General features: G+C 35.8%; 1 protein-coding gene, 1 long non-coding RNA gene and 2 pseudogenes across 3 annotated transcripts; 3 read left to right on the top strand and 1 right to left on the bottom strand.

The window, feature by feature from the left end:
• Positions 1-13,436: 13,436 nt before the first annotated feature.
• LOC139706270 (olfactory receptor 14J1-like) lies at positions 13,437-14,401 on the top strand. Its single transcript, XM_071613971.1, is given in 2 exon segments — positions 13,437-13,956; positions 13,959-14,401. Coding segments are annotated over 2 exon segments (963 nt in total).
• An 8,596-nt stretch (positions 14,402-22,997) lies between these two features.
• Positions 22,998-23,960, top strand: LOC139706269 (olfactory receptor 14J1-like; annotated as a pseudogene).
• Positions 23,961-31,677: 7,717 nt separating this feature from the next.
• Positions 31,678-32,660, bottom strand: LOC139706268 (heterogeneous nuclear ribonucleoproteins A2/B1 pseudogene; annotated as a pseudogene).
• Positions 32,661-55,570: 22,910 nt separating this feature from the next.
• On the top strand, positions 55,571-66,070 carry LOC139706061 (uncharacterized). Of its 2 annotated transcripts, XR_011707780.1 has the most exons (4): positions 55,571-55,735; positions 60,272-60,414; positions 65,192-65,310; positions 65,838-66,070. It is a non-coding gene; the product is annotated as an uncharacterized lncRNA (long non-coding RNA). The 2 variants fall into 2 exon arrangements; XR_011707779.1 differs by lacking the exon at positions 60,272-60,414 and having other exon boundaries at positions 55,573-55,735; positions 65,838-66,064.
• The last annotated feature ends 6,019 nt before the right edge of the window (positions 66,071-72,089 follow it).

The following is a 72,089-nucleotide window of genomic DNA, read 5'->3' as shown; positions in this document are numbered from 1 at the left end:
TGTGTCAAATCCAGGATTGAGGAAAAAAATATTTCAGCCTCCTTTTCCTTCTCCCTTCCCAAAAGAGAAAAACTTGAATTTTCCTTCTTTATTTCTCCCAGGATTTTCTCTCCTCTTGGATCTTCCCTGTCTCTGGACTGCTCACCCCCAGGATTGTCTCCAATTCCTGTGCTCCAGATCCACCAAACTCAGCTAAGCTTACTGCTGGTGTGACACACTTCCACACCCACCACATCTCATTGTGGAAATTTGAATTACCTTTGAATTTGTTTTGATCAGGCACACAATTTCCTTTTGCAGTTCTCATATCATCAAACTGGCATATTTTGATACTTCTTCTGATACCATTGGCATTAACCTCTCAAAAAAAAGAGTTTTCAAAACAAGAGTCTTCAGATGCTAGCATCTCAGAAATGTTTTTTGTGTTGCTTCATTTTGGTTCCTACATGGCTATCCCTTTTCTTGTTTGTATTCCTGTTAGGCCATCCATTCCCACTAATGTTCTGTTGCATGGATATACTCTGTCCCTGAGCTCCAAGCTGCCTTCAATTTTAACGCTGCACAGTGGAGAAGAAAACATATTCCCCAAAAAAGTGAGTTTGATAACCCAGGAAAGAGAGCCCAAGGTGTCACAGAATGTATTTATTTGTTTCTATTTGGAATTCAATTTCCCATTGTTAGTCATCTGTCTTTAATTTTCATTGGTTATAGCCTAGGCATTCTTCCCTTTGCACAAGGAGCTGAAACAGAGAGGTCAAGGATGGCAGGGAGAAAGAACTCCTGAGCCACTAGGTGAGACCCTTTCCCAAAATGAATCCAAAAGGGGGTGTGGCCTCCATAGAGCATGCACCCCATATAAAGCTTAGGATTTTCAAAAAACTGTGATTATTTTGGCCCTCCTTACCTTTTCCCCTACATTCTGTCGCAAGTGAGCTATATCATTAATGTCAACCAAACATTTTATGTCTTCCATAATAACAGAATGTATTGAATAGTGATAAATTCACAGCCTATGACATTTTAGTGTAAGTTCATTGAATACTTCTAAGTCCCCTGGTAGTCATGAGCAGGGAAAACACAAATTATTTTATTACAATCTTAATTTTTTATATCTATAACACTCAAGTCACACATCACATTTCACAAAATGATATGAAATATGTCAGAAAAAGACTAAGAAGGGACTAAGGAAACTATAGGTGTTTGGAGGCTATATATAGAGAAAAGGCAGAGAGCAGATATAAATGGAAATAGTCATTGTAGGTGGTCAGATAGAATTAGGAACCAGCCAAAAAACTTGTTCAAGGCACAGAACTGTCAAAGTGCAGGAACTTATTCTAGGCCAAGATCTGGAGGAACAGCAGTTTCACAGTGTCACCTTGGATTGTCAGCTTAAGGTGTCAGCTTAAAGTGGGCCATATATGGTCATCATGGGTAGGAGAAACCACACTCTGCTAAAACCCAAGACAGAGATTTGGAGGTTCATCATTGTGGTGATTCTCCTAGGAAAGTCTTATGACAAGTGACCAGGAATAGGGTCAGGATCCTGCTATGTCCATTCTCAAGCTGCTCCTCCTTTTATGGGTCTCAAATGAGGGGGTTGCATCACTGGGTGGTCTGTGTGTTGGATAGACTTGTGAGCCTGGTTTTTCCAATATTAGTTTGATACACCTATGCATCCATGTGTTTCTGATTAATTTGATAATTTCACAGGTGGGCATTCTTACTAGCACGATAATTTATCAGTTTGTGCCATACAGTTGTGCCAAGCAGATGGTGGTTGTTCACTTGTACAATCAAAGTTTAGTGTCATTCCACATCAGCACTTAAACTCAAAATGGAGTAGCTTGTGGCAAATCACTGATTTACAAAAGGGAGTGACTCAAATTTAGACACAGCCTGAAAATTGATATTCTATACATCAAAGAGTAACTCAGAGCAAGGCACAGCCTTTTCTTCACTCATTCTCCCTTACTTTTCTACTTCAGCCTTCCGTTCTTCCTTTAAAGTAAGCTTTATTTATAATTATATTTTCCAAAGTGTTGTCTTTCAATAAATGTGTCAAATCATTTTAACTCATTTTAGTTCTCTGTAGTTCATTCAAAATAATGGGTTAGGATCCCTTAATAAGATTTTGCTTAAGGTCCTGATAAATATGAACTAAACAGCCTTCTGAAAATCCTTCAATGAATTTAACTGGACTCTTTGAATAAATTCTCTGATGGTGTGAATCCTGGGACCTAAATTAAATTAGCATGACTGGAACTTTTAATGATTTATTGGGGTTGAATACTCTCAGAATTATGAAAACCTAGAAATGCAAATATTGAAGATAAGATCTATACAAAACATGCACAAAATCTCCTCCAAAAGACAAAATATTCTTACAAATTGAGAATACTGCATGTCATAGGATTTTATATGAACTTCTCCTTCTTCCCCACACATCAGCATGACTTTTGGGATTCCTCCTACTAACATATTCATTTGCATCAGAAAATTGCTTCTTTTTACAACACCAATTATCTCCTAACACATAAGCTGCCTTTTCCTCAGATGGGTCCCATTAGAACACCTTATCATGTAGCAATACCTTTTAAGAAAAGTCCTTCTCAAGTTCATGTAATATTCATGTTTGTATTCTGCTTCTCAATACCAGCCTTTGGACATGAACATTAAAAAAAGGCTTCTGGAAATACTTTTGAAGGCCACTTATTTTCAGTTCTAGTATCATCAAAAAAGTATCCTAATTATTATAATTTTTTTTCAGAATGTTTCTCACACAACTCATTCGTAGATGGGACTCCTATCAACATGAAATATAATATAAAATGTATCCTAATATGCATTAAAGAAATCATGTATTTTGTTAACTTATGCATTCTGTTAAAGCAGTATCATCCTCAGAAGGCATGTGTTTTAAGGTATTCGAGGACACTAAATAAAAAAAATTTCATTTGAATAAACATGTATATGTTACATTATAGAAATTGCATTAAATTAAACAAAAACATGAGTCTTCAAAGAAATATTTGGCTTCTGTTAGAAACTGTTCCAGGTATGTCTCCCAAGATTTAGGAATAAATTTGACTCACCTTCAAGATCACAGTCATGTCAAAATAAAAACCTGAGATTTAATCTAACAGAATTTTGAAGTTTTAATTTTATAATAGCAATTAATATTTCTTCATGGATGCTTCCTGAGATTTTAGAAGGTCATATGCTTAAATACAAAACTAAGTGAATTATAGCACATTATTCTCAAGCCAGCAAATAAAAATAGTACAACACTGAAAACAAGATTAATGAAGAAATACTTTAGTGTTCCTGAAAGCAATTTTACAATATTGTAAATGTTTAAAATATTACATTAGTAAGTTTTGCAAATATCCAATAAGTCATTAAATTGAAATATAATTTTTGACATAGTTGGAACAGTAGGAAAACGTATTAAATAAGGTAAAAATTTTATATTAGAATTGTCATCTTATATTACTGTCATCTTCTTTACCACAGAAACACTAGACAGTTTCAAAAATGTTGGGAATGAATACAAATTTCCTATTCTCAACACATATTTGTACTATTGTTTTGGACCATCTGCCTAATGTTACTGAAACTATATTACTAGTAAATTATAGGATAAAATTCAATATTCTTCCTTATAAAAATGCTGAACAAATTAGGTATAGAATGAACATACTGCAACATAATACAGATTAGGTATAAGAAGACAATTGTTAGCATTACACTGAGTGAGAAAAAAATTGAAAGCTTGATTTCAAAGATCTGAAACAACACAAAGATACTCATTTTTATTGTTTATTCCAACATAGTGCTAGTAGTCAAAGCCCAACTAATCAGATAAGGAAAAAAAATGAAAATAAAGAGCAAACAAAATCAGAAAAGACTTCTGCACTCTCATGTTTATTGCAATGCTATTCACAATAGCCAAGAAATGGAAACAAGCTAAAGGTCCAAACAAGCTGATGGATCTCTAAGAGCACATGATATGTATACACAGAGGTCATCATGTTAAGAGAATTAAGCCAGGAAAGAAATACACATACTGTGTGATCCTACTCATGTGGAATCTAAAACAGTGAATATCCTAGAAGTAGAGCAGATTACCAGAGACTGAGGAGAGAAGTGGTAAGGTAGGAATAGAGAAAGATTGATCAATGGATGTCAAATTACAGTTTGATAGGAGTTCAGAGTTCGGGGTGCTATTACACTGTCAGGTGACTATAGACAACAGTTATGTACTGGGTTATGGTTTGGATATGAGATGTCGCCAAAAAGCTCATGTATAAGAAAATGCAGGGATGTTCAGGGTGAAATTATTAAATTCTGAGAGCTATAACCTAATCAGTTGATTAATCCATTTGTTGGATAAAAATTTAAATAGATTAATGGGTGCTAAATGTAGGCAAGTAGGGTGTGGTTGGAGGCAGTAGGTCACTGGATTAAGCCATTGGGGATTATACTTTCCCTGGCTGTCCTGAGCTAATCAGCTTTCCTCCACCATGCCCTTCCACCATGATGTTCTACCTCATGTTAGGCCCAGAGCTTTGAAGTTAGCCAACCATGGACTGAACCTCTGAAACCATAAGCCAAAATGAATTGTAACTTTGTGCTCATTGACCAACCTTTCCTCATCCCCTCCTCTTTCCTACCATTTTCAACCTCTGGTAACCACTATTATAATCTTTATTGCTATAAGATCCACTTTTTAGTTTCCACATATGAGAGAGAATGTGATATTTGTCTTTCTGTATCTGGCTTATTTCACTTAACAAGCCTCCAGGCTTATCTATGTTGTCAGAAATTACAGGATTTCATTCTTAGATCGGTTGAATGACATTACATTGTGTATGTATACCACACTTTCTTTATCCATTAATCTGTGAATGGGCACTTAAATTAATTTCATTTTTGGACTATTATAAATAGTGTTGTGGTAAACATGGGAGCAGAGCTCTCTCTTCAATATGCTGATTTCATTTCCTTTGTATATATAGCTAGTAGTGGGATTTCTGGATCATACAGTAGTTTAATTTTTAATTTTTTGAGAAATCTTTCATCTCATTAGTGGGAATATAAATTAACTATACTAATAGGCTGTTCTATTTTATATTCCCATCAATAGTATACAAAAGTGTATCTTCCTCTATTTCTTTGCCAGCATTTGTTTCATTTTTTATAATAGCCATTCTAATATAGTGGGATGAAGTCTTATTTTTAACTATTTTATTATAGTTATACATAATATTAGGATGCATTTGGGCATAACTATACAATCTTGGAATATTATTTGCTCCAATTCAATCTCCAGTGCTTTCCTTTTCTCTTCTTACCTCCCTTCATCTTTTCCCTTCTCTTTTACTCCATGGATATTTCTTCTCTTTATTTATTGCTTTATTTAATTAGTGCATTGTAGACATACATAAAGGTGAAATTCCCCTGTGGCATATTGATATATATACATAGGAAAGTTTGGTCAGATTTAGTACATAGTGCCTCCTTTTTCCCATCTCTCCTCCCGTTCCAATTTCTTTTCTCTACTCCACTGATTTATCTTCTGTTTTCATGGAATTCCCCACCTCCTTTTTTCTTTTTTTCTTATTTTGGTCTAGCTTCCACATATCAGAAAAAAACCAGCCTTGACTTTCTGGGTCTGTCCTATTTTACTTACCATGATGTTTTCAAGTTCCATCTATTTACCAGCAAATGCCATAATTACGTTTTTCTTTATGGCTAATCAGAACTCCATTGTGTACTTACACCACATTTTCTTTATCCATTCATTTGTTGACAGGTACCTTGGCTGATTCCACAGCTTGGCTACTGTGAACTGTGCTACTATAAACATCAATGTGGCTGCATCATGATGGTATGCTGATTTGAAGTCTTTTGGGTATATACTGAGGAGTAGGATGTCTGGGTCATATAGTGGTTTCATTCCTCCTTTTTTTGAGAAATCTCCATACTGCTTTCTAGAGTACATTGATTTGCAGTCCCATCAGCATTGTATGAGTGTGCCATCTTCTCCACATCCTCACAAACATTTATTATTATTTTTAGCCATTCTTACTAGAATGAGATAAAATACCACTGTAGTTTTAATTTGCATTTAATTTATGCTAGAGGTGTTGAACATTTGTTTCATATATTTATTGGTCATTTGCATGTCTTCTTTTGAGAAGTGTCTCTTTAGTTCTTTTGCCAATTTCTTGATTGGGTTATTTGCTTTTCTGATGCTCAGCTTTTTGAGTTCTTTTTATTTGCATTTCCCTGCTTGATTAATTATATTGAACATTTTTGTATACCTGATGGTCATTTGTATTCCTTCTTCTGAGAAATGTCTATTCATAGTCTTTGACCATTATCAATCATATAATTTATTTGTTGAAACTAGATTGATTTAATTTACCTTTATATATTCTTCATACCCTTAACAGATGCAGTTTTATAATGTTTTCCCCACTCTGTAAATTATCTCTTTCCTCTTTTGATTGTTTCCGTTGTTGTGCAGACTGTTTTTTTGATGTAACCCATTTGTCTGTTTTTGCTTTTCTCACCTGTGCTCTGGGGTCTTGTCCAAAACAATACTTGCCTGAGTCAATGTTGTGAAGCATTTTCCCTATGTAAGTAAGAAAAAGAAATGTAAAGCATACATATTAGATGTGACAAAGTAAAATTATCCCTGTATGCAGATGACATTATCTTATACGTGGACAAGCTGAAATAATGTTAGAATAATAAACTAATTCAATAAAATTGCAAAGTCAACATACAAAACTCAGTAGCATCCTATATGCCAATAGCAAACTCTCTGAAAAAGAAATTAAGAAAGCAATCTCATTCAAAATAGCTTCAAGAAATAAATAAAATGTCTTAGAATAAATTGAACTAAAAAGTGAAAGAACTTTACAATGAAAACCAATAGCAGTATTGAACTAAGTTGAACATGATACAATAATGGGTAGATATCTTGCATTCATGCATTAGAAGAATTAATATTCTTAAAATGTCTATAACAAAGCAATCTATAGATTGACTTCAATCTTTGTCAAAATGCCAATGACATTCCTCCAGAATAGAAAACCTAAAATTAATGTAAAACCACACAAGACCCTGAGTACCCAAGGCAATTCTCAGCAAAAGGAAGAAAGCTGATGGCTTAATACTACCAGACTTTAAAATATAATACAAAATTATAATAACAAAAACTGTGTGGTATTGTCATAAAAATAATGCACTGACCAATGAAACAGAAAAAGAATCCAGAAATAAATCCACATGTTTACAGCCAACTGAATTTTTTTTCAGGGCAGAGGATTGAAATGTTAAATGTTAAAATGTCACTTTCTACCACTGAAGTACAACTTTCACCCCACTTGTTTTATTTTTATCTTATTTATTTATTCATTTATTGTACAAGAATGAACCCAGGGACACTTAACCACTGAGCCACATCTCCAGCCCTTTTTCATATTTTATTTAAAGATAGGGACTTACTGAGTTGCTTAGGACCTCATGAAGATGCTGATAATTGCTTTGAACTTGCAATCCTCTTGCCTCAGCCTCCACAACTGCTGGTATTTTTCAATTTGTAGGTTATCCATAAAACATAAAAATTATACATATTTATGGGGTGCCATGTGGTGTTTCAATATATGTGTACATCATACAATATCTAAATGATTTTAAACATATTTGTCCCCTCAACATTTATCACTTATTTATGGTAAAAAACATTCAAAATCCTTTCTTTTTCTAACTTTTTTTGAGATATGCAGTATAAAACTGTTATCTGTAGTCACACTACTATATAATTGCCTGCCAGAACTTCTTACTTCTATCTAATTAGAACTTCATACACATAGATCAACCTTTCCAAATTTACTCTCTCCACCCTCTGGTAACCACACTTATACCATCACTATCCATGAAATATGTTATTTTAGATTGTACATACACGTAAGTTTATACTTGTATTTTGGTACCTGGCTTACTTTACTTACAATGATATCCAAAGATAATTCTCTATATCTGACAATTTATAAGTGTCGATTCAAAATGGGCTAAAAAATATAAAAACTGAAGCTACAAAACTACATTGAATATTTTATATAGAAAAGTATTATGATGACTTTTAATATTTTTAATTGCTTTAATTAATAGGAATGTAAATTTCATTTAAGGGTTCTTATTATAATAAAAAAATGTCTTTTCCACAATCATGGATATTTTAAAAGTTAATTTCCCTTTGACTGAAAGTTGCTCTATGAGGGGATTGTTAAAATGAAGAGTCAATATCAACCTTAGTAAAGACATGGAAGACATGGCGTTTGGATGAAGCTTCAATCTCTTGTGTTGCTTTAACTCTAAGGTCCTTGGTTCTGTGATTGTATATGAGTTTTATGTTACCATATATTTCCTTTTTAACATAAGACGTATACAAGCATGTGTGATTTTTATTGATGATTAACCTGAAATCATTAATGAATGAAAAAAATATTTCTGACTACAAAAATCTGTGAACTTATACTACAGAAAACAGGTTATAAAAAATATTTCTTTTTCCCAACTGGAATACATAGACTGTAAGGTTCAGTTAAACCAAGGTGATAATTAACTGCTTTCCTCTGAGGCAATTCCTTGAGGAGAGTTCCATAAAGTCCCATGCTTGGAAGTTATCATGTTTACTTGAAATACCAAACTTGCCAACAAGTGTTCCCTAGTGCCTGGGCAGCACTGTCCTAATTTCAGGTGTCATTGGCTTAATGGGAAGTTAAAATGTCCCTGGATCTATGCTCCCTCTTCAATGTCATATATATTTTAATCCTTTATTACATGAAAAAATTATGGTTTGACACTACAACAAAGATATTCAATCTTGAGGATTAACTGAGATTTGTTCCTACTGACTTAAGTTCAGCTCTGGTGAGTGAAACCTTTCCAGATTCAGCTAACATTTAAGTAGCACCTGCTAAAGTGCCTGTGCCTATTTCAGTCACATAGATGTAACTCCAGGTAAGACACAGAATACCCTACCCCCAAATTAAGAACAGCTAAATATGCTGAGAAATATATGCAAACACATTAGTATAATAAAGTTAAGTAAATTGTAAGGTGTCTCAGTGGACACAAATATTTGCCAATTGGATAAGGAGGACTTCCAATATGAGGAATTACAGATAGAAGGAAGAACATGATTAAAATAATAAACAGCATAATGATAAAATATGATAGGTTCAGTGAAAGTAAATTGGTGATTTAGCATTATTATAACCTGGGTTTTAACATGAGGTTGGAGAAGTCACAATGAGAGTAATACTGGAAAGCCATTCAGGGAACATATAGTAGAAGATATTGTTTGGATCCTAGGTTTTAAGGGTTTAATTTCATAATAAAAATAACACAGTTAAATTTAAAATGCTACAAGATGTGATTTGCATCACTGATCATCCTAGCAAAAACATAGATGTTATATTGAAGTTATATAAGCCTGAATTAACAAAATATTACCAGAGAAAGTTAAGGTTAGAACTTATCTACTAGTAAAAGAGGTAATAATTAGAAGAGATAATGAACAGATAAAATTTTGATGCTTGATAGAATGTGCTGATGAAAAGAAATTGTACCTTCCATGATTTTCAAGCAGTAACAATAAATTTTAAAGCATGAGTTAAATTGCCTTAAAGATAAGAGTGACAAGGAATTGGTTGGTAGAAGAGATGAGTTATGATGGGAAAAACCCAGTTTGAGGGAGCTCTGTGCTAACGATGAAGTTGGATGTAAACTTCTGCAACTCGGAAAATATAGGGCAGTCCTTTAAACTCTCCTAGGCTAGTAAAAATTGCAAACAGGCAGAAAAAAAGTTAACCTGGCTATTTTTAATAGCACTTACAAGAATATTTTGGGGTGAAATAAATGATAGGACATATGAAGACATATTTTATTTTTGGTACCAGGGAATGATTCAGGGGCACTTAACCACTGAGCCAAATCCCCAACCCCAGGACAGATATTTTTTAATACCATCAAGTTTCAATAGAGATATAGAAAAGAACCTGGATAGAGAACAAGAAATGATATTCACCAAGGAAGGGGGAGGAACAATGATGAGTGGCACAGAGTCAGTAGAAGAGAGATGTCTTGTAAGAAAAATTGTACAATGGTGTCATATATTTAAGAAATGGAATTTTAAATAACAACAAAATAACAAGAGAACATTGAATTTACCATTGGGACAGTCAGCTGTGGATTTGCTAGAGCCATGTGGGAGGACTTGTGATACAAACATGAAAAACATGGTTACAAAAATGAATGAAGCCAGGCAGAGAAGTGCAAGCCCCTAATCCCAGAGGCTCAGGAGGCTGAGACAGGAGGATCATGAGTTCCACTTCAACCTCAGCAATGCTGAGGTGCAAAGTAACTCAGTGACACCCTGTCTCAAAACAGAATACAAAATAAGACTGGGTATATGGCTCAGTGGTCGAGTGCACCTGAGTTTAATCCTCAGTAACACTTACCCTGCAAAAAAAAAAAAAGAGAGAAGGTACACAGACTATGGACTATTATAGTCTATAGTATAGTGTTCAGTAGAACAGCAATAAAGAAAAGGAAGACTATAAGAAATTACTGCATGTCTAGTAAGGATCTTTTCTTTAGAACAGGTGAGATAAAATAATTATATCTATCTAAATCTGATGTATAAACATGTATTTGTGTGTATATATAAACATTACATAATGATGAATATAATTAGTTCATTAAAAATATTCTCAGTAAATCAACATTATTTAACAGGGAGTTTGACATGGGATTTTATTTACACACATGTATTCAGAGAGAGACAAAGAGAGAAAGAATAACTGCATTAGGGCAAACATTTGAGATAGAGCAAAACTGAGCACAAGGGTAGTCATTGACTTGGAAAGCAGAAAGGGCAGAGGTAATTTCATTTGTATTTAGGTAAGAAATTGAGTGACTTAATTACCAAAATTTTCTCATCTGAATGATTGGCAATGCCAACTTCTAGGAAATAACAGTAAAGTGGCAGAAAGGAGATGCACTAATCAATTGAAAATAATAAAACTTCCCAATTATGAACCAAGATATAGAAATTATTCTCTGTTTCTACAGAGATGCTAAAAAGTAAAATGTATTCGTCTAAGTGGTGGAGAAGAGAATCTGGGGGGGTGTGCGCACCCACATCTTTCTGTATGTATGTGAGAGTATTCAAAGTTTTTCTTGTGGTTTTCCTCTCCCTTTATCCTATGGAAAAACTCCATAATGGAGTGGATAAAGGATGGAGATTTTTCTTGGGTTACATCAATGATATATACTAGATGTAGAAAATGGATGATACTTTGATTTTCAAACAGTGACAATAAATTTTAAACCATGAGTTAATTGCTTTAATACATTCATATTTTGTTTTAAAATCCAAAGCTATCAGGCTGGGATTGTGGATCAGCAGCAGAGTGCTTGCCTTGCACATATAGGGCACTGGGTTTGATCCTAAGCACCACATAAAAATATATAAATAAAATGAAGGTATTGTGTCCATCTACAACTAAAAAAATAAATAAATAAAACAAAAACAAAAAATTCAAAGCTACCATCCAATATTTGGTATAGGGCAAGCCAGGAATTAGCATCTACAGCAATGGAGATAGTCATGCCTGATGGAAGAACAGGAAAATAGTAAGAACAAGAAGGCTACAGAAGCCCTTTGAAGAAGTACAGCTCTGCCTTCCCCTAATCACATTGAGTGAGCTGGGGACTGGGACCTGAGACTGTACCTTGTGGAAAACCATGTATCCTAAAGATTAGTTTTAGTGGATTTTCAAAATAAATCATAGCAAATAGAGTTAAGATGCTAATTCAATGGATTTTTCACCTTTTGCTGTTGCTTAGGGATTAACAAATGGAATAAACCATAATTTCTGAAGGCATGATTCATGTAACTTGATCACTAAGTTTTTGGATGCACAGATTTGAAATCAGACATGTAGATACTTAGTTAAACAGTTAGTTATTACTCTTTGTATTAGCTATCATTGTCAAGGGTGGAGAAATGGACAGAGGCAATGAAGGAATCACTTTTATGTAGGAGAAACTAAGTAATAATGATTCCAATTGACCTTTCAGCAAGTCCACAGATTTATAAAGGAAAAAAAAAAGTAATGCTGGGGATATAGCTCAATGGTAAAGCATTTGCCTGGCCTGTGTGAAGCTCTGGTTTAATCCCCAGTACTGAAAAAAAAGACAGAGATACAAGAAAAAAGGTTAATATCACAGCAAAATGATTCCAGTACTCAGAGGAGTTATTCTACTATACTATAATAATAACACAGAAAAGGTATCACCTAGCTCCTCTAATAATTATGGTATATTAGGATCAAGAGTTGGCTTATTTATTTAGTTGGTCAGTTATTTTAAGAAACAGGAATCCACTATCTAATGTATATCAAATTCTAGGGGAAAAATAAAGGCTTCTTTTTCTCATTGAGGAAGTCACACAGATAATACTGAAAGACATATACTCCTCCACATAGAATTCTGCCTATCTCATAGAAATAATTATATATATTCTAGAAAATGTCATTATTTGTTCAAATGAATTTAATTGAAAATGTCCTACCCCAAGTCTTCCTAAATTATAGTCTTAAAAGTAGAAAGGTATTGTCTGAGGACAAGCCACCATCACTCAGTTGCAAGTTCTCTCCAGTTCCAAAGCTCAGGATTTGATATTGGTATTAGCAGCACCTGCATGTTACAATTTTTTAATTTATTTATTTTTAGTTGACAGGTAATGATTATACATATTTATGAAATAAAGTGTGATATCACAATCTGAGATTTATTTCACTCTACAAGGTTGTTCTGTGAAGTTCATTCCAACCAAATGCAATCTTAATAAAATGTTAATAGTCTTTCAGTACCAAGAAATATGGCTGTTCTTTGAATGGACATCCCTAGGTTTGCCACTGGGCTGTTCCTGGATGCATTCATGAGGTCACATTCATTACTTCATTTCACACAGTTAACAAAGGAAGTTGCAATGCACAATTTGAATACTTAATGAAACGATACTAGTATATCAGTGTTATTTTCACTGACTACTGAAGGTGAAGCCATTTCCACCAATATTTCCAACTATGATGATTCAAGTTCTGCCCCAGAAAACTCTCATGACTTATTGAGCACATTTAAAGTTTCTATTTCTGAATAATGGCTAAAGATTTTTCTGAATTGAATGTAATAATCATAAGGATGACAAATTTATTTTGCCATACCATTTGCTCCAGGATGAGGACACTGAGATATGTGACATATGGTTAGGTTAAATTCCATACATTCTTTTCTAACTGTACTCCAGCTTCCTAAACAGAGTTGAATTTGGAATCATCAGAGTGAACATGGTAAACTTGACCTCAAAGAGTGGATTTCTCCTCATGGGGTTTTCTGATGACCATAAGCTTCAGGTTCTACATGCACTGCTCTTTTTGGTGATATACCTTCTGGCCTTAACAGGCAACCTCCTCATTATTACCATCATAACCTTGGACCACCGTCTGCATTCTCCCATGTATTACTTCTTGAAGCACCTCTCTCTTCTGGACCTCTGCTTCATCTCTGTCACAGTACCACAGTCCATTGCAAATTCACTTATGGACAATGGTTACATTTCCCTTGGTCAGTGTATTCTTCAGGTTTTCTTCTTCATAGCCCTGGCCTCATCAGAAGTGGCAATCCTCACAGAGATGTCTTATGACCGGTATGTTGCCATCTGTCAACCACTGCAGTATGAGACCATTATGAATCCCAGGGCTTGCAGGCTTGCAGTGATCGCTGTGTGGATGGCAGGGGGCCTCTCTGGGCTCATGCACACAACTATTAACTTCTCCATTCCTCTATGTGGGGAAAGAGTTATTCATCAATTTTTTGTGATGTCCCTCAAATGTTGAAACTTGCCTGTTCTTATGAATTCATGAATGAGATTGCAGTGGCTGCATTCACAACCTCAACAGCATTTATCTGTCTGATATCCATTGTACACTCCTACATTCGGATCTTCTTAATGGTGCTGAGAATCCCATCAGCAGAGGGCAGGACCAAGGTCTTCTCCACCTGCCTACCACCCCTATTTGTAGTCACCTTCTTCCTCTCAGCTGCAGGCTATGAGTTTCTAAGACCTCCTTCAGATTCCCCATCAGCTGTGGATCTTATGTTCTCCATATTCTACACTGTAATACCTCCAACGCTCAATCCAGTCATCTATAGCTTGCGAAACAAAGTCATGAAGGCAGCTCTGAAGAAGGTGCTGTCAAAAGATGAATTTTCTCAGAGAAAAATGTATTTTAAAGCAATGTTTAAACTCTAAAGAGTTGTGCAAATTAAAGAGCATTGTTACTATATTTCTGACTACAATAGGTGTGAGTTTCATTTCTTCTCAGGACTCCCATTCAACTTTTCTATTCTTTGTGTTCTTCTAAACTATAATTATGCAAAATATAAGATGTGTTGCTTCTAAGAACTTTGGCCTTCTTTCCTCCAATTTAAGTGTTATTTGAAGGCAACTTTTAGGAATTCCTTTGAAATAAAAAATAATGTATGTGTAAAATTAACTGTGACATGGCCAGCATAAAGCTGGTTTTATATATCAGGTTGCTATTAAGAAATTCAACTTTATTTATGTGATACTAATATCTGTAGTGTGTGTAAGAAATTTTCATGCGCTTCCTACTCAGTATCTTTACTATTTCCCTTTCTATTAAATATTATAATAGCTTTTTCTGAGTCACAGCCCATATATATGCCTCTCAATAAAAATTATTGTTTCCCAAATGTGAGTTTGTATGTGTGTTTGTCATCCATATAAATGAGAATATATGTCTATAATTTACTGATGAAATAGCCATCAGGCATCTTCTTTTCCATTACTAAAAATGTTTGTATTCCCCCTGTTGACACAGAAAAGATTTTGAAAAGGTATTTTTATAGTTAGGCACGCAGCCTTCTGTGTCTGTGAAACAGAACAAAGATAAATAGTGTATGAACAGCTCAAATCCATGAGGGTATAAGCTCAATACTGTGGATCTAAAAGTCTGATTCATTTTGGGATAATGTTTTAACATTCTTTTTTAAAAGCACATGTGAATCACAAAAGTATAAAACTGGACTAGTTCTCTCATACTTGAAGAACATCAAAGTACATGTTCTAGTAATAATGTGAATATAAATTACTAATAATGGGAAGATGGCACATTTTATGACTTTTGGGATTAATGGTTCTGCTGATGACATCGGCACCTGCATGCACATGAATGAAGTGAGAGTCTTGCTTATTTTGTTTTTGTTCGTTTGTTTGTTTATTTGTTTTTTGGCTTGTTTTTTTTTTTTTTTTTTTTTTTGTACTGGGGATTGAACTCAGAGGCATGCTACCACTGATTCCATCCCCAGTTCTTTTTACTTTTTATTTTGATACCACATCTCACTAATTTGCTTAAAGCCTCAAAAAATTGCTGAGGCTCGCCTTGAACTTACAATGCTCTTGCCTCAACCTCCCTTGCTGCTGGGATTACAGACATGTGCTACCATGCCTGGATGCTTGTTTTTAAAGGTTGTACATTTCTCCTCTTCCAGTATGAAGACAGAATTGATGACAGAAACTTTCTTAGTGCCATATTTTGTAGTCCTGAAGCTTTGTCAACAGTCAGTTCTTTTTCTCAAATGCACACTTAAAAAAGCCTATATTATTTAAACAGGTTATATATTATTTGTGAAAATTTTCCAAAGGAGTAATAAACAAAGTCTAAAAGAAAACCATATAATCATTGGTATATATGTTATACTACTTATGAATGTATTGTTTAACACCTTTCTATTGATGTGCATGTTTGTATGTGTAATATATATATATATATATATATATATATATATATATATATATATTATTGTCTTGTAATATCAATGTATATAATGATCAGTAAATTCCTTTGTTATAATATCATAAAAAATTTCTACATGTAAAATCTTTTAATGACTATCTACTATTTTAACCTACCCCAGTTTATAATGTTTAGTTTTTATTGTCATGATTTAAAGACTATTTGATGAATCCCTGAATCCATGAACATATTTATTCATGGGTATTATACATTCCTTAGACTTGAAGTCTCATAATAGAATTGTCTTTCACATTCTCCTATCCCCTTTGTGTTCTCAATGTATCATTGCAATTCCCTGATTTTAGCATGAGAAATCTTCAGTTCCTTTGTGAAAAGCAAATGTGTATGTACACAACAACACATCCTATCACTTTTCATACCCTTCTTGAGTTGCTATTCTGACAGATTGATTATCATACCAAAGTATGTGTTAAAATTGGCACATATCCACAAACTTAGGTTCTTCCCGTGAAGAACTTAAAAGAACACTTTCAGTCCATTAGTGATCACACACTCCATTTTGAAGTACACATGGACAGCGGTATATTGTAAGATGTCGTGAGGGTGGTGTAAATTTGAGACCAAAAATCTGCAGCATTATAAATAGATTTCTTTCTTCTGTGGCTCTTTTCATTTTAGTTTATTCTAAGGAGGGATATTAAAAGTAAACGCAACTCAAATTCATATTCCAACTCAAAGCAATCATTGTTAACAGTTTTTAGTATGGGTTTGAATAATTTTGGAAGATGTAACTCACTGTGAATGCAGTTCTTTTTCCCCAAGGAGCTCAGGCTGCTTTCTCTCTTCCCCTGTCCCCACTAAACTACCTGTTATAAATGGCCCCTAAATGTCACAGTTTTCCCCTTTTACAGCTAATACTTCCCTGTGCAATAGGAAAGTATTCTCCAAAGTAGTTTTAGCAATTTATGCCATCAATGACTCTTTGAGTTCACATAATTTTACATACTCATCTAACTTAGCATTGCTCTGAGAATACTTAGAGGTATAAAACAAATACCGCACTGTAGCTTTGATTTACTTGTTCCCTTTTCATTAAAAATACAAGAGTCACTAATATGGCATCATGTAAAAATGTGGAGGTGTAACCGATGTGATTCTGCAATCTGTAATTGGGGTAAAAATGGGAGTTCATAACCCACTTGAATCTAATGTATGAAATATGATATGTCAAGAGCTTTGTAATGTTTTGAACAACCAATAAAAAAAAAAATCCTTATTCAGTGTTTAGTGGCTACTTGATACTGCTTTTTGGAATTTAACCATTCTCATTTGGGTCATTTTCTTCTCATCAATTTATAGGAATTATTTGCATCTTTATTTATTCTTTAATTGACATATAATATTTGTACCTGTTTGTGGGATAGTTTATAATAATTAGACCATCTCCTCAAATATTATTATTTCTGTGTCCTGGGAACCTTCAAACTCTTCTCATCTACTTACTTTGAAATGTAGGATTAATTTTTGTAGATTAGGATTGCCCTACTGTGTCATATAGCATCCAAACTACTTTCTTTCCTCTGACTGTGTAATGGTGCCCATTATCCGCCCTCTAGCTACTCCTTGTCTGCCTTGTTCTTCCCATCCTCTATTGACCTCTATTGTACTCTATACCTCCATATAATCTACTTTTTAGCTTTTGCAAATGAATGAGAACATTTTTCTTTCTGTGCCTGGTTTATTTCACTCCACATAATGTCCTCTGGCTCTACTCATGTTGCCACAAACAATAGGATGTCACCCGTTTTATGTCTCAGTGATATATAATATCAAACCTTTGTCACTTAAGAAAGTGACAGTTTTGTTAAGCTTTTCATTGTAAATGTGCATGGATTTGCATGTATTTTTTCTGTATAAATTAAATCATCATACAGTTTTTATTCTCTTTTATTCATTTCTGTCACTCTTCCATTCAATTGCTTGATATTCCACTGACATTATAGTTTCTTTTGATGTGCACATGTTTTTATTGTGTCATTTACTGAAATCTTTTTTTTTTTATGGTAAATACTTTGCTTTCTTGAATCAAGAAAATATTCCTACACACAAAGGCAAAAAGATAATCTCTTATAGGTATGTTTCAAAGTTTTGGGTTTATTATAAAAATCTCTTTTCTACCTGGAATTGATTCTTGAATAAAAAGTCAGATAGATTTCAGTTAATTTTTTTATATGGTTAACTAATGTCCCAATACACTTTACAGAAGCACAATGTCTGTGTTTATGAAAATCTACTCAGAATCCTTTATTCTCTTACACTGATCTGTCTAGCCCTCTGCTAATACAAAGCCATCCTGATTATCATGCATTATAAACCTACCTACCTAATGAAACAAATATCTTTATTTTGTTCTTCAAACATTTTATGAGTATCTTACACTCTTCCACTTCTTCATGAGTTTCAGATTCAGTACATCATCTTTTTAAATTATCAAGAATTTCACTATGTCTACATATCAAAAAAGAAAAAAAATAACTTACTAAATATATCAACTACTATCAAGGCAATATCAATATTTATGTACTCTTTAAAATCTTTAAGTATAATTTCATTATTTTTGGAAAGGTTTTTCTGTGCATTATTAAATTTACTTCTGAATATTATAACTTTTGATGCACAAAACCATGTCATTTGTTTCCAGATTTTATAAATTCTTTGTGACTTTTCTTATACTATTGTACTGTCCAGTAGAAATGTTGTTAGTGGTCATTCTTATTTCTATAATCAAAAGAAAAATATTAAATATTTCCCTATTAAGTATGATGAATACCATAGATTCTGTTAGGATTCCCTTTGTCAGATCAAATGTCCCCTTTTAAATTTTAAGTAATTTAATCATTTTATTATGGATGGATGTTAAATTTTATCAAATTTTTCTGTATGCATTGGTACAAAGTTATTTTTCCCTTTTATATTTATGCATACACTGTTTTTGTCTAACTTTGTTTTCAAGTTTATACTGGCCTCCTAAAAAAATTAGAAAGTGTTTCCTATGTTCCTTTTTTTGTAAAAATTTTGGGTGGTAACATTTTAAATAAAACATCAATGGTCATAACACTTATTCTTAAGTGCCTAATTAATTATGAGTCTCTGCTGAACATTCTTCATGAATTATCTAATCAATATGCTCATTTTTTTCAGATAAGAAATCAAAGATGCAGAAAGATGAATTATTCAAAGTTTCTTCATAAAAAGTAAATGATAGAATCAGAATCCAAACTTGAGCAATCTGACTTTAATAGCTACATGATTACATATTACACAATATGTTTTATATTATCTAGCACAAAAAATAACAAATGATAAATTCCTTGTGTTGGTGAGATCAGGGAAAATAATGCTGGGAGCAATATAACATTTCATGATAATTTTTTTTAAAAAATTGTCAATATTTGAAAATTATAAAATTTTTCTAAAATAACCTCATCTCAATTTAATTTTAAGGAAAGATCAACTGTTAGAAAATAAAATATCTATAAGACTCATCATGCTAGCACAAGTCTTTATTTATAATAAAGAAAAATATTAACAGAGCCATTTATATGTTTACATGAATGGAATAATGGTTGCATTAAAAAACATGGAAAAATGTTATTTATGACACAAAATAGAAATGACACAAAATAGAAAACTGCATGTTTCAAAACAGAAACTCAATAAAACTTGTTTAAAAATGAAAAAAAAAAAAAAAACTGCAAGCTGTATTTGCAATCTGAGCAGAATGCTATGCAGTCTTTAAAATATAACAAGTATGTATCCACATAGCTTTAGAGAAAATCTTTGGTCACATGGTCATTTCTAAAAAATATTAATGGTGTCTGTAAAAGATGGTAAGAGAATTCAGAAATTACCAAAAGTACATTGTGGGCTTACATTTATATTCAATTACTTTGAAAGTTATTGTAAAGATTTCAATAATAAATTTTAATAGACTGGGACACTTGAGAGGATTTCAGGTAGTTGCTACATTTGTTTTAGGATGGACTTGTAGACTTTTTTTTTTTTTTTTTTACTATTGTTACTAATCATAATGAATGACCAAAATAGTTGTTCAAAACCTGAGATTCAGGAGGTAGGCATCAATTTCAAACATAAACATTTATTTCTAATATTCCAGGAAGACTGAAATTAAATATTCATTTTTTTTAAAGTTCAAGGTTTCCTGTTTATTTTAGAAATACATGATTTAGCTAGTAAGGTGATTCTCCATGCATGGTACTCAGATCAGCAGCAACACCTGGGAGCATGGTAGGCACTCAAATTCCTGGGGATCACTTGAGCCTTTCTGAATCAGAATTTCTGAGTATAGATCTTAGGTTCCTGTGTCTTAACAAGCTCTCCAGGTAATTCACATGTCTACTAAAGTTTGAGAACCACTGAGGCAGGGACAACAAGCATCTACTGCAGCTTACTAAACCATTACTTTGTGTGGAAATGTTAATTACTCCAAGTCCCAAGGGTAGAGACAATGAAGTATATTTATTAATTAGTTATTATTAAGTTCAAGTTTTCATTTTGAAAGATGTTCCCCGCTCCCCTTCTAAAACACACACACACACACACACACACACACACACACACACATTCTCAAGGGAAATGAGATATATTTAAAATCTGTGTGATTACAGATGAGAAGTGTCAGAGAAGTTGGTGATCAATTTTAAGAGCTACTGCTTACAAAAGACACCTGTGGTGAGTTTTCCAATCTTGGGTAAGAAAAGAGGGTAAGCTTTTATGACATTTTTGACAGAACCTTATGTTCTTCAAATTGAGTTTGGAAAAAGCAAGAGTATCATTCTTTCAGGGAAGGAATTTTTGTTCCCAGAAAATAAGCAGATTAATAAAATCCATATATTTAATTCACATAAATGTGTTAAAATAATGAGCCACTTAAGGAAAACCAGTAAATTGGGAAAGGTTAATATTTTATCTGTTTACATAAATAAAGTATCTGTAAAACACTTCTTCAAATAAACTCTGGTGTCTGTAGGAATAATAACCCTGAATGTAATTGTGGCTTTTTATCCAATATTCCTTCATGCCTTCAATTAATTTTTATAGATTTTTAGATGTAAGAAAGTGGTATGAACTGCAAAGGTCAAGGGTTTGGAACTCGACCTCAATTCTGTTACTTAAGCATTCTGGACATTAATTTCTTTCTGTATAAATGAAGATTAAGCTGCTTAACTCCAAGAAGATAAAAATACCTGTGTGAATTAAATGATATATATATTTTATGTACTCTAGTATGGTGTCTGTCTTATTAAAATGAATTCTCAAAATTGTTATTATTTTATTGCTTCCCTGTCTGTTGATATGTGCTTTTGGCAGATTAAAATATTAAATGAATCAAAATTAAGTATGGTTAATCGTGCTGTTTATAATTTTATCAGTACAGGGGGAAATGGAACAATAAAACAGAACTTGGACTAGAGACATTCTGTTAGAAGTATAACTTCACTCTTAATTTTCTCTGCTATTATGTGGTATGAGATGTTAAGAAATCAAAAAATTTGAGGACACTATAGGTAGATTAAATTAAATTTGGAATTCATGTTCACAGAGTAAGAGAAACGAGGCTTTCAACTGTGGCAACTAAAACAAGTTTAAAATATTTAGTTACTTTTACAGCCATTTTTTTATTATAGTATAAAAGCAGCAGAATATAGAAACAGGATCCTTAGATGCATTCTTTTTGAAAGAGAATTTTCATGAAACAGAGGCAGCAGAAGTCTGGGTGGTCAGCAGGAGAGATTGGCATTAGATGGTTTAATAAAAGGTAGACTGATAAGGAATGGGGAGGGAGTGCTCACCACAAGTCTTAGGATTCTCCCAGATATATCTAAGATGAATTGCGTGCACACACACACACACACACACACACAGTGTCACACACAGTGAGATTTCATGTGGTTTAGAATAAGGTCCACAAAAACTAGTAGATCAATTTCCCCAGTTTGCCTAGTACTAAGCTATAAAAGGAAAAATGTTTAGGAATATAAGAGAATCATTAGTAATGTCTCATCACTCCTCACATACCAATGTGCATTTTGGTTAAGGGTAGAATGAATGCTTGGATATTTCCATCTCATAAAGATCAAAAGCCCAGGTCATGAACCCGAACTTGGTTTTTCCATTCTCTGAAATGTAGATTGCTTTATTCCACAAATCTTTCTGAAGTTGTGTATTTGAGTATTTTGCCTTCCATGTTTAAAAACCACCTCAGGGCATTCAGTCTCTTTCTTTACAAGTGTCTTTGATTGTAATAAGTGATCAATAACTATTTGAAAGCTTAAACAAGTTCAATAAAATGAAGATATAAATAGAAGTTGTTAGAATCAGAAAATATCTCATGTAATTAAATTAGACACTTAATCTGTGAGTGGTATTTAAGTATTTACTTTGTAAAAGTATTTTTGCTCTTGATTTCAACATGTCCATTAGATACAATATTAATTGGAAAAGCAATAACACTATCCATTTTGGCTCTTGGCTTCTCACTGTAATGACCATATTGTTTGCTAGAACGAAAACAGGGATCACTGTTCCACAACAAGCCCATGTTTTAATGTCCAAAATTTCCTCTAAAAAGGGCCATTTCATCTACTAAAATAAGCCAGTGTGCTCAAATGTAATTCATCCACTATTCAAAAACTTCTAAGAGTTCATTATTGTGTTTCTTTTGGTGAAAAACAAAGCAAAAGTTTTCACCTGTAGAAATGGAATAGCATTTATCCCTAGGGCAAACACAATGACTTTTTCTTAATAGGACCTGTTTTGCACTCTAACTACTAGTTTACTAAGGTAAACTGTAATCTCTATGTGCTTAAGGAATATGTATTATCACCATTGATTTCCCAACATCTAGGACACAGCTGATAAATAACAGGTCCTTAAATGGTTGAAAGGATGAATGGATGAACAGGATGAATGATTATTTTAGTGTCTTTCTATTACATTTCCCATATTCTTTTATTTTCCAGCTGCTACCAGGTTTGCATTTTCCAAATGATTATGACAAACATAACCACAAGGAATGGATTCCTCCTCTTGGGGTTTTCTGATGATCGCAAACTGCAGATCTTGTATGCTTTGCTCTTCTTGGTGTTGTTCCTAGTGGCTTTGACAGGAAACTTCATCATTATCACCATCACAACACTGGACCAGCACCTCCAATCTCCAATGTATTACTTCTTGAAGCAACTTTCGCTTCTGGACCTCTCCTTCATTTCCATCACAGTCCCCCAGGCCATTGACAATTCACTGATGGATGATAACTATGTTTCATATGGCCAGTGCATACTGCAGGTTTTCTTCTTCACATCTTTGGCCTGGACTGAGATAGCTATTCTTACAATTATGTCTTATGACCCTTATACAGCCATTTGCTTCCCACTGCACTAGGAGGTCATCATGGATCCCAGAAATTGTAGGTGGGCTGTGATAGCTGCGTGGGTGAGTGGAGGCATCTCAGGAATCTTATACACAGCAGCCACATTTTCTATCATATTCTGTAGGGTGAAAATAATCCATCAATTTTTCTGTGATGTCCCCCAATTACTGAAGCTCTCCTGTTCCAATGATTACCTAGGAGTGATCGGAGTAGCTGCTTTCATATCTGTGGTGGCATTAGCCTGCTTCGTCTCCATTGCCCTCTCCTATGTTCACATATTCTCCACAGTTATAAGGATACCCTCTGCTGAAGGCCTGTCTAAGGTATTCTCCACCTGCTTGCCCCACCTCTTTGTTGTCTCATTTTTTCTCTCTACAGGCATCTGTGCATATCTAAAACGAACTTCAGATTCTCCATCTGCATTTGACCTTATGGTATCTATCTTTTACACAGTAATACCCCCAACACTCAACCTTATTATCTATAGTCTGAGGAATGAGGCCATGAAGGGTGCGCTAAGAAACTTAGTTTTGGACAGAGAATTCACTGGGAAAAATACACTTTTGTCCTGTTGTTAGTGGTTGTTCAATATTATATGCAAGGAACTTTTTGGTAATTGGATCCCTCAATTTGTGAAGTTAATGAAGCAATAAAATTACTTCCTGTAGATAGACGTGTAATATAACCATTGTCATTGAATAAACTTTTCCCTTAATTTATTGAACATTTTATTCATTGAAATATTTTTTGAAAAAAATATCATAGCATATGTTTTAAAAACTATTGTATAAATAAAATTACAACAATAAGAATAAAAAGTGATAATATTTACCCACAGTTTCACCCATCAAACAAGTCAACTATTTTCATTTTAATCTATTTAAGTTTAAATATTCATCTTAATTTTTATCTTCATATATACCAGTTTTGCATACTGGTTTAAATTTGTAGGTCATTACTATGTTTAACCACATAGTTTTACTATGATAATTTTCTTTAATGCATCATATTCAATTAAACTCATCTGAAAATACAAGTAATCATTTACCTTTTTCACATAGACTACTTATTTTCAATTTTTCACTCTTATAAGTAAAGCTGAAGGCAGAAGCTCTAGAAATTTCAAAGTATGGGTTGTGAAATCAAAGTGCACAAATTGTTTGGTGCTCTTGAGACCATATTTCTTTCCAAAAATATTTGATAATTTTGTTACCATTTTGTTACCACAATTTTGTTAATTCATGCAACAAATATTCAGAGAACTATTAGCTGAATGAAGTCATAACAGGTGCCTGCAACACAAAAATACAGACACAGCATTTAAATTGTGGGGACTTTTTAAAATAATAGCAATATTTTACCCTTTGTAATTATTTTCAAATATTTGATATCTCAAGAAATTAAACATATTCACAATACTTATTTTCAATATTATTCATTTAGCTTTACATATTTCTTATTTTATGAAAAGCTTTATAAGTGTTACAATTCTGTTTTATGATGGCAAAAACATTTTCTCAGGTCCTTTGTATTTCAAATTTTCAAGCCTTTTTTCTATGCAAACCTTATAGCAAGTAAGCTGAATATGAGCTGTTAATGTTGTGGTAACAAAGCTTAAGCAGTTCAGGTAATTAAGACATAATCATAAATGACTCACAATTAGCTCTTTTACCTCCTTGTTCTCAGGCCATTCAAGCAGACAACAATAACATGTGAATTATATTTGTTTCTTTTTAAGTTTCACCCCAGTGAAATATTTTAACATAATTTTCTGAAATTTTCTCTCACTGACCTATTATTTTAATGAACCCACAGAATTATAAAATAAATACATAAATTTCTATTTATATTCTATTCTTCCATCTCTCTTTATTATATATAAATATTCTTTGCAAATTAAACAATATTGTATTGATTTTACTGCATATTTGAGTAGAAGAGCGCTCTTTACATTTTTGTTGTCTTCTATTACTTTCACAGATAAATTTTTAACATCTTAACTCATTTCAGTAAATATTGTCTGTCTTGAGGCCAATAGTCATTCAAAATGTACAAATTAACTTGGAAAATATTGTGCTCTGTGAAACCAGTTTGTTGTTTCCAATAAGTACCAAAAAGTTTTGTTGTTTGCTCTAAATCAAAAATTTTGCTAATTATCTTTATGAAAATAAAACATTCCCTAATTTATATGATTTCCAAAACCTGACTGACTCACTATCTATTCAAGATAAGCATACAATGCAACTACCAAGGGTCTTGAACTATATCATAAATTATGAGGATTTCTGCATTGCTACTGCTACCTCCCAAGTGAGAAAATAAAAGCCCACTTCCCCAGGCTCCCTTACACCTAGAATGTAGGCATAGAACCTGTATGTAGCACTAGATGCTCTGACTTGAAAGTTCACCTTACACAAGAGCAGTCTGAGCAAGCTTGCATTTTGTGGCATCCTTTTCTACTCAAGTCAGTGGCCAAGTTATTCAGCTTTGGGGAGCAGTCACAGTAGGGCCTGGAATCCAGTCTCAGCATCAGCAGGGGAAAACATAGAGCTCAGCAGTGTCATCAGTGCCATTGCTGGTGCAGTTTCTTGGATCTGGGCTCACAAGCTTGATTATCTTCCCTTCTAAGAGACTTGGGATATACCCAAATTTCTGCAATAAGCTCATTTTTTAATTAAAAAGGGAAAGGAGATAAGGGCTTAAAATTGGAGAATTTCACAATTTGATGGAGATAGAAAAAAGAGGCCAAAAAAAGTAGTATTGAATTGTAAAACCTGATAATTTGAGGGTTTAGGGTTGACATTTATGACCAAGGAGGAGGTAAGAACAACTGGAGTCCCAAATAAAATGTCTTAAATTCACTTTTTTACACATTACACTTCAACTAGCTCAGTCTTACCTTTCTTATTATTACAATTAAAGAAAGGAAGAAGCAATTTTTCTCCTCATTTTCTTCTCTGTTTTGAGTTTCTTAGGTAAGAAGATACATTTTACTACCAGGTTTACTTGTGTTCTGCCACAGAGCTCCATTGTTGTTTGGCAACATCACATGAACAGTTTTGTTATATTATTATGTTAAAAGACCCTTCTCCTAATTTGTTAAGAAGAAAAAATAACATAATTGTGTTTTGAGAGAACTGAGAACTCCACATTCCTTTATCCATTTGTCAATTTATTAATTTAACAAATATTTGCTTTGTAAGGCAGCCGTAGCTATAGCATTAAATATTTCATTCTTATAAAAAAAGAAAGGTTACCTCTATTGGACACAATCAATTCAACTTATGAAACAGAGTCAATTTAACTGCATTTCATATATGGATGTCTCTTGTTTCCTTCTTTTGCCTAATATCTCTGGTTAGGATTTCCAGAACTATATTGAATGGAGGTTAATGAATGATTTTTTTTTTTTTTTTTTTTATACCGGGAATTGAACCCAGGGGTGGTTTACCACTCAGATGCATCCCCAGATCTCTTTACTTTTTTTTTTTTTTTTTTTTTTTTTTTCTTGAGGCCTCTCTAAGTCACTGAGGCTGGCCTGGAACTTTTGATCCTCCAGCCTCAGTCTCCCAAGTCTCTGGGATTACCAGCATTCACCACCATGTGGGGCTTGAATGATCTTTAATGTGCTGTTAACTTTAGTTTGCTATTATTATGTTGAAGATTTTTGTGTCTATGTTCATCTGAGAAATGGGCCTACACAGTTGTTTTTGTCTTCTTCTTTCCCCCCTGTTCCCCCTCCCTCTTCCCTCCCCTCCTCCTCCCCCCATTCTCCTCCTCCTCCTCTTCCTTCTTCTCTTCCTCCTCCTGCATCTGGCTTTGTGTCAGGGTAATCCTGGCCTTCTAAAATGAGTTTGAAGGTGTTCCTTTCTGTTAAGTTTTTAGATAAGTTAGAAAAGAATTTATATGAGTTCTTCTTAAAATGTTTTATAGAACAAATCAGCAGTGAAGCCATCAGGTCCTGGGCCTTTCTTTGGTGGGAGGCTTTTTATCATTTATTCTATCCCCTAAAAGCTTTATTGCTCTGTTTACCTTGCCTGTTTCTTCATAATTTAATGTTAATAAGTTGAATGAGTCAAGAAATTTATTCATTTTTTCTAAGTTATCAGTTTAGGGATATATAATTGTTCATAATAAAATTGTGGACCAAGCCACATCACCAGTCAAGAATTAGAGCCTACTAGAAACTGTTGAAAATATAGTATCTGATATGAAGGATGCAAGTGACTCAGCTTTCTGTTCCCTAAGCCAAATAGTGTTTATCTTCAATGTGAAATTTAACTGCAAATACTGCTTGAATGTTAAGAGATTATAGAAACATATAATTAATAAAATGGACTTGATCTCCCCTCCACCTCCTCATCTGACAGATGGTTATAGGAACAAATAATAACCAAAGAGAAAATGAAATTGTGTCTCCATCACTAATGAAAATACATTTTGTTTAATAAAATTGGAAGTTACAAATGTTTACTGAAAGCTAAGATATTTTTTCCTCAAAAAACTAAAAACAAAAGAATTAGAGCATAGCCCTTCCCTGAATCCTCTGAATATCTATTTCTAATCCCAGTCCTCCTAATCTCTTAAAACATCATCACTAATCTGACCTTTTTGTTTTTCTATCCCTTTCTCTTCTTGAATGTATTAAGCTACTAATGTATATCCCTTAAATATATAATAATCATTTGATTTTGAAATTTATATAAAAGAAAACATACTGTGTGCTTTCTATTCTATTATGTATCTTTACCTCAATATTGTTTGTACATTTTATTTAGCTTCCTTGCATTAGCTATCATCTACTTATTTTCATCATTGTATAGTATTCCACTGAACAAATACAAGAAATAGCTTTATCCAATAGGTGGTTGAGGGGAATTTTATGTTCTTTCAGATTTGTAGCAATTGTGCAAAATGCTATTGTGAAAGCTCCTGAATACACATGTAAGAAAGAAATCACAAAGTTATGAATATGCAATGGCCATATTACAATAATGAGAAACATTGGCACTTCAGAGATTTGTCTTGACTACAAGTTTACTGGCTCAAGGCCAATTCCTTCTTGGAGCTACCTTCATCCACTGACTGCTCACAGAACTAAAACAGCCTGTTGTCTCAGCCCAAATTTGGACAGTTCTAGCTTCAAAAATCCATTTAGCAGTCATCAGTAATGCATCTCAATACAATTTTTTTTTTCTCTGCCCAGTCCTACTCTTTCCTTCCCTTGCCTATACAAATTTTACCCAGAAGGTACTCCTTAATAAGTATTCTGCATCCTAATCGTCATCTCAAAATCTGCCTCCTGGGGATTCTTTATCAGACAGTCGGATTCAGCAGTGGTCCCAAAAGCTTGAGTGCTCTATCTCAGCTTCAGGAGGAAATGTATTCTTGAGTACTCTATTCCCTGTGTTTTGTGATTGTTTCTTATTTTGGTTATTCCTATATTCCTTAGAGTTCTTCACTTACTTATATCCAATCTGTCAGTATTCCAGTTTTTCATGATTGTTTTATAATTCTTTATGTTAAAATTTCCCTGTTAAAATAAAATTACTGTGTGATCTCCCCTCCACCTCCTCATCTGACAGATGGTTATAGGAACAAATAATAACCAAAGAGAAAATGAAATTGTGTCTCCATCACTAATGAAAATACATTTTGTTTAATAAAATTGGAAGTTACAAATGTTTACTGAAAGCTAATAGGAAAACCAATGTGCTACCTAAGTAACACACAAGTAAGCTCTCTCTTTTGGAATGGGAATATGGACTGGTTCTGTTTGCTGTGGGACCACTGGATCCATGAATCCATTCCAAGAGCATTTTATGAAGGAATTTGGAAATGCTGTTGACAAATCAGTCCTCAGCATCCAGCCTACAATTGGGGATTACCTCAGCTCCAGAAAGCTGTCTCACTTATGGCCACACCCATCTCATGGGTGCCTTCACCCAGTGCAAACCAATGCCAATATAAAGGCCTAACCGCAGACAGTGTAACTGAAGACAACTCCAAATTACTCATATTCCCATACCAAACTCCCTAGGGGCTCAGCTGAGACTGATACTGAGCAGACTGTGGCTCATTCCCTCCCAGTCCTGCTTCCTGATCCTCACTTCTACAGTACATCAGTAAACATCCTTCAATCTAAATTTCAGGTTATAGTCCTCTTCTCAGGGAATGCATCTTGCACTACATTTATTCTGCAAATTCTCAATTATTTCTTTGAATACTGTCTACTGTTTTGCCTTCTTTCTAGATTTTTCTATTATTATATACTATCATTGTTTCGTCTATACAACATATCTCTTAGTGTTGGTCTTCACACTTTCCCCTTCTTCATTTGTTTCCAAACATTTTCTGAGAGTGGACATATATTCCAGATAAGTAAATTTTTATCTTCATTGCCTTCGTCTATTGTTATTTGTTATAAATGTTTGCTTTATTTCACATTATCAATGTTCTCACCCACTGGGTATATATATCAAGCTTATTTTAAGTTAGTTTCATTTTTTAGTTCATTGATTCTGCCTCATCTTTTATAATCAAGTCAACTTATTTTTCTTTTTATTAATGGCTTCATTTCTCAAATATATCATTGCCTTTAGTAAAATTCATATTACTCTGAAAAGATTAGTTATTTTGACTACTCAGATATTTAAAAGAGGAACCAAAGGTTACCCCTTTTTTTTCTTCCTTTTGCTGATTTTAGGGAGTGGTGGAGATTACACAATGCAGAGAAGAGAATTGCTGCTGCTAAAAATTGAACCTAATCACATTCCATTTAATTACTCTTACCAGGTGATGCCGATCCTGGAAACCCTGGATTCAAGAAATATTGGCTATAAGGAAAATGCAGTCTATCAGGCTCCCTCACCCAGATGTCCAAGGAGCAATGTGTTATGGAAGTCAGAAGCAACAGTCCCTGTGTAGTCTTATATAATGCATGAAGTCATATTTGGCATGCTGCAGATTTTGTTGTAATCTTGTACATAAGATAAACAGGACTTTCTGCTCTCCTATCTATCAATAAAGATATGTCAGATATCTCTTCAGCCCCATGTATCTTCTTGAATTTGTCTAAATCATCAATTAACCTGCCTGGGATAAAGTAGTTATACCATACTGGCTCAGTACCTCCAATGGTCCATTGCTCTTTTTCTTTCAGAGTTTCCTTCCTTACTTTCTATTACCTAAATCATAGCATTTGTGAAAGTAAAAACAAAATTCCAAGGCAGGTATCTGCACCAGGAAACTGCTGATACCAACTACCATCAACACACAGATATAGGTGTTCCCCTGAGCTCATTCCACTAATCTTACCAGAGCCTGACCTCGCTTTTTCTGTCTTGCAGTTGGAAAACAGTCAATAATCAGGCAATTTTTTTTTTAATATTTTTAAAGCATAATTAAAAGTTTAGCCCCAATCAAGAGAGAGCTCAGATATAATACTTGGACTATTTTCCATAACAATGTCACTCATTACTATTCCCTATCACCTATTCTCACAGAACTAGAAAAAAAAAAAAAAAAAAAAAAACAGTCCCTATTAAAAACCAACCACTTTCTATCTTCCCAGGGATCTGTTCTTTGATTTAAGTTTCTTAGATCCACTGAGTTATTCTTTGTTCGCCATTTCCATAAGCAAGTTAAACACATGAGGACAGAAAATTCTTCTCAACTCTTTGCCATGAAAAAGGCCAAAACTCATTGCTACTTTTTCTGTACCCAAGATTTCCTAATTTGTGAGTTCATTTACAGGGAAAAGAAATCATACATTTAGAAAAGATAAAAATGAACAATATAAATTTTTTAATTTAAGTGCATTTTACTATTAATATTAAAATGAAAAATAAAAATTAGTCCAAATAGATGAATATATTCAGTATTAAATAAGACATGAAAATTAATTAGAAGGAATAAAATTTAAATTAAATATTGGTTATCTCTATGTTTCAAATTGTTTAACCTTCCTTCTCCCAAAATAATAAACTATAAATAATAATAATAATAATAATAATAATAATAAACCACTCTAGATTTTTCTTCAAATTTTCGAATTCTTTTTTTTTTTTTAACTGTCTCAAAGGCTTTTATTATTTTTATTTTTTACAATCCCTCCCCCACAGTAAGGTAATGTTATTAAATAATCTAATCCATTCCCAAAATGGCTCTCTGCATCTGCTCTGGTGTCTTCTGCCATATCATTGCATATTTATGCATGACTGAGATTAGAATTTCCTTAACATTGTTATTTTGATAACCTGAAGCTGTTCAGTTACCCTTGAGCTCTCATCCTCTCCTATTTATACAATGAAGCTCAAGGCAAATAGGATGAAGCTCAGTATCGGCTCCTCCCACCATAACCCTCACTTCCTCCAGGACCATAATTTCCTCTACCACACGGTCGCCCCATGTTTCTGCTACCCAAGTTTCCACTCTTCATTAGACTATATTTAGAAGGTTGCTGGTTATAATTTCCAAAAACATTATAATTTCCACTTCCAAAATTTCCTCATCCATAGTTGTCATAACCACCTCCATAGCCCCCACCCCGGTTTACATAGCCAGATCCTCTACCACCATAGCCTCCTCTTCCTCCTCCATAACCAGGACTACCTCCAAAATTGCCACGTCCAGGTCCTCCTCCAGATCCATTAGAGCCATCCCCAAATCCACCTCCGCTTCCATATCCATCAGATCTTCCTCTGAAGTTGCCTCCTCTTCCACTCCTGGAACTTTGGACTTTTTGCATTTCTTGTCTAGACAAAGCCTTTCTTATGACCATTGATGGTGTGGTATTTTTGCAATACAATTTTGTTCACAGGAACATGGTCATCAAAAGTAACAAAACCAAAGCCTCTTTTCTTTCCAGACTGCCTATCCATAGTTATCTCAATGGTGTCAATTTTTCCATATTCTTCAAAGTAATCTCTAAGGTGGTGTTCCTTGGTATCTTCTCTAATTCTGCCAACAAACAGCTTCTTCACAGTCATAGGAGCCCCTGGTTTTCCAGATTCCTCTCTTGCTACAGCTGGTTTTGGCTCAATCACTCTGCCATCAATTGAATGAGGTCTTGCAGCCATGGCAGTATCAACCTCAGCCTTGGATGAGAAAGTTACAAAACCAAATCCTCTTGATCTTTTGTTTGCAGGATCTCTCATAACCACAAAATCTGTAAGTTTTCCCCATTGCTCATAGTAGTTTCTTAAACTTTCTTCTGTGGTTTTAAAACTTAAGCCACCAATGAAGAGTTTACGGAACTGTACCTTTTCTCTCTCCATTGTGGACTCAGTCGCTTCAGCCTGATTTCCTGCAGGCAAGTGAGATAAGTGAGATCTCCGCAGACAAACACAAACCGGACTCTTTCTGGCGCTGGAGTGAGAACTGCTGCTGAAGAGCACCTCCACACAGGACCAGCACTGCTGCTACTGCTGCTGCTTTTCTAGAACCTTCCTATGACTAACTCCAATTTATTTTTAAAATGGACTTGCTTCTCCCTAATCTCTCCCCTCCCTAATCTCAGGGAAATGGGATTACCTTTTTTTCCCCAAATTAGGCAGATTTATCTGTCCTTGAGTTCACACCCACCATAGAAATGAAGTAATCCAGACTGTGGGGAGGGTATCAGAAGATCTCAGAAATGACTCTCTCCCAAATTAACAAGTGAATTATAACTCCAGACAGAAAACTGTGGAATGTAGCCTTTGAATCACCTCTTTAAAAGTCCCTTGTTCCTGCTGATGGGCAGAATCACAGCCTTTAGGACAGGTGTCCTCTGTGTTTCTCCTTTGCTAGCCAAGCAAAAAACTGTCTTTTTCCTTTTTTCTCAAAATGGTGTCCTCATTATTGATTGGTATCAAGGACAAGGACCAAGCTTTTAGCAACAAAAGGAAGCTTGCTGCTGTGTTTTCGGCATGTCCCTGGCATGTTCTCAGCCCACAGACAGAGTCAATTTTCCTTTGCTCAGACAGTTTCATGGCAAAATTGGTTGTGCAAAAGACCTGGGTACAAAGTATCCATGCTTCAGTTTGTGTCCACTTAGCCTGTTGTGTATATTTTCTAGAAAATGCTGAGATGGTATGACTGTACATTTTGAAGAAGAGTAAGTGAGGGGCCAGGACAGTGGTGCACGTGTGTAATCCCATCGGCTCAGGAGGTTGAGACAGGAGGATTGTGAGTTCAAAGCCAGCTTCAGCAGAAATGAGACACTAAGGAACTCAGTGAGATGCTGTCTCTAGCACGCACAACAAGGCCCAGAGTTCAATCCCTAGCACTCTTTTTTTCTGATTCCCTTGGTGTTGCTGTTTTCCCCTCTGCTCATGTGAATGTACACAATGGCCACAGCATCTCTGCACTGAGATTGCTCCAGACTGCAGAGGCACACAACTGTAGGGACTCAGATGAAACAAGAATCCATTGAGGAAGCTCAGTTGTGTTTGGCACACATTAAATTTTCGAATTCTTTAATGGCTATTTAAAGTAGTGTCTCTAATATATAAAATATTTGCCAAGTTATTTTAAGAATAATAACATGCACAAACACTTTGAAGATTACCTTTTATGGTTTTTATTGGTATGTTATTATTATTATACATATTACTGGGATTCATTGTGACATATTTGTACATGCACTTGACAAAATCTGATCAAACTCATTTCCCAGTACTTCCTGTTCCCCTCCCCTTCACCCTATACCTGATTCCTCTCCTGTACTTTCTGGACCCCCTTCTAGCATTATTCTTTAATTAGTATATTATAATTATATATAAAAGTTGGAGTTTTTGAGGTATGGTCATACAAGGAGATACAACAGAGTATAGTTTGGTCAATTTTATTTCCCAGTACCTTATCCTGTTGCTCCTCCTCCCTCCTTCTCAATTCCCTTCCTCTACCCTATTGGTCTCCCTTCTATTTTGGTGAGGTCTCTTTTTCATTCTAATCTCTCTTATGCATGCAGGCACACATATGAGAGAAAACATTTGTCCTATTACTCTCGCTTAGCATTATATTCTCCTGTTCTACCCATTTAAGAGCAAATAACATTATTTTATTCTTCTTTATAACTGAGTAAAACTCCTTTGAGTTTATATGCTACATTTTCTTTATTCATTCTTCTGTGGTTAAATGGATAGGTAGGCTAGTTCCACAACTTGGCTACTGTAAATTGTGCTGCTATAAACATTTATATCTATGTATCAATAAAGCATGCTAATTTTAGCTGTTTTGGACAAACACCAAGGAGTGGAAAATCTGGGACATATGGTGGTTCCATTAATAGACTTTTGAGGAATCTCCATACTGATTTTCAAAGTGGTTATATTAATTTTCAGTCTGACCAAAATTGTATAAGTGTGCCTTGGCCTAGAGAGCATGTATTGTTATTTTTATTCCTGATGATTGTCATTCTAACTGGAGTGAGATAAAATCTTAGTGTAGATTTGATTTGCTTTTTTCTAATTGCTAAGATTGTTGATAATGTTTTCTAATCTCCCCAAACATAAAATACCTAAAAATAAATGTAACCAAAGAAGTGAAAAACCTCCACAATTAAAACTATAGAACAGCCAAGAAACAAAGTAGACTTTACAAAAGTGAAAGGCCCCACATGTTCTTTTCTTTAATATTTTTTATTTGTTGATGGACATTTATTTTATTTATTTTTATGTGGTGCTGAGAATTGAACCCAGTGCATCACGCATGCTAGGCAAGCACTCTACCACTGAGCCAAAACCTCAGCTCCCCCACATGTTCTTAAATAGGCAGAATAGTATTAATTCTGGCTATATTAAAATGGCTATATTTCCAAAAGCAATCAATATATTCAATGTGATACTCATCAAAATGCTAATGACATTCTTGCAGAACTAGAAAAAAACAGTCCTAAAATTCATATGGAGCAATAAAAAGTAATAATAACCAAAGCAATTCTGAGCAATACAAGTAATGCTGGAGACATCATAATAGTTTATCTCAAATTATACTACAGAACTATAGTAGGATGGTATTGGCATAAAAATAGACATAAAGACCAACGGAATAGAATTGAAAATGCAACAGAGACAAATGCACATAGATGAAGTCATCTGATCCTTGACAAAGCTGACAAAGACATATGTTGAAGAAAAGACAGCCTTTCCATATGTAGAAGAAAGAAACCAGATTCCAATCACTCATGCTGCACAAAAATCAACTCAAAGTAGATCAAACATAGAGGACTTAGATGAGAAACTATGTAACTACTAGAGGAAAACACAGGGTCAACAATCCAACATATTGGTGCAGGCATCAACTTTGATGATATGACTCCTAAAGCTCAAGAAATAAAACTAAAAATCAGTAAGTGTGATGACATCAAATTAAAAAGCTTCTACACAGCAAAGGAAATAATTAAGAGCATGAAAAATGAACCTCAAAAATGGGAGAAACATCTTTGCCAAATGTTCTTCCAACAGGGGATTATTATCCAGAATATAAAAGGAACTCAAAAAAATTAGCACCAAAATTACAATCCAAGCAATGAATGAACAAATGAACTAAACATACATTTCTCAAAAGAAGATATACAAATGTCCAACAAACATATGGAAGAATACCTTTGAGATACCTTCTTTGAAGTCAAAGAAATTAAAGAAAAAGGACACATATTATATGATTCCACCTAAATGCACTTTCTAGAAAAGGAAAACTGCAGGGAAAAAAAATGATCCATTGTCACTAGAAGCTCGGCAGAAGGAGGGGTACATTAGAAAGAAGCATGGGAGAACTTTGAAGGCAATGTAACCATTCTGTACTTTGGCTATGGCTATGGTTATGTGACTGTATTTGTCAAAAAAGTCACATAATTATATATCAAAAGATAGAATGTTACATTACGAAATAAATTGGAAAGAAGAGACATAGTGGGAGAATTTGAAACAGAGAATTATATAAGTGCACTCCAAGATCAAACATCTGTGAAATTGGGATAGAGTCCCATAGTAGAAGTATAGGTGACATTCATACTGTGAACAAAATCTCTACTGTTTTTGTAAATCTTTTTCATATCAATGGTTTTATGTACTACATTTTGTTTTAATTGTCTGCTACTTGCTTGTTTCTTATATGATAAATTATTTGAAGGTGGAAGAATGAGACTTGACCTTATACACATTTATATTTTCTGAGTTCCAGATAACACCAAAATGTCTAATAGTAGGTTGGTGATCAACAATAATTTAAGGACAATAATGAATGAATAAAATCATGGAGGTCTAAGGCCAATGTGGCAGAAGAGATATCCACCTGGTATTGATTATGCCAATATGAAAACCAGTATAAAAACTGGGTCATCTGGACATAGATCCCTGATGACAACCAAATTTGGTGCTGGGAAGAAAACACAGATGTAGCTGTCCAATAGTTAAGAACTTGCCTGGAAAACAAATAGAGGAGAAAAACAATATGTAGATAATTTTTCAGTAAAAGAGATTTAGACAACAAAGGGCAAAGTAATTTTTCTATAATAGGGAAGAAATAAAAGTTCAGAAGAAAAATAAGGAACTTAGAATATAGACATTGTCCTCACCTGCCACTCCAAAGAAGGAGCAGCTTTGAAGTGAAGAATGATAAGAGAAAGTGTTTGGAGGAAACCTTGACACAGATTGTTCTGTGTCAATCAATGCAGTGGATCAACGCATGTAGTGGTATAAGAGAACTTTTCAAAATATTTCAGAGGTGCTAAGGAATTTTATTAGTGAGAAAATGATTCAAAGATAAGCATTCCCCCAAAATAGAATTAGAATGACAGTGTGGGATAGAAGAAGTAACCTAGCCTAAGATGAAGAGAAAAAAACAATACACTATGTTTCCCAATATGATTTTTCTACTTTTTGCCTACCATTTAAATATGTACATATTGGTCCTAGAGAAGCAGGAGAGTCTTTTTTAAGATTAACTACATGTAGGTTGAGTTTTATGCAAATTAGTACTATTTATTCATGAAAGTGAGTGCCTGGCAAGATACAAGAAAAAAAAAAAAGCTATTTTTAAATTAAGAATGTAAAATTTCACCTTGTTTTATTTTGCATAATAGTCTTTGGAAAAGTGATGTTTAAATTATTTATAAACCACTACTATATACTACTATAACATATATTAAAAGCAACTCTTTTGTCGTAAATTATTTTGTAAAGTGGAAAAAGGAAACATGTTTGTATTGACTGTTTTCCATGGATAAAAATAAAATAAAATAAATTTACCCCTCAGATATTTGATATAATTGTGAGACTAATTGTCACATGAAAAATACTATGATTACAAAGAATACAAAAATAACAGGATCAAATCAAACACAGGTCACTGGTATGTGTGTTCCCATGTTAATATACTTATTCTAATTGTGAGTTAATCTGATTTTTCTGGAGAAGGTTACCTTTAAATATGACTAAACAGAAATATTATGGATGTATAACCTGATATTTTGACAGTCTTCCCTTGAATTTAATTTACTCACATTTTCTTTGACAATTTTATTGAAGTACAATTAAAATATAAAGAAATGCACGTATTTCATGTGCACAATTTGATGCAACTGCACATATATAAATACCTATGGTATCTTCACCATAATTAAGTTAATAGATATATCCATTAATTTCAGAAGTTTCCTGTGTCCCTTGAGGTTTGTGGTTGCTTGGGTTTTGTGTGTGTGTTTGTGTGTGTGTGTGTGTGTGTGAACACTTAACATGAGATTAAACCTCTTCATTTTTGTAGTATTTGTACTAGTGCAGGTTAATAATACAGAATAATGAGTTCCTTGCAGCATATTTGTACATGCATATAACATATTTTGAACATTTACTTCCCTTCTTTAGTATCCCTTACCACCCCCTTTCTTCTTCCCTGATCCCCTTTCTCTTCTTTCTTAGACTCCCTATACTTTCAGATCATCTTTTTCTTCCACAGATGAGAGAGAACATGAAATACCTGTCTTTTGTGGTCTGGTTTATTTCACTTAACATAATGCTAGCCAATTCCATCCATTTTCCTGCAGATGTTTTAATTTAATTCTTCTTTATGGCTGAATAAGACTCCATATATATAATATTATGTTCATACATATAATATTTTCTTTATCCATTCATTTGTTGACCGACACCTAGGCTAGTTCTATAACTTAGCTATTGTGAATTGTGCTTTTGTAAGTATGGATTTCTGTGTAATACTAAAGTATGATGACTTTTATTCTTATGGATAAATACCAAGTAGTGGTATAGCTAGATCATACTGTAGTTCTGTAGTTGGTTTCTTAGCTTTTTGAGGAAACTCCATACTGATTTCCATAGTGTTTGTATTATTTCATGTTACCATCAACATGTATAATAGTTCCTTTTTCTCTGCATTCTCACCTGCATTTACTTTTATTCACATTCTTGATGATTGTCATTGATTGGGGTGTGATGGAAGTTCAATGCTGTTTTGATTTGCATATCCAGGATGCTAAAATTATTGAAGACTTTTAAATGTAAATTTTAACCATTTATACTTCTTTTGAGAAGGGACTATTTGATTAATTTGCCCATTTACTGACTGTGTTATTTGGGATTTGGAGGGTTTTTGTTTTAAGTTCTTTCTGTATTCTGGATATCAATTCTGGTTCAGAAGAGTAGGTGGTAAAGATTTTCTCCCATTCTGTAGGCTCCCTCTTCAATCTGTTAATTGTTTCTTCTGCTTTGCAGAAGTTTTTAATTTGATTCAATCCATTTTTTTATTCTTGCTATTATTTCCTGGACTCTATGGGTCCTATTCAGAAAATCTTTGCCTATGCCTATATCTTAAAGTGTTCTCCCCATGCTATCCTCCAGGAGTTTCAAATTGATGGATCTTATGTATTTGATCCATTTTGAGTTGTATTTTGAGACATAGGGATAGTTTCAGGTTTCTACAAACAGGTATCCAGTTTTACCAGTACTATTTGGTTAAGAGGCTATCTTTTCTCCAACATATGTATTTAATATTTTCCTTCAGAGTCAGATGACTCTAGTTGTGTGGGTTCATTTCTGTGTTCTCTATTCTATTCCACTGGTCTACTTGCCTCCTATTATGCCAGTACCATGAAGTTTTTGCTGTTATGGCACTGTGTTATATTTTGAAATTGAATATTGTGATATCTTTAGATTTATTCTTTTATTTCTCAGGATTTCTTTGGTTATTCTGGTTCTTCTGTATTTCTTGTGTATTTACGATTGTTTTTACTATCTGTAAAGACTGTCATTGGTAATTTCTTGAGGATTGCATTGAACCTGTATATCAATTTTTATTAGTTCATTTTACTTATACATAACATTAGGATTCATTTTGGCATAATTATAAAACCATGTAATATAATTTGCTCTAATTCAGTTCCCAGTACTACTCTTTACCCTCTTCTATTTCCTTCCCTCTATTGATCTTTCTACTATTTACTTATAGTTTACTTATAGTTTTTTGAAATATCAAAATATGTGCATAGAAAAGTTAGGTCCATTCATTCCACTCCTCTTTCTTCCCTTATCCCATCCCCCTCCACCCTTCCCTTCAATCTCCTTCCTCTACTCCACTGATCTCTCTTCTATTTTCATTTGATTTCCCCTCATTTTCTTTCTTTCTTTCTTTCTTTCTTTTTTTCTTATTTTGTGCTAACATCTGCATATCAGAGAAAATATTCAAGCTTTGGCTTTTTGTGTCTGGCTTATGTCACTTAGCATGATGGTCACCAGTTCCATTCACTTATCAGCAAATGCCATAACTTTATTCTTCTTTATGACTGAGTAGGACTTAATTGTGTATATATACCACATTTCCCTTGTCCATTCATCTGTTGAAGGGCCCCTAGGCTGGTTCCATAGCTTGGTTTTTGCGAATTGGCTACTATGAAACATTGATGTGTCAGCATCATTATAGTATGCTGATTTTAAGTCCTTTATGTGTGTGTGTGTGTGAGTGTGTGTGTGTGTGTGTGTGTGTGTGTGTGTGTGTGTTTGTTTATTTATTTATTTATTTTGAGGACTGGGACAGTAGGTCATATGGTGGTTCTATCCTAGATTTTTTGAAGAATCTCCATACTGCTTTCCAGAAGTTCATACTAATTTGCAGTCCCACCAACTATGTAGAGTGTACCAAATACATAGATATTTGTTCCTGTTATTTCTAAGACCTTGGAATGCATAATTTCCTCTTAGAACTTCCTTCACTCTATCGCACAGATTCTGGTATGTTGTGCTTTTATTTTTACTTATTTCTATGAATTTTTTTTAATTTCCTTGATTTCTTCAATAACCCATGGTTTATTCAAAAGTTTATTGTCCAGTCTGTACTATGTGTTTGCATAGTCCCTATATTGTCTCTTGCTATTAGTTTCTAATTTCATTTCATTATCATCTGATAAATGCAAAAAAAAAAATTCAGTTTTTTTGTATTTGTTAAGATTTCCTTCATTGCCTAAAATATGATCTACTTTTGAGAATGTTTCATGAGTAGCTGAAAATAATGTGTATTATGCTGTTGTTGGATAGAATATTCTGTAAATAAAATATTTAAGTCCATTTGATCTATAGTGTAGTTTTTAACTCTGATAGTTTTGTTGATATTTTAACTGAATGACTTTTCTATTAGCATGAGTGAGGTAGTGAATTCATCCACTATTATTATATTGGGGCCCACTAATCCCTTTATGCTGAGTATTAATTGTTCAATGAAATTGGGTGTGCTTTCATCAATGTTTATAGCAGCACAATTCACAATAGCTAAACTGTAGAATCAACCTAGATGCCTTTCAGTAGATGAGTCAATTAAAAAAAATGTGGCATATATACAATGGAATATTTGCCAACAACAAAAGAGAATAAAATCATGGCATTTGCAGGCAAATAGGCAGAGTTGGAGAAGATAATGCTAAGTGAAGTTAGCCAAACCTGAAAAAACAAATGCTGAATATTTTATCTGATACAAGGAGGCTGATTCATCCCCTCCTGAGGTAGGGAGGGGAATCATGGGAGGAATAGATGAACTCTAGATAGGGCAGAGGGTTGGGAGGGGAAGGGAAGGGGCATGGGGTTAGAAATGATGGTGGAATGTGATGGACATCATTATCCAAAGGACATATATGAAGACACAAATTGGTATGAATATACATTGTATAAAACCAGAGATATGAAAAATTGCACTCAATATGTATTATATGAATTGTAATGCATTCCACTCTCATATATAAAAAAAAAATATTTAAAAAAAATAAAAAGAAATTGGGTGTGCTTCTGATTTCCATCCACCCTCCCTTTCCTTCATTACCATTTGTCTAATCTAAAGTACTTCTATTCTTCTCTCCCTGCCCCTTGTTGTGAGTCAGCAGCCACACATCAGAGAGAATATTCAGCCTTTGTTTTTTTGGATTGGTTTATTTCACTTAGCATGATAGTCTCCAGTTTTATCTATTTACCGGCAAATACCATAATTTTATTCTTCTATATGGTGGAGTAATATTCTATTGTGTATTTATATCTCACATGTTTTTAATCCCTTCATCTCTTGAAGGGCACTTAGGTTGGTTCCATAGCTTAGCTGTTGTTTCAGCTGCTATAAGCTTTGACTTCACATATATATAATACATCAAAATACATTCTACTGTGTTGTATAACTGAAAAGAACAAATAAAAAAAATTAAAGAGGCAATAAAGTTAAGTCACTAGGGTAATAAAGTTAAGTCACTAGGATAAGCACAAATCCAACATGACTGATGACCTTAAAAAAGAAAAAGAAATAAATTATATGTGCTTATGTTCAGTACATATATATTTACAATTGTTATATATTCTTGGTGAATTATTCTTTTTAGCAATCAGTAGTATTGTTGTAGGGGACAAATGAGGCAGGGCACTATGATAGCAGAAACAGTTTTATTTGGCTGCAGCCAGGTTCAGAGGGTACAGCTTTCACTGAAATCAGTTAATCCCTTGAACCCCGAGTTCAGGTAGTTTCAGAACTTTATACCCAGGCTGATTCATAGTGGGGTAGGGAGGGGAAGCATGGGAAGAATATATAAACTCTAGACAGGACAGAGGGGTTGGAGGGGAAAGGAGGGGGCTCAGAAGTTCACAGTCTGCAGAAGTTCACATAAAAGTGGCTTTTTCTTTCACTATTCTGGGCAAGTTAACCTTTCAAGGACAGTGCCTGAGAAAGGGAGAGCTTCTTATCCCCTATCTTCCCTCCCCCTGTCAGTTGTTGCCATGGAGCCCAATTGGTAACTTCTCTTCTCTTAGAAATGTAGACATTTCTATGAAGCTCCAGCAAAAGACCAGAGGCCTTATTAAAGGATGTGTCTTTTTTAATCACATTTTGCACTCACAAATACATATTTTACAAACTACTATACTGGATAAATGTTTGTGAAAAACTAGGAAAAGGAGCATTTGGTACCTGGAGTGCTGATCTCTTCCAGGCCAGTGGCCAAGTAAAATAGAGCAACAGGAAAATAGGAAGTTTAGCTACATTGCACGTTTTTGTAGAGATTCCAACAGTTCTAAAAATCAATTATGATGAATATTTCTGGAGAAGCTTAAGTAAGATTTTCTGTGTGTGTGTGGGGGGGGGAGGGGAGGGGGGGTGCCATTACAATGTCCTTCTTTGTCTCTTTTGATTAATTTTGGCCTGAAGTTTGTTTTGTTTGATAGGAGTGTTACTAATCCTACTTCCATAGAACATCATTTTTTATTCCTTCACTTTTAATCAGATTTTTTTTGCCAGTTATATTTGTCTTTTGTAAGCAAAATATATTTTAGTTTTGTTGTTTAATTAAATTTTCTAACATGTGCCTTTTAATTGCATAATTAAGAGCATTTCAATCAATGGTTATTTTAGAGAGGTATATACAGGACTTGAGAAGGTGGTGAAGCAGAGCCAGGCAGTGACCCCTGTCCCCTCCACAGCAGAGAAAGAAATTAATAATGAATAGCTTTTTGGAGAGGTGGATGATAGAATAAATGTGTCAGGTGGGCTGAAGGGGGAAAGGCAGGAGGGAGACCAATGTAAGACAGTTTGAGACTTGGAGAGACTTCAAGTTTGGCTACCAGAGTAGAAAATAAAAACAAAGTTCCTCATCCCTGAACCTGTGCCATTGATACCGCTGGTTACCAGTGACGAGTCCTGCTTCTTCACATGTTGAAATATAACGTTAGAGAAGCACACCAAGGCAAGCATATAAAGCAGGGTTTATTTAAAAAGGGGTAACATAGACTTCTCTGGTAGGGAGAAGGGGGCCATAGCTGGTATCCTGGTATCCCAAAAAACAAGGGGTTCTGCCCTTTTTTACATGTCCTAGGCTTCCACTGTTCTTGGCTCTTTTCCTCTTATCTGTCTTCTTCCTGCATCAGTGACTAGGTCCAGGAATGGGTGGGATGGCCAAAAGGTGGGAAACAGGTGGGCTAAAGGGGGAAGGGCAGGAGGGAGCAGCCCAGGACTTATTAATTAACAACTTTTACAACTCAGTGTAGGGAGGAGCAATTCCCTGGACAGGTTACCTTAGCAACAAGTTGAAGCAGGGCAGGTTTCTTGATAGGGTGGAGGAAGGGCTCTGAAGTCATTCAGTCCCAAAAGGGGCAGTCTCCAACTTCCTGGACTCACTCAAATGGGCCTCCTTGACCTGACCTGATTCAATTTACCTATCTATACTGTCTAATTTTGGCTTCACTATGATGGTGGAGGGGGAAGAGACTATATATATATATGATCGCTACTAAATTAAAATTGCTGAAGCCCCTTCCCCTTTCCACAAACACAGGAAGTGGTGTGGATCAGAACAAATATAAGTGCACTCACAGGAAGTGCTAGCTGTTGGGAAAAGTATAACAGCAGCTGCACCCCAGAAAAAAACCCAACATGGCGCCTAGGGACCTTCTCTTCCTACTTTTCCCTTTTCCAGTGGCACGAAAAGTTCCCGTGGGTGTGAACTTTCCCACTGGCACCAATATTTCAAATCTCACTGGAGGGGAACCTTAGCCCCAAAAAGAACTAATTCCTGGGCTCCAGAACTGATATCTGGAAAAACTTGCCAATAAACGGGTGGCCCGCCATTTATCTAAGCCCTGCCATCTCTCCTTAGATCTATATAAGCACACAGCCTTTTGCAATAAAGTGGAAATCTCCCTGGCGAATTGTCTTGTGTGGCGGCTTCTTTCACTAGCCAAACCTACCACTCCACACAGCCTGCAGAAGACCTTGAACACACACACACACACACACACACACACGTGTGTGTGTGTGTGTGTGTGTGTATGGGGGGGACATAAGCTCATACTCTTAGCAACAGCTGAGGAAAGCAGACCAAATTAAAATGAACTGGAGTGACAGGTTCATTGAAAAAATAAAAAAAACTGAACCCAAGTTGTGAACAGAAAGCTGCGCTAGGCATGGCAGACATTCCCTGAGGCCCACAAGCGGCCAGCCACCATAGAAGAAATTAAATCAAAATGCCATCTTCACACACTCAGATAGCAAGAAATAAAACCATCAGGGAATAGCCCTGCAGTGGGTATTCAATAAGTCATTTAAAAGGAACTTGTAGAGTGATCACTACTAATATAAGTTGCTGAAGCTCCTCCCCCTTTCCACAAACACGGGAAGTGGTGTGGGTCAGACCAAACATCAGTACACTTTCAGGAAGTGCTAGCCAAACCCAGCACTCCACACAGCCTGCAAACACTTAGCAGAAGCCTGCAATTTACTGTGGTGAATTGGTGTTATTTACAGCTGCAGCAGTAGCCAGCAGAAGCTGTCTCTGTTTCAGTCAGCAGAGGGCAGCAACACCCACAGTTTCCAATCTTGGGTAATGAGAACTAGAACCCATGAACAAGCTGAATCCCTTTCAGGGTAGCAGAGACAGTGGCTTGGTGATCTGTGCCTATCAAGGGGAATGCTTCTGTGCATACGTTCCTGTCACTGGTGTGGTCAATTAGTTGCTCAGCTACCTCAGTCAGTCACAGGGGTAGAGACGTGGAATCAACACACAGACTCTGGGAGCTGGCGAGAAAACTGACTGGAGAGAAGCCTCAAGTAGTCGTCCAGTAGCTCAGTTTATTTTTGGAATGCACACAACTGTTATAGGGTTTGAGTGGGGCGTGCCCGTCAATCATACATAAGCAAGACAATATTCATAAGCCAATCATCTTCTGCATAACATAACTGCACTGTGAATAAACTCTAAATATTGCTGTCCTGGTGGAAAGCAATCTGGAAGGGCATTTGTCCCTAAGGGAGGGGGCTTACTGAGTCAGGGATTTCATGCCCTGAAGCCCATGACTCTCAGTTTCCTGGCCCTGTAGTTTGGCAATGCTAACCACAAGTACTGAGTATGTGGTTTCACCCCATCCTGCAGGCGCTCCTGTCAGGCCTGAACTAATGTGGATATTTCAAGCATCTGGGAGCTGCTCATACCTGCTAGCTGTGACTGAAAGTTATTCCAACACTTCTGCACCATGGACCATCTGTGTAGAACCACAACCACAGGTCCTGTGCTCACAGTAGCCTACTAGGCTCTATGCCACTTTGAAAGCCAGTATAGGGAAGGATAGCACTGGAAGAACCATCAATTAAAGGAGAATCAAGCATTAGAAACAAATCAGAATGGCAGGAAACAAAAAAAATAAGCTCTTCATAATAAATTGAATGAAAATGGTCTAAACTCATTAATTAGAAGACATAAATTAGCAGATTTGATTAAAAAGCAAGACATAGCCATATGTTGTTTGCAAGAGACTAATCTTATACACAAATGCATACACCAACTAAGGGTTAAAGGATAAGAAAAAATATGCTATTGCAAACAAAAACCAAAAGCATATATGGGTAAATACTCTCATCAGACAAAGTAGACTTCAAGCCAAAATTAATTAGAAGAGACAAAGAAGGTCACTTTATACTAGTTAAGGAATCATCCAACAGGAAGATGTAATGCTTACAAATATTAATATTCCAAACAACAGTCCATCTACAAACATAAAATAAAACTTTCTCAATATAAGGAGTCAAATAGATCACAATACAATAATACTTGGTGATTTTAACACACTTCTATCACCATTAGATAGGTCTCCAGACATGAACTAAGTAAAGATTATTCAGAACTAAAATTTCCATTAATCAAATGGACATAGTATAAAAATATAGAATATATAACATATAAATGTATAATATATTTGTACATAAGACATGAAATATAGAATAATATATATGATCTATATAGAATATAGAACATTTTATACATAAACTGGATTCACTTTTCTCTCAGTGGCACAGGGAACATTTTATAAATAGGTCATTGTCTAGGTCCCAAAACAAATCTCAGCAAACACAAAAATTGAGATAATACCTTGCATACTATCAGATCATAATGGAATAAAACTAGAAATTGGCAACAAGATTAAAAAAAAGAAACCATTCTAACACCTGAAGATTAAATATAATTTTGAATGAGGACTAAATCAGAATAAATCAGGGAAGAAAAAATAATTCTTAGAGCCAAATGAAAATAGAGTACAACATATCAAAATCTCTGGGACAATATGAAGGTAATTATAAGAGGAATGTTTATATCACTGAGTTACTAGATTAAAAAATAAAAATATACAAAATAAATAACATAACATTAAACCTCAAAGCTATAAAAAATAAGAACAAACTAATACCAAAATCAGCAGAAGACAGGAAAAATTAAAATCAAAGCTGAAATCAATAAAATTGAGAATGAAAAAATCAATGAAACAAAGAGTTGTTCTTTGAAAGGATGAACAAGGTTGATAAACCCTTAGCCAAACCCACCAAAAAAAAAAAAAAAAAAAAGAGAAAGAAGACTCAAATTAACAAAATTAAAGATGCAAAAGGAGATATAACCAGACACTAATTTAATTCTGAATATTTTAGAAACTATTTTTAAGATTTATACTCCAATAAGCTAGGTTATCACAAAGATATTGATCTATTCCCAGAGACATATAACCTTCCCAAATTGAATCATGAGAATATAGAAAACTTAAACAGACCAATATCAAGTAATAAAATTAAAGCAGCTGCAAAAGCCCTTGAACAAAGAAAAGCTGAGCTGAACTCTAACAGACATTTGAAGAAAAACTAATATCAATCCTCCTCAAATTATTGCCAAATTACAAAGCCAGTATCACCCTAATACCAAGACCAGATAAAGACACATCAAGGAAATAAAACTTCAAACCAATATCCCTAGTGAACAAAAATGCAAAAAAAAAAATTAATAAAATATTGGCAAACTACATTCACAAACACATTAAATAATAATACATGATGATTAAGTGGGTTTTATCCCAGAGATGCAAGATTGGTTCAATGTACACAAACCAATAAATAAAATTTACTACATAAATGAGGTTAAGAAAAATAATCACCTGATTATCTCAATAGATGCAAAAATAATAAAATAAAATAAAAGCATTTGACTAAATCCAGGACCCATTCAGGTTTAAAAAACTTACCTCAACATTGTAAAAGCTATATATGACAAACAAAAGGCCAATATCATACTGAATAGGGAAAAATGAAAAGCATTTCCTCTAAAAACAGGAACAAGACAAGGATGTTCATTCCTACCACTCCTATTCAACATAGATCCTGAAACTCTAGCTAGAGCAATGAGGAAATAAAAGGGGAGGGCATGCTGAGGTGGGGTTGGGGATGGAAGAAGAATTAAAGGGATAAAATGGAAAAACAAGAGGTCAAATTATCTCTGCTGATGACATCATCCTATATTTAGAAGACCCAAACTTCATCTGAAGAATTCTAGAGGCACTAAATAAATTTAGCAAAGTAGCAGGACATAAAATCAACATATGTAAATCAACCACTTTCCTATACTCTAATAATGTATCTGATAAAAAAGGGAATTAGGAAAACTATTCTATTCACTATAACCTCAAAAAACAAATACTTGGAAATTAATCTAACCAAGGAGGTAAATGGCATCTATAATAAAAACTATACAACATGGACAAACTAAACTGATGAATATCTTAGAAGACAGACTGATCTCCCATGTTTTTGGATAGACAGAATTACTATTGTCAAAATTACTATACTACCAAAAATGTCATACAGATTCAATGCAATCCCCATAGAAATACCAATGACTTTCATGACAGAACTAAAAAGGACATGTTCTAAAATTCATTTGGAAGAATAAGAGACACAGAGTAAACAAAACAATCTTGATCAAGAAAAGCAATGCTGGAGAAATAACAATACCTAACTTCAAACTATACAAGAACTATAGTAACAAAAGCAGCATAGTAGTGGCACCCAAAACAGACATGAAGAATAATGGAATAGAAGACACAGTGACAAACCCACATAGATTACAGACATCAAATACTCATCAAAGGTGTCAAAAACTTATATTGAAGAAAATATAGCTTTTTAAACAAATAGTTCTGAGTATGCATACGTAGAAGAACAAAACTGGACTCTATAGCTCCACCTTAACAAAACTCAACTCAAAGTGGATGAAATTTAGGAATTAAATAATAAGCCCTGCAACTGTTAAAAGAAAACTAGGTTCAACACACCCAACATATTGGCACACATATCATGGCACACATATCACATAACAAGTCTACTAAAGGGCAAGAAATGAACCTAAGAATCAGTAAGTTAGATAGGCTCAAATTAAAAGGTTCTTCACATAAAAGCAAATAATTTAAAGCATGAAGAGAGAGCATACACAATGGAAGATTTTTGCTTCCTGCTCCTCAGATAAGGCATTAATATCCAGAATATTGAAAGAACTACAAAAACTGAATACTACAAACCAATTAATAAATTGGCAAAAAATCTAAATAGACACTTCTCAAAGAGGAAATACAAATGGCCAACAAATATGTGAAAAAAATGTTCAATATCATTAACAAATCAAAACCTTACACTGAGAATTTATCTCAATACAGTTAGAATGGCAAGTATCAAGAACACACATAATAATAAATGTTGGAAAGGATGTGGGGGAAAGGCACACTCATACATTATTGGAAGGGCTGCAAATTAGTGCAACCATTCTGGAAAGAATTATGGAGAGCCCTCAAAAAAAAAAAAAAAAAAAAAAAAAACCTAGAAATGGACTACTCTGTAACCCAACTATCCCATCCCTTGATATATTTCCAAAACACTCAAAATTAGCATAACATTAGAATGCAGGCACATTTGTTTGTAGCAGCCAATTCACAACAGCCAAGCTATGGAACCAACCTAAGTGTCCATCTGCAGGTGAATGGATTAAAAACTGTGGTGTATATATACAATTCAATTTTTCTCAACCATAAAGAAAAATTATGACATTTGCTGGTAAGTAGATGAAACTGGAGAACATTAACTTGTTTCTGTCTATCCAAAAACATAATAAGAGAAATAAGCCAGACCCAAAAAATTAAGGATCATATATAAAAAGCTGTGGGGAAATCACATGGAAATAGAAGAAAGATCAGTGGAGCAATGCAAGGGGATTGAGAGTGTGGAAAAAAGAATGGGAAAAGGGAGAAACAATGGACTGAATCTCACCAAACTTTCCTATGTCTGATATGAATATACCACAATGAAGTTACCTGTATATAGACCCATAATGAACTAATTTTCAACCATAAAAAATTGAAGAAAGATCAATACAGTGTGTGGGGAGTGGTGACACAGAATGGGAAAGCAGTGTCTGACATTGGGGTCTCTGATGACCTCATGGCTGTGGCAGGCCTGGTGCCTGGGAATATTCCTGTGCAAGGGCACAGGATGCTTAGCTGCTATAGTAATGACATTCATGAGGAGGCTCTATGCAAGAGACTTATCAGCTTTGACCTTGATCTCAGGCACATAGCTCCTGGTTCTAGAGGAACTCTCTTGCCAGACAACCACAGTGTTTCACCTCTGTTACTTCTGAGGCTGCCCAGGTTCTCTGTGTGCCTGGGGAGTCCTTGGTCCTTGGGGAGAAGCACCACATGCCCAGGCATTAAAAGACACTTGATTCTGAAAGCTTTCACTCTGCTCCTGCTGGTAGATGCAACTTTTGGCTGTGGCAATCTCATTGTATATATTTTTCAAAGGACTCATTTCAATGTCATTCTGATAGGGCCACAATGGGTCACAAGGCAAATACTAATCAGGACAACATGACAATATTTTCTATGATTTTCAGGGGAAAGGGAAATGTAGTGATTTATGTTTTTCAAAGCAGCAAGTTCAGGTATGATTCTCATAAGATGGTTCCTCAATATGCCACCATACTTACAAGCCTGTTCTGTAGTTCTATATCTCCAGAACCAGCTAAGCTTGGACTGTTTCTGCTAGACAGCTTTTCTGTGACAATTTTGTCCACTATGTTTCTCTCTTTCCCTTTGTGTCATCCTTCCCCCAAGCAATGCCCAGCACTGCCACTACAATGTCAGTGCTAATGCACTGTTTCTTGTCCTCTGTTCCCAAATCAGCATCTCTGAGTCTCTCCAAGTCTCTATCCATTAAATACTGAACTTCAGCATATTTGCTCAGTCACCCACCTCACTAAGTAACTGCTCTCCAACATTCAATTCCAAGAATGGAGGAGTTGAAAAGTGCTGCCTACTTCTAGCCCACCATCTGGATTGTCCTTCCCTCTTAACAAATTTTGAAGTGGAAAATATTTTATTGTTAATTACAAGCACTATGCTGTGCAGCTAACCTCCTGAACTTATTCTATTAGTATCACTGAAACTTTATACCTATTAACCAACCACTACATATTTCCTTCTATGCCAAACCCTGGTTACCACTATTGCATTCTCTTCTATTATATAGTATATATGTCTATGTCTATGTATGTGTGTGTGTGTGTGTATGTATAGGTACACATATATATCATATATACATGCATACATGTATATGTGGTATATATATATATATATATATATATATATATATATATACATATATACACACACATATATATCATATATTATATAGTCATATTTTGGCCACAATCTATTTTAAGTCCTAAATGCCTCTAATTCCTTGTCGCGACCCCTCGCCGGCAAGGGAAAACACGACACAGAATTCTTCTTTCAGCAGTTTATTCAGGCCTTGATTCAAGTATCATCTTCTAGTGATCCCCCCGCCGAGCGCCCAAGCACAGCCTAATAAAGCCCCCCGCAGCCCAATCGTAAGCCGCCACGTGGATCTCTCTCATAGGGTGGTAAGGGATTGCGTGCCAATCTCTCCATAAAAGGAGTTGTTTACCACAGGCCACAGTGGAAGCCGGCGCCATCTTCTAATGGCGGCCACGGTCTATAGGAACGGCTCACAACAGTTCCCCCTGCTGTTTTATAAAACAATGCAGGCGAAAGTAGAGGTCCTATCCCACTGTGCAGAAGTGGCTGCAATGTATGGTTCAGTCCCAAGGAGGGCCCTTCCCTAGACCTGGTCCCATATCAGCTGACGCCTTTTTTCGTAGGGCGGGGTGTGGAAGTCAAACCCGCATGCAATAGGACATGCTTTCCTTGAGGTCCGTTGAGGGATCACTCAAGTGCAGTGCCTTGCCTCGCATCCTGCATCGTGACGACAGTGAGAAGTAGGATAATACAGGTAGCCTGGTAATAATGACAAAATTTAAGTTGGCAACACAATCCCTAAGCCCCAGAGGAAGGTAAAGAGTCTGTAGCCGAGAAGAAAGACCAGTCCTGAAACCCATCTGCGTGCAATGGTAACAAGACCTGCAGAGTGCAAGGGCTATTCAGCACTGAGAAAGCATAGGAAAGAGGGCACGCCAATCCCAGTGCAATGTGAAATTAACTTGGGGTGCAATGGCCATGCCCAGAAATCACTGTTTAAGATGTGCAAGCCAGATTTGTGGAGAAATGCCATTTTCTAAGGCCGCAAGAGCCTGTACGATCATAGCCTTCTCTTTTGCATGGCGAGTTTTAAGGCGACAGAGAAGCCACAAACAAAGTACAACACCGAAGCAGCACATTGCCCCAAAAATGCCCACTCCCACCCATTCCTTAAAAAAGGAAAAGGCAGAGGACAGCCAACTGGTGAATTGACCCAAAGTCACTGGTTCGACACGGGTACTATTCAAAACAGCAATCTGAGTTAGTTGAGACTGGATCAAGTTTTCTGCTTCCAAGGACCAGGTTCCGGATAGATACTCTCCGATGATGCGGGAGGCATTTCTGGAATCATTAAATCTGACAGAGGTTATACATAAATGTGCATGTTGATCAATACAACCCAAATGTACTAGGTCAGACAATTCCTCAACTTGAGCTTGAAGCAGATCTATCCTTTGATTAGCAGCCAAAATCCCAGATAAAATGTGTTGATTAATTTTACTTTGGGATTCAAGTACGGTGGATGTTTGTTGAATAACCTGATTAATAGTGGCAGCAGTTTGTACTTGGCTGGCCATGGCTACTCCAGCTGTAACTGCTGCAGCAGCAGATACCACCACAGCTGTCACTATAGCTGCCGTAATTCCAAAATCTCTAAGGGCTCTAATCAGTTCAACAATAGGAAAAGATTCTGGATCTGCAGTAACCGGGATCGGGACAAAGGTTGGAATTTTCATAATCACTGCCGTAGTCCAGGAGCCATTCCAACACTCAGACAAGTAACAAGTAACATTAGAACAATTAAGCATCCCCTATGATGTATCATTAGCCAAAAGAAACAGGAACGGAGATTGGAGACAGACTGCTGCAGAGGGTAATGTAGCATTAGATAATTGTGAATTATTTGCAGAAATTTTAAGCCTCTTATCTCGCTCCGAGTCTTGGGTACTACCAGAAACATTAAACAGCGAACTTTGGACTCCTAATATTTCCCTGGGGAAACACAAGCGCGGACTAGACTAGCCCAATCTGAAGGAGTCATGCAAAATCTAGTAAGTCCCTCCACCTGAGTGAGAGTGAAAGCGGCATCTATGCCATAAGTGCGGACAGATTCTGCTAAGGTTTTAATTATCTTAAAGTCTAAAGGCTCATTATATCTTCCCCTGTTATTGTCCTGAAACACCGGGTACGCAAGTCCCATATCTGTATTGACTTTCCTCCAAACTTGCGCATGAAAAGATCTCCTGGAACCTTGGCTCCCCCCCACATACGGGGGTGGGGCAACAGGCATCATATCTTCTTCTAAATTTTCAACCTCCTCCTCCTCAGAATTCTGTTGACCAATATTAGATCCCTCCCCCTTCTTACAGTAGGCATGCGCGCCTTGTGTCTCCTTTTTCTTCTTTTTCATTTTTATCTTATGTAGTTGTTGTAACAATATATCAAGGTCCTCAGAACACTCTGAGTCGCTTGTGTTCTCAGGCGTTTTTAATTCGGTCAAGTCTGGATAGAGCCTTCTCCTATTTTTATTTTCAGGCTCTTTTGCCTTCTCACTAGTCTTACTCTTAATCTCTCTGCCACTTCACTATGTGATCCTTCAGATTTTTCCTCATGTAGTTGTTCAAGAATGGCCTGACCCTCACTCACAGCTTCTTGGCATTTACTATCTGTTATACATCCTCTAACTAACTTCCAAAGTGGTATAACACCACCCTCTAAGGTGTCTTGCTCACGAGCGAAATCTAGATCTTTCCCTAATTTATCCCAGCTAGGAATCCTAAGACTCCCTGAAAAGGCAAACCAAGGAGCTACTATGTCAGCTTCTTTCAAAAACATTTGCAAAGTGCTCTGCTTTACTTTAAGTCCTTTTGAACGTAGCAACCCATCTAGGGCCAACAAAATTGGGCTTGAAGAGGTAACACCCATAATGTTTTTAGAACTATAAAGAAAGTGAAAGTACAAAAGTCCCTGCTCTCTCCTTATTTACAGGGGAGCGTCCTTATTCCCGCTCTCTCTTTCTTTACAGAGAGAGCGCCCCGCTATTTGCTTGCGGATTCCCACTTTACCTGGGAACTTACCGGTGCACCACCCTGACTGCTGAAAGTTCTGGATCCTGGGTTCGAGGAATATAATTCCCCGTCCGGGCCACCAATTGTCGCGACCCCTCGCCGGCAAGGGAAAACACGACACAGGATTCTTCTTTCAGCAGTTTATTCAGGCCTTGATTCAAGTATCATCTTCTAGTGACCCCCCCGCCGAGCGCCCAAGCACAGCCTAATAAAGCCCCCCACAGCCCAATCGTAAGCCGCCACGTGGATCTCTCTCATAGGGTGGTAAGGGATTGCGTGCCAATCTCTCCATAAAAGGAGTTGTTTACCTCAGGCCACAGTGGAAGCCGGCGCCATCTTCTAATGGCGGCCACGGTCTATAGGAATGGCTCACCACAATTCCTGCATATATTACATACCCATATAAGTATTACATACGTAGGTAACATAGAGAGATATTATAATACATGGATACAAACACATACTATATACGGCATGTAAGAAATTTTAGAGGTGAAATGATCAGGTTATGAAGTCTTAAACCTAATTGGTGCATTAATCCCCTGATAAGGATTAACTTAGTGGTAATAGACAGGGTGTAGCTGGAAGTGATAGGACATTGGGACATATATTTTTGGGTAAATATTCTGTCACAGGTGAGTAGAACAATCTCTCTCTCTTTCTCTCTCTCTCTGCTTCCTAATTGTCATGTCCTGAACTGCTTTCCTCTGCACGTCCTTTCACTATAATGTTCTGCCTCACCTTGGGTCCAGAGCTATTGGCCATCTGTGGAGTGAGATCTCTGGAAAAAAAAAAAAAACAAGCCCCCAAATAAACTTTTCATCCTCCACTTTGTTCTTTTCAAATCTTTTGGTCACAGTGATTTGACAGGAGTAAAACATCAGGAATGAAGGGTCAGCATGGATCAGCAGAGAAACTTGTTTGGACTTGTTTGGACTTTGCAGTAACTCAGTGACTTTTTAGTGCTGGTCACAAGATGACCAGAGAGTGTGTCTATGTTAGATAAGTGGATGATGTAACCTTTTTGAGTGTGGATGATGTAACCTTCTAAGTTGTGGTCATAGGATGATAAAGTAGTCAGGCAGTATGCTTATGTTAGATAAGTTAGGTATGAACAACTTGTAAAGTATATAAGCGCGGGGGAAACTCCATGTAATTGCTCACAACTAACTCTCGTCGCCTGAGAGTAAGATCGTGCAGTTGTGTGCCAGCCACCTCGTGTATTGCTTTGTGTGGTGTGCGAATAAACCAGCATTTCAAAAGGCAATCGAGTTCGTGCTTGGTGTTCGCGTACGTCGCGGTCCGGGGTCCAGTGCAGATATCCGGAAGGGAACTCCTGGTAACCAGACAAGGCTGAGAAGCTGCTCGTGACAGTTGGCGTAGTCGGCAGGATACGGAAGAAGAGCTCCGGAGCAGGTAAATATAACCCACATGGCAATGCACAATTTCTTCTACTGAAAACCTAGAATGACCGTGATCGTCCGGCGTCTAGGTTGAAGGTGGAATGAAAGGGGAGTGCCCCCACCAAAATCCTTAGGAGGACGGTGGTCCCTGTGCATGGGGTGGCTTAAGGAAAGGATAGAAAATTGGGCACTATATAGCTGGCATCAGGGAATAAGTCAGATACCTTATAAGATAGAAACAAACGGGTTTATTGCTTGGAAAATTCATATAGCTAAACTGAGGATCCTCTTAAAAATAGCAACATGGGCTTCAAGGAAGTAATAAAAAAATTTAGGCAGAAATGTAGAATAGGAGAACTAAAGCTCGAGCAAAAGGAATTAAAATCTCAATCGCCATGGCGAGGTATTGAAAGAATTGTTCAGGCAAAGATGCCTGAGTTCCAGAAAGGAACCACAGTTGAGGTAACATTAAGTAATCCTCAGACCGTCAAGCCCATAATGGAACGGGCTGACAAGAAAGAAATCCCGGGAATATTATGTAAAATTATAGATGATATCGATGATGACAGGCTAAGAGGCAAAAGGTTAGTAAAAGAAGCCCTTAAAAATGGAAGTAATAACCCATTTTTGAAAGACATATTGGACCAACTGGAAGCTCCTGATAAGGCCAGCATGCCAGTTTCAGTAATTAAAACATCCACACCCGGACGGGGACGCCCAGATGGGTTGGAACAAGTTATTGAAACTAGGGACTTAACTAGACCTGAAATGGTTCAGTTAAGGCAAGATTTTTCACAGAAAGGTCAGACCGACGGAGACTTTTTGTTTACAATTCATAGTAAGGGAGGCGAGTCTATAAGACTCGCAGGCAAGGAGATGCAGGTGGTTAATATCCAGATAGACAATCCGAGTGTTGCGGACACTTTAGCAAAGATTATACAAGAGGAACCTGACAGGGTACGCACACTTTGGGATTGGATTGCAATAGCCTGGGCAGAGGCCATCCCACATATAGATTGGGGTGTCTTTGAAGGCCAAGTACAGTGGAAGAATCCCAGTGAAGGGATTAAGATAGTAAAGAAGTTAGCTATTTTTAGCAAAATTTATAACCAGTTTCAAGGATCCCCTTTAAGTGCTCACTTAACAGCCGCGCTTAGGAGAATAATTATAAAAGGAGCACCAGAACAGCATAGAATGATGTTGGCAACCATGCTAGCTGGAGCCAACACCCTATGGGATGTAGTTGAGTTCTTAAAGCAACATCGAGAATTACAACAAGAGCACAAAATGTCATTTCAAGCTGCAATGTCATTTCAAGCTAAAGCCCGAAACCCAGTATGTTTTCCAACAAATGGCAACGGAAATATTAAATGCTACCAGACAAATGGGAACAGTCAATGTTTCCAGACAAAAAACTTCCGTTTGGGAGGCCCGTCTGGCCAGCGGAGCCTCCCAAGAAACAGAAATATGTTGGGAAATGGCAAAGACTGGAGAAAGGTGCGACCAGGACAAGCCTGGACACAAGGAAATGTTGCTGTAAACAACAGGCAGATAGGAAGCAGAATGAAGCCACAAAGGCTGGTGCCGCGAGGAAATCCGGTGCAGGGCCAGAGAGGAAGGTTTGGTTTAATAATGCCAAGGTTTGGAACATCCAGATGGCAAAACGGCCGGACACCCGGCCGTTCATACAATTAAAATTTATAGTTGATAATCAAGAATATACAGACTCCTTCCTGATAGATACGGGAAGCGAGGTAACAATAGTCAGAGATGATTTTGTAAATAATAAACCAGCTAAGGAAAAAGTTATAGTACAAGGAGTATCTGGACATAGGGCAGAAATGAGAAAAGAATGGGTAACATTTAAAATATATGATTTGGATTATACAATACAAGTGTTGGTAGGCAAAGTTCCACATGGAGTATTAGGAATTCAGGAAATCAGGTTATTATATGGTGAATGGTTACCTTTGAAGAGATTAAAGTGTTTTGAAACAAAAATTTTAAGTCAAGTAAAGATTGATCCAGTAAAATTGCCCCATACTCCACCAGTGTTTACTAAACAGTATCCTATTAAAGGAGGACACGAAAAGATTAGCGCCACAATAAAGGAAATGTTGGAAAAAGATATAATAGAAAAGGCATCATCATTTAAATATAACAGTCCAGTATGGCCTGTTATGAAACCTAATGGCAAGTGGAGATTGACGGTAGACTATAGGAATATAAATAAAGTAACCCCTTCTATGCCAGGTACTCTTCCAGATGTAGAGTCTATTTATGCTCAAATTAGGAATTTTTCACCTACTTGTTTTTGTGCTATAGATTTGAGTGATATGTTTTTCGCTATCCCATTAGATATTAAGAGTAGAGAATTGACTACATTCACTTGGGAATCAGTACAATATAGGTTTAAAAGGTTACCACAAGGATATAAAAATAGCCCAATTATAGCACATGTAACTTTACAAGAAACGTTAAAGGACTTTCAAGATAAAGGAACTACTAAGTTATGGTCATATGTAGATGATATATTAATTGCTGGGAAAGATATGACCGAGTTAAATAAGGTAAAGGACGAGGTAGTTACATTATTGAAATCAAAAGGATGGTCCATCAATCCTGATAAAATTCAGGGTCCAGCCACGTCAGTTAAGTATCTGGGGGTGGTGTGGACTACAGAAGGACCTAAGGTTCCAGATGCAGTGATAAATAAGATTTTGGCTTTACAGTCACCAAAAACCAAGACAGAGGCTCAGCAGGTGATGGGCATTTTGGGATATTGGAGATTACATATCCCATATTTGCAAATGATTCTGGCTCCAATACACAGGGTATGCAGGAAAGCTGCAGACTTTGTATGGGGACCGGAACAGAAAAAGTCATTAGATTTAGCCAAGGAATATGTTCAGACATATACCCAATTGTATGTACCTCAACCTGGTGAAGAAATTATAATTGATATAATATATGCCAATGACTTTGGAAATTGGGGCATATATACTAAAAGTAATAGTCAGACTAAACCAGTTGGGTTTTACTCCAAAAGATTTCCTTTTTCCGAAAACAAGTACTCTTTCTTTGAAAAAACAGTGTGGACAGCTTATACGGCGGTATAGAGTCTAGGTTTTGTTTTAACTAATAGAGTAGTTACATTAAGAACTCAGATACCAATTTTGGATTGGGTACGAACTAAGGAGGAAGACTTTAGAGGTTTACCCATGGAACAAAAAGTGTTGAAATGGAAATGGTATTTGTTAACTATAATTAATGATGCAACAGTGTCAGGGAATAATAAGACATTAAGGTTATCAGAATTAGTTTTTGCTCAGCCTATGGTAGAAGTACCGGTAGAGGTTAAACAACCAAAGACACAACCTATTGGAAAATGGGGGGCAGTTGCTTCTCATAAAAATGCATGGTTCACAGATGGATCAAGTAAAGTAATAGGAAATGTCACTAAATGGAAAGCTGTGGCATATCGACCAAGTGATAAAAAGATCTTAGTGAAGGAAGGCTTGGATGCCTCAGCACAGTTAGCAGAGCTCTGTGCAGTAAAATTGGCCGTTGAACAATCTATCCATGAAAAGAAAAAGTATATACACGTTTTTTCGGACTCATGGGCAGTTTGTAATGGTATTGCCATATGGTCTGCAAAGTGGAAGGAATCTGATTATAAAATTAATGGAAAAGATGTATGGGGAATACATATTTGGAAATTTCTTGCGGAGGCACCTATACATGTAAAGATAGCGCACGTTGATGCTCACACAGGACGTACAGATGAAATATCTAAATTTAATAATGTGGCAGACAAATTGAGTAAATTTGACTCCGAAGGGCTAAAATTGGTGAATAAGGCCCCTTGGAAAATATCAGATAGAACAGATACAAAGATTCGGTTGAAACGTGACCCAAATTGGCATATAAAACTTCCTGAATTGAATGCTGATATTTCGGATGATGAGATCCGACAATTGCATAAGGAATTAGGACATATTGGAACACATGGAATGTTCCAGTGGTTTCAAGGAAGAAATATAAAAGTCACCTGGGGAGCATGCAAGCGTGCGATATCTGGATGTGAATTATGCGCATCCTCGGTACAACGTTTCCGGAGGGATCCACCCCATAATAGGCCGTCACCAAGAGGATTTAATGAAAAGGTACAAATTGATTATATTGGTCCTTTGCAGAATGGAAAATATGTGTGTACTATGGTAGATTGTAGTACCGGATTGGGACATGCATGTGCAAGTAGACATGCAGATCAAAGCTCTACTATGAAAACTATTTGGAGCTGGTGTGCAGCATATGGATGTCCTTGGAATGTGACTTCTGATCAGGGTTCTCATTTTACTGGTAGAAATGTTCAGAAATTAGCTGACGTTTTAGGAATTAATTGGGATTTTCATTTGGCCTATAACCCACAAGCAGCAGGAAATATTGAAAGGTTCAATGGATTATTAAAGACTAAATTGTGGCAGATAGGACAAGATGTGCCATTTGACAAGGCAATACTGATTGCAGTTTTTGAACTTAATTCTAGGCAAAGACTGCACAGGAGATCACCCTTTGAGGAAACATTTCAAAAGGACATCGATGTGCAGGCAGACGGGGACCCAAACCCAGATAACATAAGACCATATAAGGTGTGGATACGTAACAGAAAAGATAACTCTGTGATTAAAGGTGAGATTGTATCACACGGACAAGGAAATACCCTATGGGTATCAACTGGAAAAGGGGACCTCAGATTAGTAAAAAGCCAAGATGTTGTCACTAGGTAAACGTTTGTGTGTTTTGTTTAACATATGCTTTGTTATCCTGATTGTATATTCTTGCTTGTTTTTGGGTGGATATTTTCATTGTAACGAATGGCAGACAGCTCTTTTGAATGGTTCTACTTGTTTTAATCATAAATTGTTGGTACGGGACTTACTACCCTGTTATGTACTTAATTATACACTATGTTTCTGGTAATGGCACCTAGGACTTTGTTACTTTTGCTATTTTTGCTACTTTTGATAGCCCTGCAGTTTTATTCAGTAATGGGAAATCAAACTACAACTCCCACCACTTTTACTACTACAACTCCATATTATTTTGGTATCAGGAACATTAACCTGACCAAGTATTCTTACAAAGATTGGATCTTCAATTATATTAATTTCACTCATTCACTTCAAGAGTGTAATAATTCTTGTGCAGTAATACCACAATATTGGAGAAGTAACAAATTCCTACAAAATTTTACTGCTATTAGATACCTGTTTTATCATAATTATGCATTTTGCCACCATTATAACAAACACTCCGCACCTAAGGAGTGTGACCATTTTTGGGACATCAATACAGTTGGGGTATATAGCCCAATGTTTAGATCTAGTGCGGATGGAGGATATTCTAATAAATATGAAACTAACCCCCTCCGATGTCATCTGGTACCTGGGATTATGGATATGTGGTCTTATAAGCCACATTTTGTGTATTATTATAGGAAACTTGGAGGCAAACCTTTAGTTAAGAGCTATAATGCTACAGCAGCAGTGCTTAATAATCCAAACCTTACTGTATATACTTTTGAGGAATCTACAGAAGAGAATGACTTTACATGTATAAAAGCAGCAGAAAAAGATGTTGCATCACTGCCTTTTCAGGTTTGGGTGTCCAACAAACAGAATGATTATAATTTATTCGATTATGAATATGAAGAATATGACTATTCTTCATATGATGATGGAGAAGAAAAAGGTTCTGGTGAAATTACAACTACAACCCCACGAACAACTACGTTGGGGATAAATTTGTTGCCATATAATGATTCTAAGGAAATGTTGGATGAGTGGAAAAGATTGCCTAGACATTTACAAGGAGCTAGACCGTTGCCTAGATGGCCGCAAGTTTTAGTTGAACCCTACGGGACATGGTGTCCAAAAGAGTTACAGCAGTATCTAGATTCCATGAGCACTAAACAAAGGAATATGTCTATATATATTGAAGATGTGCAAAACAGAATTCATTTGAATTATACCCATTATGTATCTTGTGTAGCGGATTTTCCTAATTTACCTATATATGGAAAGTTCGAGATTCTACAGAATCCTGATAGATCCTTAGAAATACGGAACCAATCTTATCTTACTATAGATAATTGGTGGAAAGTCAATACCTTAGGTACCGCCACTTGGCGATCACCTGTTGTGTTGACCGACCCTTTACCACAGCCATTTACCCATAACTTGGTTAAACCAGTGGCCACGCCTCCTAAATTAAAGGACAAAATCGGGTATGTTTGTATCCGCAGCATTTTTGGAGATATGCTTAACCGAACACAGGGACAAGCATTTATTGGTAGAGTTTGCTTCCCTGTTGATTCAACCTTCCTTAAGTGGTGCCAATATAGATATTATTATAAAATTGGTAATTATTCATCTGTAACTTATAAGATTCACACACAGGCCTGTAGGCTGGGTCCGGCTTACAGGACGACTGGGGTATTACATCCTGAATTTGGAATGTTTAATCACTCTGGATGGCTATTATTTGAAAACAAAACAAGGAGGTATGTCTTTAAAAATGCCAATAATGAATGGGACCTCTCAGAGATTGTGGATAGCCCGAAATTGGGACAGAGAGTGCATAGTCCAGGGTTACATGATTATAAATTCACCGTGGACAAATACATTGTTAACCAGACAGTATGGGAAAACTACACACAATATTATAATATATTTAATTGGACATGGTGTTATAATTTTAGTAGACAAAATTGTGTACAGAATCCTCTTCATGCTGTATATTTGAATGCCTCTCATATGCATCTTGAGGTGAATAATACGTGGCATAGGTTTGATAATCAGTCCTGGCAACCTGTATTGGTTGTCACACCTAAGGATATTTTGGAAAAACACTTGTATAATGTTACATTTCTACAGGTAGATTATACTTATAATGGATCCAAAGGAGAATCTTCAAAGTGGCCTTATTATAAATGCCAAGACTGTACCTTTAAGTTTTATGATAATTTCTTTGGGACTTTGATTCCCGTGTTTAATTTGAGTGATGACAAAATCAGAGTGAATGTCCATAATATGTCAATCCCGATGGGAGTTGATTCTAATTATGTGGACACTAAAAATGTTAGTTTAGCTATGGAAAGATCTATTTGCAGATGGTTTCCACATTCATGGCAATATGTGATTGGTATTCATAGGTCTATTATGCATAATGATTCCACGTACTATGATATTCCTCTTGATGTAAATATAACTGGAAATGTTTCCAAACATTATGAAGGTGGTAATGTTGTATTAGGCAATGAGGAAAAACAAACGAGGGATTATACTTTACATCCAACAGTATATTCTCTTGCATTTGTACCACCAGATTTGGATGAAGTTACTTTAGTGAATTACAAAACAGAAACTTACCTGGTAAATGCTGATGACTACTGGTCATTGAAGACTGGGTGCCCTAGAGCACAGCTCTGGGATACTATAATTAGATACCATGTGGATGTAGCAGATAGAAGAACTCTGAAATGGTGGTTGACACAAGGAATGGATTTCTCTACTTGGTCTAGTAAAATATATCCAGGAAAATTACCTTATTACTGGTATATGTTATTGCCAGGAAGTGAAAATGAATGGAATTTTTATGATATTGTAACACATGATGTTTTACATAATAATACTGATGTGTTTGATGCACATGCAGGTAATCATATTATATATAGTACAAAGATGGATATGCAAAAATGCTACATGGAGCCGACCTCTTTGAATCCTTGTTTAATCGATAGAGGAGGATTTGATGAAACCAAGGGATGGGTTACTGCCCATTTCCCAAGAGCGGTCCTCTTCCCACGCAAGGAAAAGGACGGTAATTTTATGAAGACTTTAGAGGCTCCAGGATTTTTACCTTTATTACATCAGCCAGTTAGATTTTTGATACAACCACAAGTACAGCCAATTGTGTTACGATTGTCTGTTAGTGATTTGTTGAAAGGTGAAACTGTATGTCCTTCTTTTGAGTCTACTGTGTTGCCAGATTTGTTTTATTCAGTTCAAAGAAATGCAGCAGGATGAAGACCTTTGCAGTTCGCAGCGATTGGCGCTTTCCTGGCCGGAGCAGCTTTGGGGGCAGCGATCGCTGGAGCAATGACGGAGGAACTTCGAGTGGAAATTTCAGCTCTTCGAGGACTTCAGAATAAACAGAACTTTGTTATCTCACAATTATCTAAAAATCTGCACTCCGCATCTTTACTTATGGAAAGACTTTCTGCAGAACAGGAACTTTTGAAACATCATGTTGATTCACTAAGTAAGGTGATTGAGACTATGGATGCATCATGGAATGTACGTATGAAACAATTGGAGGCAACTCAGGAATGTGAACATCTGCAAGCAATGATCACCGCGGGATTAGAAGAAATAAGACTGTTATTTAGAACCGGCATAGGCATGGAAACTGCATCAGCTATAACCATATTAGATCCTACAAAGGATTCTTGGTGTGAAACTGGTGTTTGCATGATTAATTTATGGCAAATGTCGACATCTAAGGTTGTAATAGGATATCCAACTAAGGCTATACCGAAGAAAATTGGTAAAGATTGGATAATACCGTTTGATAAGTTTTATTGGTTAAAATGGAACAATATGTCATATTATGTGCCTAGTGAAGCCACTTATGCTATAGGTAAAACAACTATTATAGCATATGATCTTTTCTCAGATGAACCTAGGACTTCTGATATAACTATATCTATGCCTCAGGCTACTTTGTTAGATCTTGGGAATTTTAATATGTTGTCTTGTTATCCTGAACCTTACACGGTTCGACGATGGCAAAACATTTCTTATAGTGATTCTTTGAGTCTGAATGCTGGTTGTCATGTACATACTAATGTCATGATGATGGAACATATGAATCTAACTGTTAAGAAACATCTATTTAGGTCTAAGGATTTTACTGCTACGCAAAACTTACGAGTCCTGACTCAGGTGGTTTATATGTCTAATCATACTTTTGGGCTACATTCTTTTGTACCCCAGCCACCTCTGTCAGAAGAATATAAAAATATGATGAAAGCAACAGAGGCAGCTAAGTCCATTTATGCTTCATTGGGAAAGGAAATTGAGACAGTACATAATCAAACTACTGAACTTCTCCAAAGATTCTCAGGAGAAACTCATAAAGTTAAAATGTTGGTTGATTCCGGATACTTGATTCCGCGTGACTTTCAGTATACTTATGATTGTAGTTTTGTAGGTTTCTTTAGAAAATTAGTTCATGCAGATGTGAGTTGTATTATGAGATGGAATCCTTTCCATTGGATTAAGGAAGGATTGCTATATGTATGTTGTTTTGTATTATTAGTATTATGCATTAAGGTTTGTTTAAAGATTAATAAGTCTGCAGGAAAGAAAACTTACATTAAAATGGATAAACTTCAACATTACAGAGACCATGAAGCGAAAGGCACTAAGAAAATTAAATCCAAGAAGGAGAAGGACGGCAAGATCGAGGAATTATTCTGAACAGTTGCACTATGCAAATTGTCATCTTTGCATCGAATTTCATGTAAATACATGGTTTTTATATAGTGCATATACACTGTTTGGGCAGGAACGTTTTTCTCTTTTATGTAGACTAGTAACCTTACGCAGTGGACCATGGTGTCCGCTGGATAATAATTTGGAGGGTATTGTACCTTCTTTATGTGTATTCTTAAATCATGTTTGGAACTGTATTCCTAATATTAATTCGCACTGTAATGTTTATTGTAGGTATGATGTACACTCGTGTGTTAAGGGTTTATTTGGATTGTTCACGGAAGTAATGAAGTCTGATCATGATTTGTTGACACAGCAATCTAATGCATTTGCTTTTTACATTAATGGGATTATTTCCCTTAGCTATGATAGATCATTGTTGTTTAGTGATGAGTTATTATGTAGGAGTTTTGCGCAATGCAGACGGAGGAAGACGTATAACCCTAGATCTTTGTTTGATATATGCTTAAGGAATATCTGTAAGCCTTATTTTGTTAAATTGTGGACTTATGTCGATTGTCACCAAAACTTACCCAGACTTGGTTAACGTTATAGAATTTCTTGAGGAACTATGTCTGTGGACCAGATAATCATCAGACGGATATTAGGACGCAAATTGAGGAACGACCTGTTGTTCCGGAAGGATCGCATGACTCCAATTCCGATGTTCTTGGAAAAAGATGTTGACTATCCATTTATGATAGTTCACAATATGGTGATAGATTTATCGTTAGTGAAGGATTTGAATTTTGATGTTTATTCACGACTGACACATCCTTTTGTGCCACATGTGAAAGCTCCCTTTTGCTGTGAGATTCGTACTATGATTGCACCTTTTCTACACTCCTGTGTGGTTGGTGGCTGCATGGATGCCGTGGATTGCATCTTCCAATCTGAAGATTGGCTCGAAGGGTTGCGACAGCCCATACGTCTCCCCGAGGACGGGCAACTTCCGAATGGACGACCTAAGACAGGGGACCGTACTTGTCGCTTTGATACATCGGCACCAGCAGTACCCTCGGCACCTCCGTATCAAGGGGGTGGAATGACAGGAGTAAAACATCAGGAATGAAGGGTCAGCATGGATCAGCAGAGAAACTTGTTTGGACTTGTTTGGACTTTGCAGTAACTCAGTGACTTTTTAGTGCTGGTCACAAGATGACCAGAGAGTGTGTCTATGTTAGATAAGTGGATGATGTAACCTTTTTGAGTGTGGATGATGTAACCTTCTAAGTTGTGGTCATAGGATGATAAAGTAGTCAGGAAGTATGCTTATGTTAGATAAGTTAGGTATGAACAACTTGTAAAGTATATAAGCGCGGGGGAAACTCCATGTAATTGCTCACAACTAACTCTCGTCGCCTGAGAGTAAGATCGTGCAGTTGTGTGCCAGCCACCTCGTGTATTGCTTTGTGTGGTGTGCGAATAAACCAGCATTTCAAAAGGCAATCGAGTTCGTGCTTGGTGTTCGCGTACGTCGCGGTCCGGGGTCCAGTGCAGATATCCGGAAGGGAACTCCTGGTAACCAGACAAGGCTGAGAAGCTGCTCGTGACATGATTTAAACAAACAAACAAACAAAAACTTACTAAAACAAAACTACTATCAAATTTTCTTATGTCTTTAAATATGAACTATAAGAGTGTTCTGTTTTGGGGAATAAAACTGACAAGTGAGATAATATTATTATTTTTTTTATTTATGAGTTCTAAATTAAACAATATTAAAATTGAAAAGCAGTTAATTTTATTTATAAATGAGCTCATTTCAGCACTGATTTAGTCAGTTTTTGTTTTGTTTTGTTTTGTGTGGCTGTGACTAAAAGATCTGACCAGAACAATTTTAAGGGAGTAAAATTTTATTTAGGAGCTCACAGTTTCAGGGGTCTCAATCCACAAAGAGCAATCTCAATTCCTTGGGGCTCCAGGAGAGGCAAAACATAGTGGCAAAAGAGTGTAGCAGAAGGAAGAGGCTCACATGTTGATCAGAAGGCAGAGAAAGAAAGTCTCCACTTGCCAGATAGACAAATATACACCCCAAAGTCATGTCTCCAATTTCCACCTCCTCCAGCCACACCCTAACACTTCAGTTACCAATCAGTTAATCCCTATCAGGGGATTAATTCACCGATTGGGTTAAGACTCTCACACACCAGTCATTTTTCCTCTGAATCTTCTTGCATTGTCTCACACATGAGCTTTTGGAGGACACCGCACATTCAGGCCATAACATTTCACACCATCTTAAAATGTGTTCTCTGTCATTTTGAAAGGTGCTAAAGCATATGTCCTGTGCTATATTAGTAACATGAAAATGTTCTTCCATAATGTGCCTCTACCCCACTCAATCATTTATTTACACTTGTAATTTAGGTCAACAGAATAGGTACTTCATAGTATTTAGAAAGAAAATTTAAAAATATACTTTGTAAAATATATGAAAGTTATGTCATGGAATTATCTTATTTTCATAACTTTATCACATCCATGCATTTCCCCTATGTAAATACTTTTATGCATTTTTGATATAGAAAAAGCAGAGGAAGAGAATCACCATAGTTAACTTACTTCTTCCAAACGCAATCATAAAAGACTTTGTAGAGCAGGAAAACTTAATTGTGAATTTATAAAGAAAAGATGCAGCAATAGAAAAGGAAGATAATTTCTCATGGAACTGAAGCCAGATTTAAAATTAGGTAGTCAGTGTAGTTAGGTAAATCGGGTCTAATATCGAGTGAAATCTAAAATGGAGGCCGTGCGGAGAATGACTCAGGGAAAACACAGGACAACTCATGGAATGTTAATGAAGTCCCAAAAGGCCCTAGGCCAAAATCCACCTCAAAGAAATGTTAATGAACAGCCCCCAGCAAAAAGGTGCTGACTCAGAAGTCCTTCCTGACCAGATTACTTCTTTGGCCCACCTGTGTCCCACCCCTCGGGCCTTCCAACCCATGTTCCATCACCAAACCTATAAAAAGGGAAACACATTTGCCTGCCAACTGGATTCCAACTCTTGGGTCCCCTTCTTCCTCCGGGAGAAGTCTTTTCTGCTGTCCTTTAATAAACTTCTAATTTCTACTCTGACCTTGCCTCGGCGTGCTCTCTGGTGTTATTCTTCAACATTGGGGAAGCAAGGACTCGTCACCGGTCAACAGCGGTAACAGAACTATTATCTTTGTCCTGTTCTCATCTAATTTTTTTTTTCTTTTCTTGTAGAGAATCTTGCTCTCTCTCAGTTCTAGAGTGTGATAACTCATTTTTCATGGGCTAGAATAACAATAAAATATTTCAAATACACAATTTTATTACATATATCTGTGTTGATTGCACTGGGGTAAACACTAGTGATTGTCTAGGAAAACTTGTTGTTCTGGGCTAAGTGAGATAAGGAGGATAAGAATTTGATACAAAGGAAATGGAGAGGGTAAATTGGCCACTTACTTGTCTCCAATTTTCAGGTGAGGATCAAAGCAGAGTGAACTTGACTGTAAAGTAAGAGTATACTCATGAAATCATCTGAAGAAATTCAGTTACACAGTGAGCATGCACACTATCCTATGACTCTCACTGCTTATAGGCATGATGTGATCCTTCATTGTATCTAGCCTGCCACTGCAAAAAAAAACATGTGAGTAATAATATGTTCAAAACCATGTCTGTTGAGTCCTCCAAGTTCTTTTCTTTGGATCAGTAAACAGTATGTTGGTATGATTATAGCCCTGGAGTTGAAGAGTTTATAAATTTTACATAGTTTTCCAGGTACATAGATAACTATATATATATAGAACTTTCTCTCTCTCTCTCTCTCTCTCTCTCTCTCTCTCTCTCTATATATATATATATATATATATATATATATATATATATATATATATATAATGTACATCCAGCTTTTCAAAGATAGATGAAAAAAGTGATCTAGTAACAAATGTTAAACATAAGTCTATATGCTCCCAATAAATTTTATTCATATATGACAAATTTATGTCATAATTTATGGTAGAAAAACATGATGTTACATTATAAAACTGAACAAAATTATTTAAAATGCCACAAAATAAATATCAAGTGGAAACAATCTTCCCAGTTATAAAATGAAAAACTTTTTAAAAAATTATATTTATCTGAATTATTATTCAATTTTTAATTTAATTAAAACTTTATATATAATAGATTATTATATGCCTCAACAGGCAACTAAATCAGTCAGGGTCACTCCAGATGAATTGGGTTGGCACTAAATAATCACACAGAGAAAATACCTTTTTGGGGGTTCAGAGGTGGCTCTTCAGGTAGCCCAGCTCCCACAAGGAAAGCAAGAGAGGAAGACAAAAAGAGAGAGCACACATGCCTGAAACCATCCTATTTATTGAGAGGAGCTGTTCTTTAGAACTTTCAATCCAAAAAAACAGATAAGGAGTAGTATTACAAAGGAACAAGAAGGCAATACTTCCATTGGGTAACATCCACTCCCCTGCTGAGCCCAGATGGGGATCCACCAGCTTCCTGCACAGCAAAAAACAGTCTCCGCATTTCTATCGTCCAACTCTAGAAGGCACTCAGCTCCTATGTGGCAGCTCCCCACAATTATATCAATGTTTCATTGTATCAGAATAACAAGTCCATCAGAGTAATGAATAAGTGATTGACTATGTAGTATGTGTGCATGTATGTATATATATTATTAAATATGTAAGTGTGTGTGTATATATGTGTGTGTAGAAATATGTGTGTCTACAGTTGCTGTTAATAAGTTTCCAATTTTTATTTATTCTGAGCTTAGTGACTATTAGAGAAAAAGTAAACACCCTTGAGATTTCCTAACGTGTCTTCCTTTTTCAATAGTAATGACTTGACACTCGAATGGTGCTTTGTGTTCAACCACTTATTTCTTCCAACCCTGGGGGATGCCTTAAACTTGGAGAAAGTTTATCTCAGTGTGCTGTATAAACGGCTTGCCCCAAAAGACCTCTTTCAGAAGCAATTGTAAAAGTCAGGAGGCACAATTGAGATGGAAACAGGAGTGAATCCCTACCAAAGCTGGCACCTCTGGAGACAACTCTGAAAGTATGTTCACTCTGATGAGTCATCTTGCTCTTCAGAGAAAAGAGTTTTGAACTCCCTAAACAATTATGTGGTTACTGACTTGGTAAAAACCTTTATAACATTTTACTAATGTAATTATCTGTAATCTTTATAACTAGCCCCAAGTGACTTATTGTAGAACAAGAACTTTCTTAACAAAAATTAGTTTCCAGGAGACTAGTTTTAATTGCATTAAAATGCAAAATGATGGCTTTAACCAGATCATGTTTGCTCTGTGTATAACAGGTGAACCGTTTTTGGTCAAGGTCTCAATAAGCAACATGTCTGAAGATTAGGAATTGCTGAAACCACTCATTCTGGAGAGAAAATAAATACTGTAGGGGCTTCCAAAGTTATTCTATTTCCCTGTTCTTTAGATTGGGAGAAAAAATTCTTAAGTCCCAAATTTCAAATGTTTCTTGTTTTGTGTTTATATGGACAAAAATAATCAAAATATTTTAAAGAGACTGATTCAGTCCTTTATTCTTTTTAAATAGTCCATGAAAATGGTAAATACTGCTGCTGATTTGCAATATACAGTATATACATGGATATGTGGCAGATAAGAATATAGATTTAAAATTTGATTTGTGAGTTTGAATAATGTTTCATTAATTATTATATTATGTTTGACTTAAGGAAAATGAGGAAACAATTCTAGTGTGCAATTTCTGACCTGTAAAATAGATAGAACCTTATTAACAACAACCCTTCTTTCATGTGGATGTTGTGGATGTCAAATAAGTTTGAGGTAAGATAGAAGAAATAACTGGTAGAAAGGAGATATAAAGGAAGGAGAGGGAAATAAGCTTTATTTCTGGAAATTTCTGCATTTAGTTCATATTTTAATTGGAGAAAAATCCCTCAACTTTCAACAAGTCAGGCAAGGATTGTAGGTGAATAAAAAACTACAGAAACCTCATTTCTTGAAGGTCACAAGGAAATACAATTTTAATTCAGAAGTTCCACAACATTTCCCATGTCAGTCATTCCATAAATGAGTCTCTTCTTCAAGTCAGTTACTCCCAAATTCCTGGAAAATTTGTAAATTTATCTGCACAGTGTTAGTTAAACCCCCAATAAATTGACCAGGTAAGAGAGATGTAAAATTTCAATAAACTATAATTTAGGGAACTTTCTGGCACTATGTACTGGTCAAATAATAATAATAATAATAAAAAAAAAAAAAAAAAAAACATGATCCTGAAGATACAGATATTTACCAGACCACCAGAACTTGTCTTGAAATCATTACCACATACCTTTTCATAACCAATGCTCACCAAGTTTACCTAAAAAGAAGAGTTGGGAACTCTGAAACCATGTCTCACTCTCAAAATAGCCCACATCCTCTCTTGAATGTGTATTCCTTACTCTACCCCCAAGGTGTCTTTTTCAAGATTGTCCTCAATTTCCCTTGTATACATATTTGTTTTCCTAAAAAGAAACTCTGCCTATTCCTCTGAATGACCTATACTATAAATTCTTTTCCATTACATATGTTAAGAACCCCAGTGGTCCTGAGTCAAGTTCCTTCTTCTCTCTTTAGACCCTTTTCAAAGTCCCTCTTCTCTCATGACAACTTGATACATATTAACCATATCAAATAGCATCACATGTAATAAGTATCCAAAAAATAGCTTTAATCATTCAGCCACCCTAATTACAATGTGTATTTTTTTTTTTCCTATAGTAATTTCAAATATCGTTTTCACACTCTTTTTT

Source organism: Marmota flaviventris, chromosome 6 (genome assembly GCF_047511675.1).
Source record: "Marmota flaviventris isolate mMarFla1 chromosome 6, mMarFla1.hap1, whole genome shotgun sequence".
NCBI lineage: Eukaryota > Metazoa > Chordata > Mammalia > Rodentia > Sciuridae > Marmota > Marmota flaviventris.
Note: the sequence above shows the minus strand (reverse complement) of the source record. Positions and strands in the feature narration are given on the sequence as shown.